Source organism: Monodelphis domestica, chromosome 2 (assembly GCF_027887165.1).
Source record: "Monodelphis domestica isolate mMonDom1 chromosome 2, mMonDom1.pri, whole genome shotgun sequence".
Taxonomy (NCBI): domain Eukaryota; kingdom Metazoa; phylum Chordata; class Mammalia; order Didelphimorphia; family Didelphidae; genus Monodelphis; species Monodelphis domestica.
The window spans coordinates 354,637,047-354,709,135 of record NC_077228.1 but is presented as its reverse complement, the minus strand read 5'-3'; the positions used below and the strand labels follow the sequence as shown (position 1 = coordinate 354,709,135).

The window sequence follows — 72,089 nt, the reverse complement described above, 5'->3', positions numbered from 1 at the left end:
AATCAATTGTACAAAAAATCAAACCATTCTCCAATTGTTAAATGGTCAAGGATCATGAAAAGGCAGTTCTCAGCCAAAGAAATCAAAACTATTAATAAGCACATGAAAAAGTGCTCTACATCCCTTATAATCAGAGAGATGCAAATCAAAACAGCTCTGAGATATCACCTCACACTTAGCACATTGGCTAACATGACAGCAAGGAAAAGTAATTAATGCTGAAGGGGATGTGACAAAATTGGGACATTAATGCATTGCTGGTGGAGTTGTGAATTGATCCAACCATTTTGGAGGGCAATTTGGAATTTTGCCCAAAGGGCGATAAAAGACTGTCTGCCCTTTGATCCAGCCATAGCACTGCTGGGTTTGTACCCCAAAGAGATAATAATAAGGAAAAAGACTTGTACAATAATATTCATAGCTGCACTCTTTGTGGTGGCCAAAAATTGGAAAATGAGGGGATGCCCTTCAATTGGGGAATGGATGAACAAATTGTGATTTATGTTGGTGATGGAATACTATTGTGCTAAAAGGAATAATAAAGTGGAGGAATTCCATGGAGTCTGGAACAACCTCCAGGAAGTGATGCAGAGCGAAAGGAGCAGAACCGGGAAATCATTATACACAGAGACTGATCCTGATCCACTGTGGTACAATCGAAGATGATGGACTTCTCCATTAGGGACAATGCAATGTCCCTGAACAATCTGAAGGGATCTAAAAAACACTATCCACAAGCACAGGATAAACTGTGAGAGTAAAAACACCGAAGAAAAGCAACTGCTTGACTACAGGGGTGGAGAGGAAGTGACTGAGGAGAGACTCTAAATGAACACTCTAATGCAAATACCAACAACACGGAAATGGGTTTGAGGCCAGAACACATGTGATACCCAGTGTTATCATGCGTTGGCTAGGGGAGATGTGGTGGGGGGGGGAGGAAAAGAAAATGATTTTTGCTTCCAATGAATAATGTTTGGAAATGACTAAATAAAATAATGTTTTAAAAAAAGAAGAAACCCATTTTTATCAATTAGGTTAATTCTTCTCATTTTCTTCTGGTGGGGTTGGGGGAGTGTGGAGGGGCTAGGGGATATGTGTCCTATAGGAAATGGAGTGGGTGGAATCTTTTTCATTCCGTTCATATTCTCTAGTGTCCTTGGGCTAAGGATTGAAGATAGTGTGGGAAAGTGAGTGCATTTAGTTATGGGTTCTGAGAAAGCATTGAATAGACTAAAGGAGTAATCACCAAAGACTAAATAAACCTGATGGTTAATCCAGGATACTCCCCACATACTATCCTACTTCATTTAAAAAAATATTTTCCATCATTTTTGATAATAATAAAATTGTCTCACTAAGAGTTGTATATGGGCTTTTTATTTTTCATAAGATCTTTTGATAGGTTCTTGCAGTCTTATTGACACTCTCTTGTCTGTACCCTCTATTGTTTAACTCAAAAATGATTGGTGCAGAGATCTATCTTGCTTCAAAGTATGTAGAACATGATCTCTAACTTCTGACTAATGATCATTTGGAATTCAGGCACTGGACCTCAGTGAAACATTATGTCTTCTTATGTCAGATCTCTGGATGTTTTCAAGACAGTAAAGACCTTCTAACAGAGTCAGTAAGACCAACTTTTGCATCCTATACAAGACTGTATATATATATATATATATATATATATATATATATATATATATATATATATATATATAACTAGCTGCATGACTCAGCAAGTCATTCAATCTCTCTGAGTCTCAGTTCCCTCCTTCATATAATGGGGATACAAATAATTCCTGCCTGACAGGATTGTGAGGATCAAATGAAATAATATATTTTTAAAAGTGCTTTGAAAACTTTTGAGTAAAATAAAAATGTTAGCTATTTTTTTCCTATATCATCTCGACTTCTCTCCCCACAGTAGCTTTCCTGGTTTTAATCCCCTGTTCTACTTTTCTTTCAGGCTTTTATGGATTTCTGCAATGGTGATCCTCTACTCTGCCCCAGATTCTAGCCTTCATGTGCTTTCAGGGCTTAAACGAAATGTATTTGTCCTTTTCTGTTTAGCCCACTTTGCCTTGTAGTAGGGACAGAGGATCATGGACCAGGAAATGACTTCAGAGGTCACTTAGTCCATTCTCCTCACTTTTTTGATGGGGAAATTGACCAAGAAAGTTAAATGACTAGACCAATGTCACACATCTTAGGTTAGGATTCTTTCAAAGAAAACCAAGTGTTCCCTTCATTATACCAAATTGTCTTGCTGCCATGACATTCTCACTGCCAATTTAGGTCAAAGACTGCCTGTCTCTGTGACTCGCTGCTACCTGAACTCTATATGTTACTGACCTAGAACTATATAGAGACTAAAAGCTTTCTCCACAATTCAAAGATGCTGAATCATTCAAGTTTCTTCTTTGACCAAGAAAGTTGTCAATGTAGTAATCACATAATCGAAAATTGACTTTAAGAGCTATTCTTTGGCTTTCCAGATTTATCACATTCAGGAATTGTCATATTTTAGGAATGCTATCTTGAAATTTTAGGATTTTGTTATTTTCCCAATAAATAAATCTAAGATATCTTTTGTAGCTTCCTTTCTTGATCTTTCTGTAAATTTATGCAGATCAATTAACTAAATATGGAGAGAAAATATATTCTATGAGATTGATACAAATGTAAGACAACTAATCTCCGGCTATGTGCCTGGGTTTTGAGAAATAAAACTTCTTGTACATTTTGGACTCCTGAGAGGAGTCAAATGGAGGCATTATGTTAAGATATTAGGTGCATTATCATCCTAGCATATTTTTTCCTTTCAATATACATTTAGTTATCACTTGGTATATGTGAGATTTAAAATGGTTGAGGTCTTAAACTATAGTGATTAAAATAGTGGAATGATATAAATTGTGATAGATATAAGAGAGGGTGAGTAAATTTGACTGCAGAAATATGTTTCACTACAGTGTCTTGGGTTTAAAATCAAATATAAGGTGGTCGCCAGGGAAATATTCCCAATTATTCAAATACACAAGTCAATTAGGTTTTATAGAGATTTTAATTAACAATACAATGAGTAATCAAAAAAAAAAGAGAGAGAGTAAGAAAAGAATCAGTTTTTTAACACTCACCACAAGGTCTGTCTAAGTAAGGATTTCTAATGTGTTGGCCAGCAGCATCTCAGCTGCTTTCACCAGCTCCCTCCTCCATCTGAATGTTTCAGAATGACCTCCCAGCTCTTCCCTGAGCTCTTATTTTTAAGGGCAAAACTTCCTCTGTCACCTCTCCTAAGTCCTTACATCTACCAATCACTGTAGATGTTTCTAAAGGACCGCCCATTCTTAGTCCACACCTAAGAAGGTGTGGATTTTTGAGTAATTCACATTAGGAAAGCTCTGAGTAAGTTTTCCAGTTCTTTGTTCCTTGTAAATTCACAAGTTGCTTGACCTTTATAGGTACTTAGCTTAAGAAAAGTATGGGTTTAAGTACTTTTCATTGTTCAGAAAAGAGTTTACAACTTTATCTTCCCCTAGGGCAGACCCTTGTAGGTAAAGTAGAATTCTCACATTCCTGCTTTAAGTAGAGTTCACTGCCCAAATGGGGAATGGTCTTAATCCAATCTTATAAAGTAGAGTCTGGGAAATTTTAAGTTTTACATATAATAGTACCTTTATTGATCTAATTTGAAAAAAAAAATCTAGGTATCTAGGTATACATATGTATAAATTGGAAAAGTGATATGTATATGCAAAGTTAATTTTAATAATTATTTTTAGGTATCCCTTCCATATTAGACTTACTCATCTGAGTTTCAATGTGTCACTCTTTGGCCTAATAAACTTAATGGGAATTTGGGGGCAGTTTTGCAGAAACCTCAGACAATACATGGAGACCAGTAGATCACACAAAGCTTAGAAACTCATTTTTACTTAAATTTGTCCTACGTATATCTTTTGACAAAATGCTTAACCCCAATTTTGTAATAAAGTACTGTAAATACCCCATTGAAATGAAAAAAATCATACTCCTTTGGTAAGAATGGAGGTCTAAAAATTTTACACAAATTTTACAGATGCCAGGTTTGGGGGAGTTGGTAGGGCATGTCCCTTACCCCTATGATGTGGAAGGGATACCTATATATAGCTTTTTGTTTCCACAGTTCCTATTAATAGAAAGTTAGTGCTAGAAAGGGCAACAGGGATGAGCTACATTATCCCAACTTTTGTCTTCCATATTATTTCATGAGATTAAACCATACATTTATCTGTTATTGATAGCATCCCCGGTCTCATAGAAAGCTCAGAAGGTCACCTGGAAGGAACCTCAGAAGGCATTTATTCCAATCCTCTCATTTTTGAGATTTGAGATTAGAGACCCACGAAGGTTACTAAACCTTGTTCACATCACAAAGCTAGTAATTGGTAGAGCATGGATTTGAATTTAACTTTGTAAATTGCTGCTTTAAGGACTTTTTAAATAATATTTTGCATGGCCATCTCCTTAACTTTTCTTAGAAAGCACATAGGGGAAATTATTTGAGAAATGTTTTTGAAATCTCTCATAAGTTGGACAGTTCACTGGAGCATCAATAATTTCACATGGGAAATTGAGCATTTTCCCCTGTTCTTATGCTTCCATTATCTGAAAACTTGCAAGAAAATATTTTTGAATATTTAAAATTCCAAAGCAGTAGGATACATTTCTGAATTTCCAGTATACACAAAGAACTACATACTAATAAACTTTTTTGAGATACCCGTCTTCAGAATGTGATGACTTTAATGTACTGAACTTACTGAAATCAACAGTGTTTTCCAATGCAAAAAAATAGTAATGAACTTCTGCCAAAGTTTTCCATTTTCACTATTTTTACATGTTGTAAAAAAGACCATTAAAATTATGTTTCATATTTTGTGACTTTTTATGGCTCTCCTCAACTAGTGTTTCAATAAAACTCCTTTATTTAATCTCTTTTTGTTACTGGGGCTGATAGCAATGTATGTGTAGGTTTCGATGTGATTAATAGAAAATCAGAAAACATCATCAATCTTACATTGTTGCTAGTATCTCTAGGATAAAGTAGTAAAACAATGTTATGGCTTTTAAAATCAATTTGCCTCATTGTTCTGGATGCCATTTGTTTTATGCAATCAAATCATAGAAAATTTACTATGAGAGAGGAAAAAAATCTTGTCAGTTATTTTTCATCCAGGTTTTACATTGTCCTTAAAGAAAAAAATATGGTGCTTCATTGTTGTTTGCATTTCCTACTGTAAATAAGTACCTTATTGGATCCAATGTTTATTTGTAATATATGCCTGCATTGCCTTAGAAGCAGAATTAATTTTCATTAAAAATTGAAGGCTAATTATTCTGAAATTCTTCATTATGTGCCAGAATTTCTTGAGGGAACATTTCTTCCTTTTTTCTCACTAGCATGCACTGGCATATATAGGTAGTGGAGTTGATAAAGAATCGGGTCTAGGGTCTGAAAGACCTGGAAGAAAAACTTGTTTATCCTCTAGTCTGCCTCAGTTTTGTAAATTGTAAAATGGGGATGATAATTACACAGCTCTCAGGGTTGTTGTGAAGTTTAAAAGAAATGTTCATAAAGTGCTTGGCACAGTGCCTGGCAACATAGTAGGGCACGATGTAAATGTAAATGTAAACGTCATAAATGTTGTTATTTGCTACTATTATCTCTAGATAGTGGAGAAAGAGAAACACTGCAAAGGAGTTCTATCAAAAAAGAAATTGAGAAAGTGTGAAAATGGATTCATGTTCTTAGAAATGATGAATGTGATGGCTAAGGAAAATTGGGCTGATAATTGTAGGATGGACTACAACAGAAAAAGAATGCCACAGAGATTAATTTGGAAGTAGTGGGAAGAATTTGAGGGTTTCACAATACAAAGGTCAAAAAATAGAAATGGAGAAGAAAGAGAAGAGATTTTTAATACAAAAGGAAGTTTAGAGATCAGCTTTTATTTGACAAATGAGGAACTCGAGTGCCACAGAGATTAAGGAATTTACCCAATGTCACACAGGTAGCAAGTGGCAGAATATAAATTTAGAAGGAAAATAATATTTAGTTATTGAGTGTATATGAGGGGAAAAAGAAATGGATGATATTTCCAATATTTTGAGCCAGTGTGAGTGGAAAAGTCATTATGCCATTGGCAAAGACAAATTATGTAGGAGGATGAGACAAGTCACAAAACCAGAGATTCATAGAATTTCAGTATTGGAATGCCCACATAAAATAACTCCTAAGAAACTAGAGTTCTATTTAAGGAACTCGAGTGAGAAGGAATCCACTATATTATGTGATTATCCATTCTGCTTTTAGATAGCTCTTATTAGAAAGCTTTCCTTGTTGTGAGGTGAAATTTGCCTCTGTAACTTTCACACATTGACCCTAGATCAGTCAAATATAGTGAATCTAAATTTATTTTTTTCCATTTGAGAATGCTTCAAATACTTGGAAAGTACTTAGATGCTCAAAGTGTTTTCTTCCCTGGGCTAAATATATGTAGTTATTTCAACTTTTCTGGTATGGCATGATTTAAATTGCCTCATCTAATGTCTGATGTCTAGGACAAGATAAAGCCTTTCCATGTCCTTTCAAATATGGCATATAAAGAACTGAACACAACATATGGTACATGGTATGACACAAGTAGAATACAATAGTACCATACTTCTCTTATTCCCTATGTTTCCATTAATTATTAGAGAATAGCTAGAGAAATTAGAGAACATATGATTCTTCCAGAGTCACACTGTACCACCTATATCTTTCTATTCTAGTCATCTAGTAGTAGTCTCTCGGTAACTGAGGATGACAATTGTCTTTGTGCATTTTCATCTATGGTGTATAGATGAGTATGTACAAAAACACTTGTGTGTGAAGATTTGTGGAGAAGTGGGAAAGTCAATGCACAGAGAGAGTCCCACTCTCTCGGCGTTAGAAGCCTGGGTCCAGTGGCACGAAAAGTCGTTACACCTGGTGACTTCCTCAGGTGCATTGGATGGCTGTGTTGTCTTTTGTGCTCCAACATGCCCTAAGCACTCCACAGCGCTTTGCTGCGTTGCCATCTCAGCCGTTGAACCTTCTTGTTGGTTTCTTCCATCTGTTCAGCCGAAGCAGTCTTCACATGCTGGGTGAGCAAAGCCCTAGTTCACCAGGGATAGATGACCCAATGGCTACCCTCACAAGGTGTAGCCCGCCTGTCGAAGCTGTTGCCCGGGGTGTGGCCGCTGTCGCATGCTAGCAGCTACTGGGAGCCACAAGTGAGAGCTGGGTGTCAGGTGGGGGTCAGAGGCTGGAGAGCTGCCCTAGGAGGGCACAACAAGCCCTCCATACCAGAGATACTACTCCTCCCTGAGCACCCCATACACCCCACTAGACATCTAAACATGCTTTAAAAACAGGGCTTGTACCTTTTTTTTTTTCCTGACTCTAAGCCCATCCATCTATCCAACAGACTCCATTGATCCTTGGCACCTGATTGTTTGAATACTTGGGGTTCTTGTTTCCATGTCCACAACAGAAAAGAGAAATGGCTTATCTGCTCATCCAATGCCCTGATCATTTCTTTCAAGAGAAAGATGCTACTGGGCAAATTATGCAGAAGGGAAGAAATACAGAATTCCATAAATAGATGACAAAGACTGAATTAGATCTCTTGTGGTGGTGACCTCTTACATAATTTTCTTTTCCAGTCATAGTTACACTTAATTTTACCATTGTAGAATGAGGCTCACTAGGTTAGTTAATGAGGGGAAGAATGTAGCTCCTATAGTTCTTCCTAGCATATCCTATATTAATTATTAACCTGCCTTTTGGATTAACACCTGTGTGACATTGGAAAGGAATGGTTACATGGTTGAAAAAATGCTATTCCATTATGTTTGGGACTTCCTTCCTAATACATGATAAAAGTTCAGTTTTCTGTGGCTGCAATCTGTAGTCTCAATAAATAAAATACAATTTAACTTAATATGCATAACTTAAAATTAGACAAGTTAACTTAGTCCCTGTTATATGGGTTAAAACTAATTTTTTCCTTTTTTAACCTATAGTCCTTCAGTATAGACTGTGGGAACTGTATGGTGTTCTTGTTCAGTCATTTCAGGTGTGTCTAGCTCTTCATGACCTTTTATTTCTTTTTGGCCAAAGATTCTAGAGTGGGTTGTCATTTGTTTTACCAGCTAATTTTCCTGATACAAACAAGATTTTGACTTGCCCAGGATCACAAAGTGTCTGAGGCTGGATTTGAACTCAGCTCTTGCTCACTTCTGGCTAATACTCTGTCTTTTGTACCACCTCATTGCCCCTAACCATGTGATAATATCATCAAATTTAATGAATGATTATATACAATTCTGGCTTTCTTGTAGAAAGATGTTTTAAATTTAAGGCTATTTTCAACTCATGTAATGAATTAGGAATAAGAGAATATTAAGTAAGGTTCCTGATTTGACCATAGTGAAAGGAATATTAAAGACGTGAACTGGTATGTATTAAAATTGCATCACATTAAGACAAAATTTTAAAATCTGAGTGATTTATGAAGAATTTAAACTAATGGATAAAAGACCCATTTATGTCCCTGTTACTCGAGTGAATCTTTGGCTATATTTTAAATCTTTGCTTTCCCAGTTAGGTCTTTCAGACATCTGAAACCTTAAATACTGCCAAGAGGAGCTCTTACAGAGTATAAGCCCCAAACATAACTATTATTCCAATTGTCTATATAATACTACTGTTTTAACTATAGCACAGAAATGTTAGTATAACACTTAAAAGAGCTCCAGTTGGTGAAGTCAAAGGCCTTGCTTCTAATCTTAATTTTGCCAATAAGTAGACTAATTGTTTTAACCTTAGAATATTTATTTCAATTCACCAGGCATCCATTTATTCATCTTCAAAAGGAGGAATTCGAGGAAAAATGTAGTGAAAAGATCACTGGATTTAGAACCAGAACTTTAGTCTATCAGCAAGCACTTATTAACTACTTAAAATGTGCCAGATGTTAGAGATGTGATGACAAAGAATGAAGCAGTCACTATTCTTAGGAAATTTATATTTTCTGGGAAGAGGCAATATATATGTGGATATATTATATATTAATAAATAATTATTATACATACATATGTTGTTGAGTTGTTTCAGTTGTGTCCAACTCTTTGTGATCCCATTTAGAGTTTTCTTGGCAAAGGTACTGGCACGGTTTGCCAATTCCTTTTCCAGCTCATTTTATCGATGAGGAAACTCAGACAAATATGATTGTGACTTGCCCAGGGTCACAGAGCTAGTGTCAGAGGCCAGAATTGAATTCATAAAGTGTCTTCCTGATTCCAAATCCATTGTTCTATCCATAGTACCTCTGAGGTATCCACATATATAAGTATTTATATGTAAATATATATGCATAAATATAAGGTAGTCAAACACAAAGTATTTGGAGAGGGGATTGGTCAGCAAAGGCTCAGTCAAACTTTTTGTTCTAATTCTCACTTTTCAACTTACTACTTGGGTGACCTTGAATAAATCAGTACATCTCTGGGACTTAGTTTCCTCACTAGCCAAACAAAGGGTTGTCTGAAGACCCTCAAAAGTCTCTTAGTACTCTGTTCTCACAGGAGAATGTACACTGCTGATCTATATATTCCTAGGTAAGTTTAGATGATGCCTTATTCCCTTTCAGCTTTATTGTTTTATGGTTCTTTATTGCATCAATCTATGAAACTGATGAGATAGGTTGATTATCTACTACAGAAGATCTTGGATTTTTTTTAAACTTCTAATTGGAAAACCTTTCCAGACAAAATCAAAACAAAACAAAACAAAGACATTAATGAATAATTGGAAATTGACAGACATTCTATTTTACATAGTTTTATCATTTCCCTTGGTAAAAATTAAATTCATGAGCTTCTGACTCTATCCTATGTGATCCATTGAGACATGCTGTTTCTCAGTTCAGAGATGCTGAATTACAAATGTTTGATTCCCACAGTTAGCTAAGCTCCACTTTATTGACTGGACAGCTGCCCAGACACCTCTGTAAAATCTGTCAACATTCCCTGGAAACAAGCCTGAAGACAGGTGTGTGCTTCAGAAATACTGTGACACAGTTGGCACTAATTTGGCTCTGTTTTAACATTCCAAACAAAATCAATTATGATAGGAAGAGTTGCATTCCTGCTCTTTTCTTCCTGAGATGGAAAGGAGGTGCATTATGTGTAGAAACTTATGCTACTCACTTGCATGCTTTAATTTCTATCCCCTCATGAAGGCAAGGCTAATTTTAACTCCTGACATCAAAATAAGTTCAAAGCCAGACTTGAGTAATATTTTTTTCATTTATCCATCACACATTTTAAATTCTGAATGCAACTTAAAAGTTTGATTCTGAATTTGAAATTTGCCAACTCTGTGGCTGAGTTTCAGATACCCACTTCTTTCTTGGCAACAGATGCACTGGAAGGCAGAAGACTGTCTGTTAGAAATATTTCCAAGCTCAAGACTGTCCAAAAGACAAGGTGACATATGGTGAAATAAAAGGGATTTCTCACGTGCAATAACACATTTTCATTTCCAAAACATAAAAATAAATAATTTTTTTCAGATTTAGAGAAGAAATAATCAGAATTCACTCCAAATATCACAGGAATTTGAAAGTTAAGCAGTGAGCTTTACGAACTGAGTGTCTATCACTTTCTGAAAGCTTGGTTCTACAGCAGATGCGTCAGCTTCCAGAATTGTCCCTAAGTTACCATAATACCTTTTTTTCCTTTGGGAAAATAGTTGGAATCCGCATCATCAACATTATAATGTCTATTTGAAAAGTCTGAGGATGTCTTAGCAAATTCTTAAAGTTATTTCCTGAGGAGATTGTCTTACTCTTGAACAGTTAATGTTAAGTATCATGGGGAGGAAATGTGAAGGGTCCCAGAATCAGATTTAAACTAAAGGGACCCTGAAACAAAACTAGTACAACTATATAATGGTGTAATGAGTCAAGATATGCATCATAAGACAAGGAGGGATTACTAGCGTCTTCTTTTTTTTTTCCCCCACTTCTCAATCTGTTCAGCTATTAGACAAGTGGACTATTCTAAAACTGCTATGCCCCCGTGTTTCTTTTCTTTTCAATTTGTATTTTAGATAATTCTGCTGTTTTCTGGTACTTCCAGAGGGGCTGGAGAAAGGCGGGGGGGGGAGAGGGGATGTTATAAATCATATCAGTTTCCTTTACTCTTTGTTCTTGTAAAGGGCTTCCTCCTCCAAATGAGATAGAGGCACATTGGTGGTTCAATGCATTGGGTCAGGAAGACTTGAATTTCAAATTCAGTCTCAGATATTCCCTGTGTAGCCTAGATCAAACCACTTAACCTTGCTTTGCCTTAGTTTCTTCAGCTATAAAATGGGGATAATAAAAGCAACTACCTCTTAGTAGTGTTATAAGAATCAAATGAGATAATAGTCATAAAGCACTTAGCAGTGCCTGAAACATAATAGGTGTTTTATAAATGCTATTACTATTATTACACTACTACTACTGCTGCTGCTGCTGCTACGACTACTACTATTCCTCCTCTTACTGCTGCTGCTGCTACTGCTTTTGTTAACCTTCCTCTCCAGGAACCACTAACATGATTTAAGACTGAAACAGCTGTAGTACAGTAATCTACAGGCTAGGGAACTCCAGAGTGGAAACATCAAAAATCTTCAGTATTATTCTGTCTAAGCTTAAAAGGGCATACTTTATAGTTTCCCAAGAAGTTCTGTTTTAAGATAAACAAACAAAACAGACTTAAGAGAGAAAGATGAGCTGATTAGGAATAGCCTAATATAGAAAGCTATATTAATTCTTATCATGGAGATATGTTTATTAATATAAGCTACATATAGGTAAGATGTGCATATATATAGATATAAATATAATATATGTATATAGACATAAATATTATATATATATATATACATATATATATATATATATATAGGATGAAGGAATATTGCTTTTCCTGTCAAGGTAACAAGACACAAAATATCACTTTTAAAATTATTCTCTTTTCAATGCTATTACATACCAAGAACTAGAGTCTTGCTAATGCTTTTCCCCCAATAATAATTTAGGTTTTTAAGGGTTTACATATCACTAAAATAATATGCCTCATCTATTATATAACTTCACTGTCCTATTTCTCCCTTTACTTTGATTCCCTACAAGGGAAAGAACAGTGGATTAAAGTGGATAGCTCTTAGATTATAATTCAAGACCTTTCTATTGTATTATAATTTAATTTCTTTGAGCCTCAATTTCCCCACATGTAAAAACACGTGAATAAGAATTTTATGAGATAAAATAATATCGACAAAACCCTCTGAGTTTGTTTGCATTATAAAGTGTCAGACTTGGGTACCTGTTCACAAGATCATCATTATCCTAGCATTTGGTATGAACTATGTATGAGGAAATTGCATTTGCAAGGACCCTATGATATTGAATCACCATTTCTCTGGGATTCATTATAAGAGAATTTTACTGAACTCACATCTGAGATCACAGTTTGACCCATGAACTTGAAACAGAGAAAATTGAATCCATAATATTCTAAGTAATCTAAGTAATATAAAATAGAATCACCACAATGTACTGGACATTTGTAGCCTTTCAAGTACAATTTGTTGAACTTACTATACCTCTTCATGGGGGTTTCTTTAAAAAATATTGCTCTTTTTTCTTTTAAACTTTTATAAATAACAAAAAGTACAGGCAAATGTTTTTCCAGTTACATATTAAAACACTATATTAACATTGGCCTTCTCCTCAAAGTCTTCCCTCAGTAGCCTGAAACCAGTTCCCAAAAAGATTGAAATGCTTGAAAATCAATCTTACGGAAGGAATTTTTTTCTTGGACATCACAATTGCAAAACAATTCAGCATTATGGGAATTTCAGGTGTTCAGTAACCCTCAAAATTTCTCATTTCTCAGCAAGGGCAACTTGGTCCTGTTTGCATTTGGCCTACCAACTGAAATATAAAGATGCAAAGGTTAAGACTTTGTGGGAATGACTTTGGACATTTTTGCCAGACACATCTGTTAGATATTAATGTAAAGATTTGAAAAACTGTACACCTGCCACAAAACAGAGGGAAAATATTTTAAATGTATTATTGAGACAAATCTCAATTATTTTCCTTTGATGAAGATCAAAGAACTTCATCATTTCTTCCCTGTAGGGATGGACCCCTATCATTGCCCATGCATGCTGTTCATTCCCTGGAAAGAACAGAAAGTACATGTTCAGGGCAAGGATGGCATGGGTGTGATGATTCATTGTTCCCTAACATTGTCCTAGACTGGGGAAACCTATTTTATTCGTGAGTTCTTTATGAGAATAATTATATGTTCATAGAAGGATAGATTGAGAGCTAAGACAGGCCATCCTGTGCCTGTTGGTGTTCAGGGAAACAAAGACTACATACCTGGGGCCTCATAAAGGCAAATTTTTGAAATCATCAAAGTTTATCTTTTGGGTATGCCTCCTCTTTTCCACTATTGACCTACCTGGACTATCCTAGCCCTCACAATTTATTATCCTTGTTAGTCAGTTGTTTTTCACTTGTATCCAACTCCTCACATACACATTGAAGGTTTTCTTGGCAAAGATACTGGGATGGTTTCTCTTTTCCTTTTCCAGTTTTTTTTTGTAGATAAAAAAAATGAGACAAAAGGAAATAAGTGACTTACCTAGGGTCACATAGCTATAGTAAATGTCAAGGCCACATTTAAACTTAGGAAGATGAATCTTTAATGTTTAATGTTTATTCCTTTAAGACATACAGACCTTGAAGCAAAATGGCAGAAAAATGAGGAAATCTTTTTGGAGGGAGAGTTAGGGTTAGGAAGGGACAAATTTAACCACGGGAACATAAAATGTTAAAAACTTAGAGATTTTGAAGATTTTCTAGTCCATTACTTTTATTTTGCATATGTAGATCATAGAAACAATGATATTGTATTCAGAATAAAAAACTTGGGTTTGAATCTTATCTTTGCTGCCTCCAGTGTGTTTTGCATAAATTACTCTGCCAATTTCAATCTCAGTCTCAATATCTGTAAAATATTGTGAGAGGATTAGAATATGCATATATATGTACACAAACATATAGCACAATATATAGTATAAAATCAGTATTTATAATATATTACATATAATTTTTATACACAAATGCATATGTTTTATATGTGTATCATACAATATATATTTCACACATATATGCATATATTGTTTATATAAATTAAATATTTTATAAATATCAAGGTGTATAATAATGTACATTATTATTAATGTATTGATAATATATTATTAATGTATATAATAAGATATAATAATAATGTAGATAAATTTTAGCTAATATTAATCTTAGTAGAATACATGTTTGACCCTGGAATCAGAGTCAGAATCTGAATTCAACCTCTAGTTGTGTCATTTTGCTTAAAGGACTGTTCAATTCACTTAAATTCTCTGGAATTTAATTTCTTCTTTAAAATGAGTTGGAATAGATTGCCTTTGAGATTTCTCTGAATTTCAAGGCTATAATCAGGGTCTATTATGATTTTTAAATTTTATGGTTCCCATTTTATATCTTATGGTTCTCAATCAAGACTCAGAGAGATTAAACATATCATATAACATCACACATAGTTAACAAGGGGCAAAGCTAGGAATTATCTTTAGATATTTAGATTGCCAATGTTGTGGTCATGGCCAATTTTCATGATGCCTTTCCCTTGCTACTTTCTTTTCCATTAGGAGATTATGACACTAAAGGATATCTTGAGACATGTCTTTTATTATCGTGTGGAGCTATTTGGTATTATGGGAAGAATTGGTGGGGATAGGGACAGTGGAGAGGCAAGCAAAAGTCAATGTGGTAAACTAACCCACATAAACATCAGTCTTTTCTCCTTCTCCATCTTTGTCGCAGTATAATCTCATATCACCTGATGAGTCTCAATTCTATATTTAACAATTGCTAGTGAATATGTACATATGTCCACTCCCATTGTCTACCCAATGCTTTGCACAGCATAAGTATTTTAAATATATGTTCAATGGAATAAATTCATATAAATTAAAGTGAGCCTTACAAAAATGGGACTTTCTCTTCCCTCATTGTAAAAAAAAAAGATTGTGATATAGTAAAAAGATCACTATATTTGTAGTAAAGAAGGATTTCAGTTGGAATCTTGAGGAATATTCCTGACACTAGACAGATATTCTATCCATTGAGCCACCTGGCTTAGTAAAACATTAAATCTGCAAATTAATTTTGATAGTAGTCATATTTACTAAGCTGGCATGGTCTAGAAATAAGCACTATATATTCCTCCATGCATTAAGTTTTTTTTTTCTTTAAGGACTATTTTGTGATATATAATTCATACAAATTTTAAATGTACTTTGAGGGATTTTTAAAATAAAATTTCTTCTTAATTTTGTAGTGATTTTAAAAGGAACTTCATCTCTATTATTGCTTCTCAAATTTTGTTTTGTTAGTTTATTTTGTAGCTTTTAACTCTGTTAAATCTATTAATTCTCTCAGTTTCTTTGTTCATTCTTTATTAATTCCCTTCCCTTTTAATTTATCCTAAACTTTCATTTTGTGATTTATGATTTATATGTTTATTCATTCCTTCTTCAATCTCTTTGTGTTCCTCATATAATTTCTGAAGTATCAAATGCAAACTTCATCTTATAAACAATTTATTTTATTGACTTTATAGGTCTTATCCCATTACCCTTTTTATTCTGTTGTCTCACTCTTAGAAGTATCTATTTATTAGGAAAGTGATGAGGATAAAATCATACATATATATCACAAAATTCCCTTGTCCTAAATTATGTTGTCCATTTCTACTCCTTGACCTTATGATCATTCTCCTTGTCAAATGACATGTAATTTCCTCTCTACAGCAATGTCCTCCCATTCTTCTGGGAGCTAGTTGCTCTGAGTGACTCTAATTTCCCTAATTCTGGAGTAGGATTTTGTTCATGGAGGCATAACACTCTCTGAGGAAGTAGTCTTATGGAAAAACAACCTGGGATGTTCCACTAAATGTTTAACAAGTATCTCTATTACAAGATTTATATGTATATATACATATATATATGAATATCATATATTATATATACTTTTAATATTTTGTTAATTATTTTTCTGCATAGTAATTTCATTAGTCCTCTTTTTTTTCCTCTTTTGCCTTTAGGGATACAATTTTCCCCCTGAGGAATATTTTATCTGTATCCCAAAAGTGTTGGAATGTCATTTTACCATTATCATTTTCTTTCACATAATTTTCATTGTTTCACTGTTCTGTTATTTGACTCACTCATATCCAGGGTTTCATAATTAAGGTCCCATTTGGGTATGTCATTTGTAGGTTAATCTAAGTTTAGGGTAACGGGCTTAGGGTAACTGACAGACCTCAAACCCTTTCATGTGTTAGAGGGGTCTATTTAAGGCATGTGAACACTTCCCCAGGTGGAAGGGGCAGATGAGAATACTTTACTCCTTGGGGCATGTAGCAGCCCAGCCCTAGACGTTGTGGGGAAGCAAGGAATGTGAGTGAGCACATGGCCATTATGTGCATGGCAATGAACTTTATTGCCAGCATGGCTGAAGTTTAGGCGCGAAACCTTGCTTTCCTGTGTCCCACTCACCTGAGGAGTAAAACCCCACCTTCACCTTGTCATAGGTTGTATTATCCAATAGGGGTACCCCAGATAACTCATCCATATGTATTGAGGTATCATGTAACTGTTCAATATGTATTGAGCTGGCATGACTATAAATAAACCAGCTCCTCTAAGCTCCGCCCACTGGTTCAGGATTCCTGGGTCTGGCAAGTAGCAACTTCTCCCCTGTCTCTCTCTTCTCTATCTTTCTTACTAAGGCCTGGTCCTTAGACCAGGCCTGCCTTGCTAAGGCCTGGTCATTAGTCCAGGCCTGCCTTACTTCCTCTCTTTCTCCTAATGCTATCTAGCATTATCTACCTCTTGTAGTTCCTAGTCTCCTTTCCATCTGCACTAGCTTTGTCCTCTGACCGGTACGGTGTTAAAAGAGGATCATTGGGTGGTTTCAGCCTGAATATTCACACCCAGTGGTCGGAGCTTAGCTGTGGCTCATACAAATAATATTCGTCTACTGACTCGGTTACTCACATCTCTAAAGTCGGCCCGTTCACGCCCTTCACGGGTAAAAATCTCTTCTCTATCTCTATCCTCTCAAATTCTTCCCCCCATTGCAGCCTCTTGCAGGCCGGGAGGTTGCATTCTGGCGCCCAGACGTGCCTAGGCCCTGCCCCTGGCATTTTCTCGTGGCATTCTACCTTTATTTCTCACAGCGGTTTGGGAGGGCGCGCCCCAACACGTGAAGGAATTCTTCAGGCACGCGTGAACGAAGCCAAAAGACGATTCCCTTCAGGTCTGGAAAAAGGAAGGTGAGTTGGTCTCAGAGATGGGTTTGAATATCTCCTCCCACGCAGGCTATATACGACTCCTCATGTCGTTAGTGGAACAGGGAGGTAGGAAGGTCTCCAAAGCGCAGATCAAAGCCTTGCTACAGGTGATTCAAAAGGCTTTCCCAGCCTTCCCAGCCAAGGGGACGCTAGAAGTTGCGCAATGGGACCTAATCGGACAGTCTTTAAAGGACTATCAAAAGGAAGGTAACAGAGTCAGGAAGACGGTATTTAACACCTGGTCAATTATCAGAACCATTCTAGAGGATTTAGCTACTAGTACCTATACTGCAGGGGAGAAGGAATTTCCACAGACTCAGGAATTAAAAAAGCAGGATTTCAAAAGCACTGCTCCTGAGGAGACTGATGGGGGAAGGGAAGGAGAGTGTTCAGAGTGGTCTAGGGATCCGCCAGAGGCCCCAGGCTATAGCTGGAAGAGGAGTAAAACAAAAGAGTCATTTGCAACTCCAAAGCTGTATCCTTCCTTAGACACTCTGACCCCTCCCCCTCCCACTCCTCCACCAGACTACGGGTTGGCTTCACGAGTCTCCCTCGTGGCCTCCCCACCCCCACCTTGCTCACCTGAAGTTTCTAAGCCTTATTCACCCAGGAATGAGCCGATCTCGCCTGCTCAAATAGGCAAGGAAGGCATTTCTGCTTTCCCAGTCAGGTATGTAGAGGACCCTGAGGATGCCAACAGACGCATTGCCCAGCATAAGCCCATAGACTGTAAGGTCTTGAAAATGCTCAGAAGCAGCGTAGTGAAAAACGGGGCAACCGCGCCATTCACACTAGCGCTCCTCAGTAACCTGGCTCAACAGACACTCACGCCGGCTGACTGGTACCTGGCAGCCGAGTCCGCCCTCAGCGGAGGTGACTATTTGACCTGGAAACTGAAATTCCATGATCTATGTTCCCTGCAGGCCTCCGAGAACAGGCAGGCAGGAATCAATGTGCCCTTTGAACAATTGGTAGGGCAAGGAGAATTCGAACCAATTGCTAGGCAAATCGCAGCCACAGAGCAGATTTTTAACCAGATAGCCAGCGCGGCTACTAGGGCATGGAGAGCCCTACCCGGGAAGGATTCAGAGCGCTTGTATACAGAGATTATCCAAAAGCAGAACGAATCTTTTGCTGACTTTGTGGATAGGCTCAGTACAGAAGTCCGCAGACATATCCCTCACGAAGATGCAGCCAAGGTTCTCATTCGGGACCTTGCTTTTTTAAATGCTAATGAACAGGCCAGGAGAGCTTTAGCTCCCATTAAAGCTACAGGGACCCTGACAGATTTTTTAAGAGCTTGCCAAGACATAGGCATGGGTGAGACACGAACTGTTTTAACAGTGAGTGAGCAGCAGGGAATGCTCACAGGGCATTGCCATGCATGCGGCAGGAAAGGTCACTATCGTAGAGCATGTCCCAATGGAAGACCAGGAAAGACTCCAGGTATCTGCCCCAAATGCGGAAAGGGCAGGCACTGGGCTTCCACGTGCAGAGCTAGCAATAAGCGAAGTCTTCCCAACACAGGGTCTAACACCCAGTTAAACTAGACTTCGGGCCAGCCTTGAGCCCAGGAGCAAATCAGGGCAGGACCATGAGGTATTCTTTTCGTTTCCCTATTATAGCAACCGAAAGCATAGTATTGAAAGAGAACTCAGAACCGACTTGGATTCCAGCTAGCTTTCGTTTCCCAGTACCTCAAGGTGCTAAAGGGTTAATACTAGGCGACCCTGACCTCATTGCAAAGGGTTTAGAAATCTTTCCCACATTGTTTCAGGATAAGGAGACCAATGGGCTCCACATCCTGGCTGCTGCAAAGCCAGCATTTTGCATTTCAAAGGACAATAATCTAGCCTATCTGACCATATTCCCTGAGGCTGATTTCTCTCTAAAGAGCAAGCTTCAAAAAAGCAGCCTTGACTCCACAGCCCATGGATTGTTTTGGTCTCAAAAAGTGACTCAGGATAGGATGGTAATGTCTTTGTTTGTAGAAGACAGGGTTATCTCTGGCATCCTGGACTCTGGAGCAGACATCTCGGTGATCTCTGCTACGGATTGGCCAGAATCATGGGAAGTCATTGAACCTCACCAAAAGTTAATAGGCATAGGCACTCCTGAGCACATTCTCCAATCAGCGAATTCTTTATCGTGGTCTGATAGTGAAGGACATAGAGGTACATTTAAACCTTATGTACTAGATATTGCCCAATCTCTGTGGGGCAGAGAGGTGATGTCCGCAATGAACATAACATTGACCACATCGGACAGACTGCACACGGAATTTGTGGGTGCGGCTAGCGTCGCTCCACTATTTGCTGACCCTATCACATGGTTAAGTTCCAAACCCATTTGGATTAACCAATGGCCTATATCTAAGGAGAAATTAGTACATTTAGAGGCCATAATACAGGAACAATTGAGATTAGGTCACATACGAGAATCAAACAGTCCCTGGAACACCCCGATTTTTCTGGTGCCAAAGAAGGCAGGGAAGTGGAGGCTAGTCCATGATCTTAGGAAGATCAATGAACAGATAATGGACATGGGGACAAGGCAACCGGGATTACCTTCCCCGGGGCCGATTCCTATAAACTGGAAGCTGATAGTTATAGATTTGAAGGATTGTTTTTTCAATATCCGCCTGTCCCCACAAGATTGTCACAGATTTGCATTTTCTGTACCCTCAATAAATTATGGTACTCCTTTCAAAAGATTCGAATGGCTGTGCCTTCCACAAGGCATGCGTGTAAGCAGCTGTTTATGTCAGAAATATGTAGCACATGCATTAGAAAAGGTTAGACTTGAACACGTGAATTACCATATAATTCAATATGTAGATGATATTCTGTTAGCAGCGCCATCTAGTGGCGAAGTGGAGATATTGCTCGCAGACGCCACCAAAGCTTTAACGGCGGCGAATCTGGTGATCTCTAAGGAAAAGATTCAAACCACGCCCCCTTACAAGTACCTAGGAACACTAGTGTATGATCAAGAGATCCGTCCACAGAAAATTGAGATTCGTAGAGATTCCCTGAATACGTTGAATGATTTCCAGAAGTTATTAGGTGATATTAATTGGCTCAGACCTTTTCTAAAAATCTCTACAGGACAGTTAGAACACCTGTATGCCACCTTAAAGGGAGATGCTGCTTTAACATCCCCTAGAACACTGTCTCCCAAAGCGGAGGAGGAGTTAAAGGTAGTGGAAGAAGCGGTATCAAAAGCCAGAGTGTATAGAATTGATCCATCATTACCTTTAATAGCGTCTGTTCTACAGACCAGGTATACTCCCACAGGTGCTTTACATCAGGATCAACACATCATAGAATGGATTCACTTAGCCAATCAACAAACTAAATCCCTCACTAGCTATCTAGAACTTATCATTTTGCTGATAACTCAGATCAGAAAAAGGGCAAGACAATTAACTGGCATAGATCCTAGTACAATTCATGTGCCTATAACAAGAGAGCAAGTTCAGAATTTATTTGCACAGTCTTTGCCATGGCAAATTGCTTTTGCAGATTATACAGGACAGATAGATAATCACATTCCTGCTAATAAGATACTGCAGTTTGTAAAATTGACTCCTATTATTTTTCCAAGAATGACATCCATGCATCCTCTTGTAGATGCTGTGAACGTTTTTACAGATGCATCAAAACATGGGAGAGCAGGAGCTGTAGTCCAGGATAGTACAATGTTATTAGACACTACTTATGGCTCTCCACAAAAAGCTGAACTAGCTGCAGTTCGCAGTGTGCTAAGGGATGTAGTACAACCTTGTAATATAATCTGTGATTCATTATATGTAGTTAATTTGGTTAATTCGCTGGAAACAGCAAAGATTAAACCTGTACCTGATGAGGAGTTATACCTCTTGTTCCGTACCACCCAGATGGTGATATGGCAGAGGCAGAACAAATTTTTTATAACACATATTCGTTCACATACTAACCTCCCTGGTCCTCTCTCGGAGGGAAACGCTAAGGTGGATACCTTAGTGGCATCTGCTTTTCAAGATGCAGTTAGATCACATTCTTTATTGCACCAAAATGCAAAATCTCTCAAATGCCAATTTGACATTACTAAAAGACAGGCACAGGAGATAATCCAGCAATGCAGCTCGTGTGCCCAGTTCTCCTCTACACCTCTTCCCCCAGGAGCTAATCCACGAGGACTCAAAGCTAACCAGCTTTGGCAGATGGACGTGACTCATTATGCTCCTTTTGGAAGGTGGAAGTATGTGCATGTGATAATTGACACATACTTAAGGGTCATATGGGCCACGGCACAAACGGGAGAAAAAGTTTCTCATGTCATTGCACACTTGCTGGAAGCATTTGCGCATTTGGGCATTCCAAGTCAGATAAAAACTGACAATGGTACTGCATACACCAGCAAAAGGTTTGCAGAATTTTGCAAACTGTGGAATATAAACCACAAAACTGGAATTCCAGGTAACTCCACTGGTCAAGCAATAGTGGAGAGAGCTAACAGGACTCTCAAGAACCAGATACAAAAACAAAAAGGAGAGTACCTGACAATTTATGAAGGTGATATCTCTAAACCCAAACCTATTATCCCTAACAAACTGTTAAGGATAGTACTTTTAACTCTCAATCATTTCTCCATCCCAGAAGGGCTGAATGCTACACCTATGCAGACACATTTTGAGTGTCATGATACAATGGACACGGTGCAGCAGCCCTGGGTTTTCTGGAGACTGCCAGGAGACAAGGATTACAGAGGTCCGAACAGGCTAATAACGATGGGTCGAGGCTATGCTTGTGTTTCCACAGATAATGGAGAGATCTGGACTCCCAGTAAGCATCTCAAACCGTGGAAGGGACCGCTTCCAGATGCAAGGGGAGCAGAGGAACAGGCTCACCAGTCTAGCACCGCACCGGCTGCCCGAGACCAGGACGAGAAGCAGACGAGCATCGCTGCTGTCTCCAGTCAGCTACCTGATGGTCAAGCGCAGGGCACCGGGATCGAAGGCAACACTGGTGAATGCACGCACTCTGAACACTGACATTACATTTACTCTGATGGCATTCACTATTTTGACTTTGCTGAACATCTGTCATGCTGAAGTCTACTGGTCCATCGTGCCCAAACCTCCTATTTTGAGAATGTTAACTTGGATGGACAAGCCCCCTCTGGTATATGTTAACAACACGGACTGGCTACCACACCCTATTCTAGCCAAACGTGTTCCTCTAGAGTCTGAAGGGGCTCTGTACAATTATTCAGGATCTACTGTGTATCCTCCATTTTGTATGTCTTTTAGAAATTCGTTTATTGGTAATTCTTTCTGTGTACCACGCAGACAGCAAGCGTGGATTGTCAAAAATGCCACTGACAACAGTTATGTAGGGGTTGGCATGGGTGTGATAGGAATGGGAGATGAGTTAGCACGTAAGACGTTCCAACCTAAACACCCTGCTAACAAGTACCTATGTCCAAATCAGATAGGTACGGTACAAAAGGAGTTGCCATGGACAGATTGTTCTGTCCGAGTTCCCAGAAAGGTTAAGATGCCGGCAACCACAGACTTTAACATTTACAATTGGGCACCCAGGTTACGTTGTGGTCGCTCTGAACAACTGACACGGTTAGACAAATACACTGACTATGAGAAATGGCACATGCCATGTCAGAATTTTCAGAAAATTGAGGACTTACTAGAAGTAGACATGGCTGGTTCTAGACTTGCTATTGAAGCAGGTCCTATACAGAACACGCAGTGGAAGATAGTGGCTGCCACGCAGCCGATATACAAGTTTAAGGTCAAGGTGAAGAACTCAGGACTTGATCTTGAGTATGACAGTCACATCAATGTCACAGCATGTGTTTTTGCTCCTTATGTAATGCTAGTAGGTAACAACCTACGAATTTTTAAAAATGACCAAGGTCTATATGAGATCAACTGCACAAAATGCCGACTACATCAATGCCTTAGTCCTAAACACCAAGATTCATATGTTGCTATCATGTATCATCCACCTTTAATGTGGGTACCTGTCAACTTGACAGAGACGTGGGCATCTACGCCTACTGTGCACATTGTTCAAAAGGCATTTAACATGGTTATACATAGGTCCAAGAGAATGATCTTTGCAGTTGTAGGAGCCGTAGTCTCAGTAATTGCCATGATCACATCACTAACCACGGCAACATTGGCATTAACTTCCTCTATTCAGAACCATGAGTTCATACAGGAAGTGGTGTCTAACTCTTCCAAATTATGGCACACTCAGCAGAGTATTGACTTAGCTTACAGAGATGAGCTGGACAGTTTAAAAGATGCTGTGTTTTGGTTAGGTAAAGAGGTTGAAGCTTTACACACAAGAATTACTTATCCCTGTCATTACAATCAAACGGGTTATTGTATTACTCCGTTGCCATATGATAATGTGTCATATGAATGGCAACTGGTCGTTCAGCACATCAAGGGTGCTTGGGGAAGTCATAATAGCACCTTGGACATTATTAAGTTGCAACAGCAGATCAACAAATTAGACCAAATTGTATATGAGAATGAAGCTGCAAATATAGCTGCAAATTGGGAAGCAACTTTATCTTCCCTAGATCCCCAAAATTGGTTTGGTAGAGCTAATTTGACCAGCATTGGTACTATCATTTTATTCATATTATTGGCTATGGGTTTGATTATACTTTGCAGCAGAAGCTGTAAAAACAGAGCCTACATTCGAGGCATACTGCCAGAATTGGCACGGTCTTATCACACTAGGCAATTGGTGCCTGAAAATGTTGAATTGAACACAACCGTTTTATGAAAGACCAGAGTATCATGATACTTTACATTCCAATCTTTGATATATACTGAGAAGGTGAAGGCATGTTTGCTATGTCACACGTCTGTCCCTCCTGAATTGTTCAGAGAGGATGTTTTTTCTTTAAAGGAATCTCTCCCGCCACACAATCAAAAAGAAAAGGGAGAGGAATCTCATAGAGATCAGTATTTCTAAGAAATCTTACAGAGATCAGTATTTTGCTCTAAGATCAGTATTTATATTTTAGAGGACACTTTTTAAAGTCACTCTTTATTGATCAACCTTGATTTTTTCTTTTGCACTATTAAGGCCAGAACTTTGAGTATAAAGAAGGTACTGTTAATGCTCTGATCCAGAATTATGAAGGTGCCAAGATTTCTAGAATTACAGTCACCTTACGGTCAGTAAGCATGAGAACATGACAGAAATTGTTAATTTTCAGTTGACCATTCTGGAGAGTGATGTCTGATTGCATGCAACGGGAATCATGATGAATACCAGACAGCCTAAGCCACGGTGATGCATTTTCCATGTGAAATGGATGCTTGAGGTTGGGGAATGCAGAGACATAGTGCACTGACGCCCTCAGTCACTGGAGGTCCTGGCATCGTCCTTCCAACCAGTTTCTTAGGTGGCAGGCATCTGGCAGTGAGAGCGAATAGATCCCAAAGATGCAGAATCAGTTCAAGAGAAGGAAAGCATTTATCCTTCAGGTCCAGAGGAGGTCAGTTTTGCTAATCATGATGAGATCTGACAGCTTCTCATGGTTCTGACTGGTGAAGAGTGACGTAGTTAACTGAAGCACCTATCTTGTCAGACAGAGAACTTCTACCTCATGAAACCAGGATCAGTGTTATGGAAATTATTTTTCTCTTTGACATTCTATATTTTATATAATTATTTTGTTAAGCACATAGATAGAAAAAAGGTTCACACTTGATTTTTATATTTGAGTTTTATAATCGGGTTTGATTTTCTCACTGTGAATTGTTATGATTGTGCACCAGTGTGTTTATATTTAGCGTGTGTTGAGTTACATTTTGATATTACTCTATTCATTTGTGTGTCAAACAAAAAGGGGGAGATGTAGCAGCCCAGCCCTAGACGTTGTGGGGAAGCAAGGAATGTGAGTGAGCACATGGCCATTATGTGCATGGCAATGAACTTTATTGCCAGCATGGCTGAAGTTTAGGCGCGAAACCTTGCTTTCCTGTGTCCCACTCACCTGAGGAGTAAAACCCCACCTTCACCTTGTCATAGGTTGTATTATCCGATAGGGGTACCCCAGATAACTCATCCATATGTATTGAGGTATCATGTAACTGTTCAATATGTATTGAGCTGGCATGACTATAAATAAACCAGCTCCTCTAAGCTCCGCCCACTGGTTCAGGATTCCTGGGTCTGGCAAGTAGCAACTTCTCCCCTGTCTCTCTCTTCTCTATCTTTCTTACTAAGGCCTGGTCCTTAGACCAGGCCTGCCTTGCTAAGGCCTGGTCATTAGTCCAGGCCTGCCTTACTTCCTCTCTTTCTCCTAATGCTATCTAGCATTATCTACCTCTTGTAGTTCCTAGTCTCCTTTCCATCTGCACTAGCTTTGTCCTCTGACCGGTACGGTGTTAAAAGAGGATCATTGGGTGGTTTCAGCCTGAATATTCACACCCAGTGGTCGGAGCTTAGCTGTGGCTCATACAAATAATATTCGTCTACTGACTCGGTTACTCACATCTCTAAAGTCGGCCCGTTCACGCCCTTCACGGGTAAAAATCTCTTCTCTATCTCTATCCTCTCAAATTCTTCCCCCCATTGCAGCCTCTTGCAGGCCGGGAGGTTGCAGGGCACTTAGAGCTTGGTTAGACATCAAAAAATTCCAGATCATTCACTGTATCTCTAGACATCACTGGTCATCTTGACTTTTGTCTTGCCCATGGATTTTGATTACTGAAAGAGAGAAAGTGGCTTATGACTTTGTGGAACTCTACTTCAGTTAAATACAATTTTATGTGAGTCAAAAGAAATCACCAATATCACTTTGGTCTTCTTTGAGTATTAAAGACAATAATCAATCCTATAAAAAAATTAATGGAGCAAAACTTTTACAACACATGCCCTTTTTGTCTTCATTATTCTCATTGAGATTTGGAGTAGGGATCTCCCCTCTAAGTAGTTTTTGCCACTGACTTGTAGAACTTGTCCTCATTCCTACAAAAATGCCAATTCCTGGTAATGAGAGAGAGGAAGCTGACCCATGGCAGGATGCCCCACAATCCAACCATATTTCTGTTTTTGTAGCCCAACACTCCTCTATATCTTTCTCTTGGTTACCTTCCTTTCCCATTTGCCTCAAATCCTCTTTCCTGTGTCCATTATCTCCTGCTTCCCCTGGTGTCTATTATACCTAGAAGCTCCAACTCCCCCTCACTCCTGATTCTTGTTATAGCACTCTATAGATATCCTCATCTAGTTGCCTGATACAGAGTGCATATACACATATGTATATGTATATATGTCCTGAGATGGTATTTTTGAACACAGATAAGACAAGTAATAACCAATACAAGATCCCCATCTAATTTCATAGACCATTTCTCTTACTCTTAGTAGCATTCATCATTAGCATCCCTTCCCACCACAAAAACAAGGCTTCTCAATCTTTGCCTCTTTTAACCCCACTTCATTCTTCACCTGCTCCCCTCTAGGAATTCATTTTCCTAAGAGACCACAGATGTCAATGTCCTCCATTGTTGGCCCTTCTTGACTAAAGCACATCATGTTCTCTCTTCCTCCCATCTATCCTTCCAAACACCCTCTCATAACAAGGAGAAGCAACATGGAGTTCTGGAAAAAGAGGAAGCCTTTGAATCAGAAGACCTGATTCCAAGTAGCTTCTCTGTTACATTGCTCTAGAACAGTGGTGCCAAGCTCAAATTGCATAATGTGCAAAAAGTGGGGACTCTTATCTCCAACACCCTGTTATGAAACGTTGTCTGATATAGGATGCTCTTGATTTAAAGGAAATTTGGTTAAAATGGAAAAGCAAAATGGTGGAACACACTCAATGATTAAAAGTTAAAAACAATCTAAATAACCAGTGTTTGATAAAGCTGCAGGAAATAACATACTTATAAAAGAACTCTGTATTTGCAAAGAACTGGTATAAATATAGGAAAGAAGTTTGGGAGAAAAAAGTATAGATGTATGTTTTGCTATATACTGTGCCACACTAATTTCCAGGCAAAGTCAGAATATAAATGGTAACACAATTGGTTTTGTTTATTGATTTTGTTTTGATTAGGAGGAAAAAGGAAGAAGATACCTTTCAGAAATATAGGTGAGAGCAATTTCATAATACAAGGGAATAAAGTCATCATAAAAGATAAAATAATTTCACCAAAACATTTTCTATTAACAAACACTAATACTGAAGTGAAGGAGTTTGACCAATATTATGTGGAATGTGAGAAGTTTCACTTTGGATATATTAAGCTTGAGTTTCCAGTTGAATTTCTAGGTAAGAACATCTAATATAAATTGAAAATATCAGTCTAGAGAACTGGACAGTGCTCAATACAGGAGATGTTGATAAGAGTTGACTCTAAAAGATGATAATACACAAAAAAGAATGAAATAAGAAAAAAATTAACCATTGCAAAACAAGTGCCACAACAAGGAGAGAAAAAGAATTCAGAAAAGATTAGATTTATTATCCCCTGACAAAACACTTTGCCAAAAAAAAAAAGGTTAGGGAGAAAAATAAAGCTTTAGAGAGAGTGACTCTTCTAAACAATATCAATCTGAGAAGTTTTTGTAGAAGAATTGGGAAGGAAGGCAGTAAACAGGTATGAAATTTGAATAGATCTGTTTGTGATGTCATTATAACTAATTCCCATAAGTGCTGATAGTAGAAATTGAACATTTGGATGCTGTTATCTCCAGACCTATTAAAGAAATGGAAAGGATACCAAAATGAAGTCCAGGAAAGTTCTTAGATCAAACTAAAAAATAAAAAATCTGTTCTGGAGATATCATGACATAAAAGGATTCAGGGAATGATTTTCAAAACATCTCCAATTTCAAATTTGACAATATGCACACAATGATTCATGGGAGGCATTTTAAAAAAAGCAATTGAGTTAAATTTTTTTATTCATAGTGGTAATTACTAAGTATATAATAAAAAATAAATTTGAAAAAGCAATTGAGCAAGTCTCACTAGCAACCCACCTACATGCTTACTTTTTATATCATATTAATTTTTTATAAGAATTACACATACACACAATGATATCTTTGATAAAAAACATACTATGACAGAACACAGCCATTTGATGATGATTTACTACAGAACACCATGGTTTTAGTCATCCATCTAATTGAGAGGTAGAGAAAATGTAAGTTTTCTCCCTGCTGTTACTTCGTTTTTCAAAAGCATTTAACTTGCTAGAATATGCAATTTCAAAAACTCTCCTCAAATATGGTTTCTCCCTTGCATATATAAATAAATACTCAATTCTATGACAGATGCAACTAGGAGATAATTTGTTTACATCGAACAAGGTTCAAAATAGGCACAAATAATATATTCACCAGTGTCATGGAAGCTATCCTGTGTAGAATCAGGACAGAAGGAAGATTCTCAATCAATAACAATATTCTCCAATTTACTTTATTCGTTGATGATATTGTATTTATTACATGGAGACCCAGGACACCAAGCAATTTTTCTCAGTCATTAAAAAAACATATATTGTTTTAAATATCCACACTAGAAAATTTTTTTTTAAATTTTCTGAAAAATTAATAGTAATGATTTTAATAATAGGTAACATTTATGTAGTGCCTATTATGTGCCAGGTATTATGCTAGGCACTTTAAAATGATCTCATTTGATCCTTAAAACTCTGGGAAATAAGTGCTATAATTGTGATTTTTTTACAGATGAGGAAACTGAGGCAAATGTAGGTCAAATGATTTGCACAGGATCACATAGTTAATAAGTGTCTGAGGTTAGCTTTGAACTTTCTGATTCCAGGTTTGACATCCTATCTACAACCTCACCTATCTGCCTAATAGAAAGCACTTTTATATACATCCATCTCTCTTTGTCTCTGCCTGTGTCATGTACCCATCTAGTTTACGTGCTCATGCATGTGTGAGTATGTGCACAAATAAGCAAATATAGATTAGAGATGCACAATGACCTCTGCCCAGACTTAATTAGAAATATGATTAGATTTCGTTAGGAAAATGTGAAGTGTTTTTGATGATCCTAGGTTGTTTTCTGCTACACAATTCTCATTAATACCAATACCTAGAAGCTGCTAAGTAGATAGAGTGATGAACGTGAAGTCAGTAAGTTGTTATTGAGTCATTTCAGTCTTGTCCAACTTTTTGTGACCCCAGTTATGTTTTTGTTTTGTTTTTTTGAAAAAATACTGGACTTATTTGCCATTTCCTTCTCAAGCTTATTTTATAAATGAGGAACTGAGGCAAAAAATAGAGTTAAGTGACTTGCCCATTATCACACAGCTAGTAAGTGTCTAAGGCTAGATTTGAACTCAGAAAAGTGAATCTATCCACTGTGCCAGCTACCTAGCTGCATGGAGTCAGGAAGAACTCAGTTCTACTCCATCCTCAGCTACTTTTTTGTATCATGACAATGCACAAGTCACTTAATCTCTGCTTCAGTTTTCTCATCTGTAAAATGGAGGTAATAATAATAATAATAATAATAATAATAATACCCACTTCCCATGGTTGTCATGAGGATCAAACATACTGTTTGTAAGTATTTTGCATAGATTAAAGGTTTATATAATTCTAGATATCATTAATATTACTATTTGGGGAATAATGGAATTTCTATCATATGTGAATAATCAAATTTTTCAGTGATCCCAAAAAGTAATAGAGATGCATAAGTGGGTAAGTTATGACTTCTCTAGAAGGAATTGAATCAAAGATTTTCATGAAGGTATGCACTATCAGCAAAGTAGATGTGTAGGTAGCTAGGACATAGACTGTAGAGCAGGTGTTTTTAAGTCTTTTGTATGGTATCAGTTATCAAAATATTAAGAAAAATAGGAAAAAGTTTGTGGACCATACAATTAAAAATACTGATAAAATAAGGTACACTAAATGCCCTGGGTATTAAGAGAACCAGAGGAAATCTTCCATTGCATTGAGTGGATGATTTACTTAGGATCTATAGGAGAACGTGGATGGGAATAAATTGTGCTGGCTGGGAAAGCCTCTGGGCGGGGGGAAGGAGTGTCAGTCTATGCTATACATCAGTAGAGTCAGACAAAGAGAAATGAAGGTGACTGAACTAATATATAAAGATCCCTGGAGATCTTATATTAACTTAGAAAACTACATATTGACATTGTCTATATTTTGTTATACTTTTATTCCTTTTGTCAAATATTTCCCAGTTACATTTAGATCCAGTTCAGGCTGTGTTCAGGAGTGTTGGCCACACATGGCCTTTGGGTTACATGTTTGACACCTTTGTGCCTGAAAAGTGCATTAGAGAGAAATAAACTGGGGTGGAAGGCAAGTTGTAAGTGATGAGAAGAATCAGAAGATAAGATGAAGGAGGTAGCATTTGAATTGGGACTTAAAAGATGGGCTGCAATTTAGTGAATGAAGTTTTTAGTTGAATGCAAAGTCTACAGGGACCAATAATAAGAAAGTGTAAAAAAGCTAATGTATTCTTAGGTTACTATAAGAATCTTTGTTTAGGGGGCAGCAAGGTAGCTCAGTGGATTGAGAGCCAGACCCAGAGATGGGAGGTCCTGGGTTCAAATGTGGTCTCAGACACTTCCTAGCTGTGTGAGCCTGGGCAATTCACATAACCCCTATTGCCTAGTCCTTACCACTCTTCTGCCTTGGAACTAATACACAGTATTGATTCCAAGATGGAAGGTAAAGGTTTTAAAAAATAAAAATAAAAAATAAAGAATCTTTGCTTACAGGAATAAAGAAGTAATAGTTTTCCAGGGTTTTTTTGTGTGTTTTTTTAGGTTCAAAATTTCAATTTTTTATGGCACACGTTCTTTAAATACAATACAAATATCTCCTGAAGTTACTATCATACCATTTACAAAGATGATACTTAGAGCTCTGAGATGTTTTAATTTTCACATAAAATGATTCTTCTATAAATTTCATAGCAAAATTGATATGCTGTGAAACTTAGATGCTATCCTAGATGATCAATAATCTCAAAGCCACAGAAGTTTGGCATTCCTGAGCCCTTCTATCAGATCTCATCTGGAGAAATTGACTGAGTTCTTGGAAGTAAAATTTGGGAAAGACATAGATCAAATGGGAAACATCCAGTTGGTGGGATGTGGTAAGTTACAGCTCTTTTCAAGAATTTGGAAACACTGTTATGTGAAAGAAAGATAAGACTGACCCCAGAATGGCAGAACTAGGAGCAATAAGAGGAAGTAACAAGGAGTTCAATTTAGATTTTATGTCAGGAAACTCTTTAAATCCAAAAGTAGAACAGCAGTTGCTTTTAAATCAGAAAAAAAGATACACACACATAGATAGATAGATAGATAGATAGATAGATAGATAGATAGATAGATAGATAGATATGATCACTTATCTGGAAGTGGAAAGGAATTCAGAGATCAATTACTTTCCAGCCCTCTTTTTATGGACAAGAAAATTCAGATCCCAGGAAGTTAAATGACTTGCCCAAGGTAATCAAGTGAGATTTGAATTTGAACTGAGGTCCCTCCTGAGTCAGTTTTTTTTATTATACTTTTCTGCCTTACTTTAATAGTACATAAATAAATAATGATTGATATAATACATATTATATATAATACTTCTTGTATTAACAGACTTAGTAAATGGAAAATAATTTGATCCCAGAGTTAAACAAGATGTTAAACAAGTTAAACAAGGTAGATTTGGCCAGATTGCCTTCAGGTAATTATGACAGCACTCTTTTAATCACTCCAAACTTTTCTCAGAAACAAAATACTTTTTTAACATTAATATTCAACAATCACACACACTTAAAATTTCATAACACACTTAAATTTCTGAAGAACTAAACATGAGGAACATTTAGAGGGTGAGAGAAATATAGCAGAAAGGAGCAAGCTGCTATAACACTTAAAATGACTAAGGAAAATGGGATTACCAGACAAAATTGACTCCCATTCAGCATAAGTGTTAGCTTAGTTGGTCACCAAAGAAATGTGTGATTGGTATTATAAGGGCAAAAAAAGGGGTTAATTTCAAAAGGGTTGGACTGGATTAATTAAGAATGTGTCACCAGGAATTTAATTAATTCCAAAGAGATGAACTTACAATTTGTTTACAAAATGTAGAAAGAGTGAAATAAGAAAATCAGAGAGAGGATAAGGTAAGTCTCTCCTGAGGTTAGTTTTTACAGAAAATCCAGCAGTTAAGAGTCAGTTTTTCACTCACCATGTGTCAGTTCAAAGGAAGAAATTTTAGGACAGCCTCACCAGACACAGGTTGTTGGGTCCAGTCTCCACTTCCAAAGAATGAAGACCTCTCTGAAGAACTCCATTCAGGAAGCTGTAACTCCCTTTTTAAGACACTCTCTCTTCTGTCACTTCCTGTGCCTTCCCCTAATTCCACATCTAGCAATCACAGTTGAAGTCCTGCTTTAGGAATGCCCCGGAGGCAGTCAGTTGATTCTGATTCATCACCTACTATTGTACATATGGGTCACAGACCTCCCTCTTAATGATTAAGTGGGATGTTTGCACTTTTGGTGATTAGATCTAAAAATGGGCAGATCTCCATACTCAAATTTTAAGTAGGATGTTCACACTTTTGGTGATTAAAATCTAAAAATAGGTAGGGGTTACAATTTAATCTTCACAATCAGGGGAGAGTTAAATCTAATCTTCACAGTATCTATCTATCTCTCTATCTCTGTCACTCATACACACACACAACACACATACACACTCATAATTGTTGCCAAAAAGATGTGATGACTAATGGACAACCTGTATGCTTTACTGGGATACTTGATGTGTGAAGAAAAAAATGAACAAGATATTTAGCAAATTGACTGGACCCCTACAGTGAACTTGTAGGAAAATACCACCAAAAGTCATATAGGATGGTGAGGAATGAGTGAATTGTGATCTGCCATTTTGGGAGGAATAATCATATCTATGGGATCACAGGCTCATTTGAATATTTGAATGAAAGAGCTGGGTAAGGCATGGGAGGAGGTTAAAATTGTGGGGTGGAAATAAAATGTGGGAATTATCTCTGCTTTTCCATTGTATGTATATCTTTTGTATTTAGAAATAGATAAGACAGCATCATAAACTTAAACATCAATTTTATTATAATACATCCTATTAAATTTCACTGACTGTTTTTATCCTTTGAAAAGAGGATCAATGACATCACCAAGGTGATATCTTAACTACTTGTCCATTTTTACCTGTTCAGATTTAAGCGAGGCAGAGTTGTGCAAAGTTGTTGGCCTCACTCTCTCTTATCTAGTCACGAAGATCTGGTGGTAGGACAAAAAAGGCAAGACTATTGAGGGTGGCCTGGGATTAAGCAAATGATTTTTGTCGTATTGGATGTCTGACCAAACACTTAGAGCTCTACAGTGCCCCTTCAGTCACCTTCATGGCTATTGGGAAAAAAATATTCTCATGTGTACATTCTACTAAGGAAACTATTCCCATTCTTGAGATAGACAGCCTCCCTTACTCACTGAAGGGTTTGACCTCTTTCAGGCACCCTGGATCTAGTTTAGCCCACCTGCTAAGATGATTTTGTTTGGGTATAGTCACTGGGCATACTACAACTTCTTGGAGTCACAGGTAAGAGTTGGGTGAGAGGTAGACACCAAAGTTAGATGAACAATCCTTAAAAGGATTTATCAAACTCTTATACCAAAAGCACTAGTCTTCCCTGACCACCCATAGACCTTATTACATTCCACAAAAACAAAGGAACATGAAAAACAATAAAACAAATTTGCTTTCTTTTCTATTTATCTTATAATTTATATTCCCATTAGTAAATTTGTCTTTCTACATATATCCTACTGTATGATTATAAGGAAAAAGTAGGAGGATAGATTTTTTTTACTTATTAGGTTAAAAAAATCATCTAGTCTACCTAGAAATAACTTGGCTAATTTACTAATAGTTTAACATTTGAGAGTGATAAAAATAATTAAGTACAGAAGAGATGATTTGAAAGTTCCATTATCCACTTGATAGTGAGGGAGAGAAAAAGATGAAAATGTTTAATACAAATAAAACTTCAAACACCTTTGAACTCTATCTTCTGTATCCATTAAGTTGAAAGGACTTGGCTAACATCCATGAGATACTATAGGACTACAGGAATGTAATATATATACATACACATATAGCAAGCATAAAGTGAACTTAAGTTCAAAGAAAGTACGTTTTTTTTTTCATTTATATCCATTGAAAGCAATTTGGTTTTCATTTTAAGTTAAAGTTAATAAAGCAGAACTGTCTGCATTACTGAAAAAAAAATATTGGTGCTAAAATTCTAACTCTGACCAATCACAGTTGTCAGTCAGTTGACTTTACTTTGTTCTCATCAATATGAAGGAAATAGAAATATTCTTCCCTATAGACTTGATTAGTTCTTCCATTTATTTATTGCTATTATGAGGCCTCTATGTTTTAAAAGTTGTGGAACTCAGTCCCTGAAAGCAGATAAGTACATGCCTTGCAACCTATAGTTATGAAGAGTTGTCTGTTACTCGTTCAAATTGATTTGTTCAGTCAATAAGCATTTATTAAGCATCTAAAATGTGCCAATGAAAAGCAAAACCAAACAAAACTAAATTGTTTTTGTTCACAATGTTCTCATACTTCAGTGGTTAGGCAGTATATGAAAATTATATATATATATATATACATGTAGATAAGTATTTATACATATCTATATATAATTTATATATATATATAAAACATAGTATATATATAATTTATATATATAACTCTTTAGACATAATAGTAGAAAGAAGGCACTAGCATTAAAAGCCATGGAGAACAAATTCTCAAAAAATGAAAGCTGTCTTTAAGGGATCCAAATGAAACCAGGAGAGATGAAGATGTAGAGAATTCAGGATATGGGAGACAGCCAGTAAAAAAATGCAGAGTTGGGAAGATGGTGTGTATTGTACTCAGAACAAAAGGAAGTCAATATAGGCACTAGATAGAGTACATGGAGGGGAGGAAAGATAAGAAGAAACCAGATTATGAGGGACATTAAAAGCCAAATAATTATACATTAGATATTGGAAACAGTAGGGAACCATTGGAGTCTTTGGAAGAAAGGAGTTGGATGTATAGAAATATGTTTGGGGATTCATTTTAACTGCTGAATGGAGGATGGATTGGAATCAAGGAGATGAAAGTACAATTATTTCAGCATCTCAGGTATTAGTTGATCAGGGCCTGCCCCAGGATGGTAGCAGTGTCAGAAGGGGCATATTCAAGCAATATTATAATGTAAAATTTTATATTTAACAACTGATTGGAAATGGGGAGGGTAAGGGAACATGAGAAGTCAAACAGAAATGTCAGATTTGAGCTTAGAGTAGTTAGGATTAGATATATAGATCTTAGAATTACCTACATTGATTTGATAATTTAGACCATTGGAAGTGATACAATCACTAAGACATTAGTATGGGGAAAGCTAGGTGGCTCAGTGGATTGAGAGTCAAACCTAGAGGCAAGAGGTCCTGGGTCCAAATCTGGCCTCAGACACTTCCTAGCTGTGTGACTCTGGGCAAGTCACTTGACCCCCATTGCCCAGCCCTTACCACTCTTCTGCCTTGGAACCAATCTTGGAACCTTGAAACAATATTGGTAATGATTTTAATACAGAATATAAGGGTTTAAAAAACAGAAAAATGTTATAAAAAGAGAAGAGAAAAATATGTAGGATAACAGAGGCATGGGGACCCCCTATAGTCCATAGGTATGATCGGCATGAAGATCAAGCAAAGCATATTGAGAAGGAATGGTCAGACTGATAGGAGAACCAGGAGAGATTAGTGACACAAAAACTGGGGTGGAGGGAAGTAACAAGAAGAGAGTAATCAACAGGATTCAGAGGAGTTAAGAAGGTTAAGGATCCATTACATTTGGCAATTAAGAGATCACTGGTAGGGTTGCAGAGGTGTGTCACACATCTTCTATACATTAGAAGCAAATCTTGGTTTCCTTATTCTGACATACAACTCTCATTTATGCCCTATTGCCTTCCAGTGACTAGTGATTGTTAATTACTTGATAAATGAAGAACTGCCTTATCTCCAATTACTTCATGCTTTCATTCTAATGTTGGAATGCCCCAATGGATAGCATTCTTCACCACCATGTCAGTTGAGTTATTTTGCCATTTTTCATGATGGATTTATATTACCCCTTCTTCATTAGGAGATGCAGATGGTATGGAAACCAGCTCTTTCCTTAATATAGTAATAAAACAAATTGAGCTAAGAAACTTCTATTCTTGCCTTTAGAGTCCCTAGTTTAGATTATAGGTGTATTTTCCTGCCTAAGCTGTAACAAGGCATCTCTCACTTTGAAACAACACCAAAGATGCTAATGAGCCATTGGGTGTAGTATTTCCTTTTGAATTATACATGATTACTTTTCACCTTCTTATTTAATGATACATTTCTTGAGCTAGAACTGGAATGAGTGAGTTTTGAATTCCTTGAATATAGTGAAGTGCTGGAACGCCAAATTGCTATTGTGTTGTGGTATTCTTATTGTGCAGTAGCAAAGTGTAGGTTATGTGGACACCCTTCTCCTTTCTCTCTACCTAATCAAACCTCTATTCTTCAAGGACAAATTCAAGCCCCACCTCTTCCATTAAGCCTTCTCTTATTAGAATAATAGCATTATAGGATGGAAAAGAACATTAAAGAACATTTAGCCTGTCCTCGTGCTTAACTAGCTACTTAAAAGAAGCCAGAGAGTAAAACTATCTCAGTCCAAAGCAAATCTTTAGCACTCCCTTATTCTATAACCTAGAGAAATCACATTTAACCTCTCTGGTTCTCATTTTTTAATCTGTAAAAAATGGACACAGCAACTGTTCTATCTCAGGGTTACTCTGAGCTTCAAACAATGCAGTAATAATAATGGGGCCAAAAGAGCCCCCAAATGAATAACCACACCCCACTTAAAACAATAAGATGCTATGCCTTGATGTCTTTGTTAATTAAGGGTATTTTTACTGGATTAATCAATCAAAGGTAGAAAATGAATCTGCATAACTTCTATACATCTCCATTGACTCAAACAATAAAAGATGTTTTAACTGGGTGTGTTTAAAATTCTGTTGAGAAGACTTAGTTATACCTTGGAATGCTTGTATAAAACCAAAAAGTTAGTTACAATTAGAGAAATGAGTGTCTGACAATGGAGAGGTCCTAATCAAGCCCCTTTGAAGACATCAATTGAAGGAAGATAAGAAACGAACAAGCCTTATTCTTTCCCTACCCCCTTGACCAGAGGAAGATTGTGAACTTTGAAAAAGGAAGATGACTAAAAAGATGTTGTTGGTATTGGCAGGCACGAGGTATTCCATCTGTCACAAGAGAAGCATGAACTATGGCAAACTGGGAGGTGGAACATAAAGGTGGGGTATGATACATTTCATTGATTGTTACCCAAAATGCTGAGGAGAGATCTGATCAGTTATGAATCAGAGATTACAGCCAAGAGCATAAGGAATGAGCAGGGGATGTTTTGGAAGGAGAGGCCTGAGAAGTAAATCGGAAGCCCAATCAAGTCCCTCACTCTTCATGTGGTACTTAGGCAACCCTCCCACACCAATCCCCACTCCTAATGCAACTCCCTTCTTTTCATTTAGAGATTATGAGGAGGGTGGGTGGAAAGAAATCTAGTGTCACTGGAGTCTGCAATGGAAACCTGTTCCTTTCTATGCTTATTCTTGTCAATACCAGTTGGTAGGTATATAGAGAGGGTCTGGATTTATTTCATTATGGGAACTCCCTGGTGTGGAATTCCCTTCATAGATACAATTTGGTACCCTTTCTGTAGTTTATAATGATAGAAAGTAACCTATATCATTAGATGTGTGGCTTTCCTAGGAGTACAGAGCTAGTATGTGTCAATCTCAGGACTGGAGGCCAAGTCTTGCTAGCTTCAGGACAGCTGTCTAATCCATCTCCCTGTATCATGTCTATCTCATGTTGGTTTATGCTGCGTGTAAACCTTGACTATCTTTTAGTTTATGACTATAGGGTGTGAAATTTAAGGGTTGACGGGCAAGAGAAGGAACTGAAAATTCATGCAGGGACAAGAGAAGTTTGTTCCCTCATCAAAACTAGTAAAAAGGGAGAGAGGGAGAAGGAGACAGATGGGGTTGGAGGGATACGGGGAGGGAGGGAGGAGAGAGAATTTACAAAATATTAAAGATTATTTGAAACCTATACTTTTTTTCCTTTGAACTCAGCGTGAAAATGAAAAATATGGGTGAGTCAAGAACAGCTCACTTTCTTGAAAAAGAAAGAAACTGCTTTTAGACTGAGAGTATGTTAGTGTGGGTGGCTTCTTCACCCAGGGCTGCCTATTTGAGAGCCTGTCCTGAGGAGAGGCACAGTGATTTAGGTATGCTCTTTGACCAGACTGCAGATGCTGGTCAAGTGGCTGCCTTTGTTTTAGGGAACTCCTGTATTTACTCATGTATTCCCCACATGGTGGATACAAACCAGAGGTCTTATTCAACTATTAATGAGGTATCAAGAAGTCTTAGACCTATAAGTCAATCAAAAAACACTTAACAAGCACTTATTTTGTGCCATGAGCCATGACAGTAACTGAAGATACCTATATAAAGAATGAAATAAGATGTTTGATTTGGAAGGTACCTGAAGGTCCAATACCCTTCATTTTTAAAAAATCTTTACTTTCTGTCTTAGAAGAGATACAAGGGCTAGGCAATTAGGGTAAGTGACTTGTCCAGGGTCACATAGCTAGGAAATGTCTGAGGTCAGATTGGAAGCCAGGTCTTTCTATCTCCAGTCCTGAGAGCTCTTTACCCACTGAATCACTTAGCTACCCCCAACTCCCTTCATTTTAGAGGTGAGGAACCTGAGGCTCAGAGAGACTTACCTAAGATCATGTAGTTAATGGCAGACCTGAGACTAAAACCCAAATTGTCTTGTTCTTATTTTAGAGCTCTTTCTAACATAAAAACTTCATTCTAAGATCACCCTCCAGTTCCATTCATCTTTCTCTTTTCTGAACTCTTTTAACAATTATTGATGTAGTCATCAATGAGGGATACATAAGCACTTACTTAAAGAAATTCACATAATTCTAAAGACTAGGGTAGGAACTGAAAAGTTAACCAGGTTCTCCTCACTTTCTATCTTCAACCAGTCTTTGGATACACAATGCATATTTTGTTTTTAAGTAGATAAGATAAAGAAAATAAAGAACAGAGAGCAGAAAGCTCCAAGAAACATTATAGAATGAAAGTTTGAAAAACCCTGGCTTATGTCTACCTTCAAGACTTACAAAGCCAGCAAAATATACTTTGAACTTAATCTTCACCTAAAACAGAAAACAGAAAAGAAACATGGGGCGTTTTCACCCTTTGTGAAAGTCCCCTAATTTCCCATGGCTTTCTTTTGATAAAAGACTAAAATCATTACTTCATCTTTTTTTTTCATAAACACTATGAACAGAAATGATGAGATGCTTAGTGAGCACTTTCAAGGAAATAATTTTTAATAAAAATGTAACTCATCCCATTGTTAAATGCCACTCAATGCAAGTCATTTGGTGAGACCATCATTAATTGCTCAGCTGGCAAAAAATAATTATTTTTAGCATCTTTTTTTTTCAGCAGCTCAGCAAAAGGAAAGTAAAATTTGTCTCTGCAGAACCAGCAAGGAGCAGTTTCTTTGTAGTCAGCATTTAAGGTGACTTCTGATCTGTTGATGAGACACACTTCTCTGGAAAAAGGAGCATATGGCTTTTTTCCCTTACCCTTTGCTTACTTTACAGTTCATTCATAGAAGAAGAAAAAAAGAGGGACTCCACAACAGCATAATTTCATCCTTGACACTTTTTTTTTTAAAGCTAGCGGACTCCAGCAAAAATGACACTGGCGCAATGGGATTTCACTTTCTCCTTACAGAGCAAAGATGTTGCTGATTGCACAGATGTGAAACTGAAAATGGAGAGATAAAGATTTAAAGGAACACTGACTCAAAGGTTTTTTGTTGTTATTTATTTGTTTTTGGCCAAGTAACATATCATAGCCTATTTTTCATTTGACGCTCCCAAGTTTGTTTGTTTGGCAGTAATAATTTTTATTGTAAAAGCAACTCTAGTTTCCCATTAGTACTTGCTCTGTATTTCTTTTTGGCATTCATCGAAATCTTTCTGCTATCATCCTTATTTTGAAAATGTCTTCTTACTACTAGTTTACAGATTTTAGCCATCTTGAATAGCCAGGAACATGGTAGACTGGGGAATCTGCTTGAGTTCAAATCCTAAATTAGCAACCTTCTAGCTACATGAATTCAGGCAAGTACTTTCATTTTTAAAGACCGTTGATATTATATTTCATGTACATTAGAAATGATCTAGACTTTGTTTAAGTGTTGTTTCTATTAAAATACATTTCTGGGTTCCAAACATAATACTTACATATTTTAGAAACATAATCCATTTGGATATTGAGAATTATAACTTTTACGTGTGAAGAAATGTAACAGTTTTCTGTCTTTTTGTACCTTTAGTACAACTTACTGATGTTAAGGGTCCTCAGACTTTCAGTCACTCGATATTCAGACTGCTATAAATCCTTTAATAGATTATAGTGTTTTAGAATTTGAAAAAAAAAACTTTAGAAATCATATCCAACTACATAATTTTTGCCAGTTAGGAATCTGATACTCAAGCCATTCTATGTTTTTTTTTTTCTCTTCCCCCAAATGAAGTGATATTCGAACTATCTCCTTTCTTTTTTTTTTCTTTCATTTCAAACACTGCCTGATTATGCTCATCTGTCATCTTTAGACAGGGCCTCCCAGGACAGCAACAGGGCCATGGAGAGGACATAAGATGCTGGGAAAAGGAGGATAGGTTAGGAATAGAGTCAGGTCCCAAACTAAGAGAGGACAGTTGATTTGGATAATAACTGTTGAAACTTGATAAATGAATAATTCCAGGAATCAGAGAGGTGGAAGAATCTGTGCTTAGACATAATGCTAATTTTTTTCTTAATCGGGGTTAGGGGGAGAATGAAGGGTCTCATTGCCCCTTTCTAACATCTTTAAGGAGCAGAAGGAGTAAGGAATACGAATGGAGAAATGTTTGCGCTCAGGTGGAAAAGCTGGTAGCATGGTTCAAGAGAAAGTGTATTAGACAGATTATTTCATTTGTGGTATTAGGAAAGTCACATTACCACACAGAGGCTTCAGTTTCCTATTAATGGAAAAAAAGAACAAGTCAAATAAGATAATATATAAGTTCTCTTCAACCTTAAGATAGCACTGGTTGAAGATTTTTGATGGTGTCTTTAAAGTTTCCCCTAGGCTATGCACTATAAATTTGAGGTGGAGAAAAATAACATTAGTTAGAATATAGAAGACAATTTTTCCTACTTTGAGCCCTGTCCAAACAATCATTAAAATGAAGAATTGTTGTGTCTCTTGACTCTTTAGAGAAAGGGATGAGTGGTGGATGTAGCAGGAGAGAAAAGGAATGGAAATGTATGTTATCCAGAAGAAAAACACAAGACCCAAACAAGAGGAAATCTTTATCTGTAGTCATGGAACTTGATGTTGTTTACAAGAGACAGTGGGTCATAGTGGGAGTGGAACTCTCTTCTGCCTTTACTTGGGGATGAGAGTTTTTGAAGACTGAGAATGCTTCATTTAATTAAGTCTCTGTCTGAAAGTATGTGATTGCTTACCTCATAGCCCTTCAGATTTGGATCTAGCTGGGAAGTCTTGATCCAGTTAAGACTTGCCTTGAAGGAAGGTGCTAAAAGGATGAACCTTTAAAAATAGACCTTTCAATGATACCATGTCTAGAAATCTCAGACAGGCCCTCACTGTGCCTGCCATGAGACACAGAATCCTTCTTTTTCCACAATATTCTTGCCAAAAACTCATAATGGAGGATAAGCACATGGAAAATGCACAGAATCCCTTATTTCCTTTAAGATTCAGCTCCAATGTTGCCTTCTATATGAAGCCTTTCTTTCTTTCTAATTGTTAGTTCCTCTGCCTAATTACTTCGTTTATTTTTATATATTCTATATATACAGTTATTTGCATATGAATGTATATGTGTGTATACACATCTTGCATCCCTGATAGAATGTAAATACCTTGAAGGATGGGATTATTTCATCATTATCTTTACATCTCCAGGACCTGGCAATTATTTACCAAACATTTATTAAATGCTTACTTTGCACAGTCACAATCATAGGCAGCAGGGATGAAAAAAAAAGGATGAAAAAAATCTCCATTCTTAAAGTGTTGATTCAAAAGTGTAAATACTTAATATTTGATTATATGCATGATATATGTGGAAAGGAATGGTTTCCCATTTCCTTCTCCAACTCATTTTACAGATGAGGAAACTGTTGTAAACAGGGTTGTTAAGTGATTTACTTGGGGTCACCCAACTAGTAATCCTCTGAAGCCAGATTTGATTTTAAGTCTTTCTGACTCCAGGACCAGCCCCCTATCCAATGCGCCACACTAACTGCCCCAATATATGGAGTAGACGATAGTAAACTGAAAGGAGAAGATATTAATAGCTGGGAAGTCAGGAAAAGTTCATAATACATAGTGGAAGTTTAATAAATATTTCTTGATTGATTGCTTGGTTGATTAGTAATATTCTGCAGTTCTTTTCTGGTATAAATGTCTCTGTGCATGACAGTAAATGTCACTAAAAGTATGTCCTAAAGGACTGAGTAGGCCCTGTATCAAGGAGGGGGAAGGCGCCATAGACCTTTAATAAAAATAGAGTAGAATAATAATTTTGAGCTTGAAACCCTGTAGAATTAGATGTGTATTCAAACCACCATTCCACTAATAGAGAAATCTTTTGATTGACAGTGACATGTTGTTTCTTGTTGGCAATGACAGCAACCTTTAGCCCACATGTTGACATCAGTGCAACACATGCTATCTGTTAGAATACAAACACAATCTAACTGTACTTTCAGACTCTTAAAGAACTAGTTCAAGAAGTCATTTGCCAGAAGATCTTATCTTTTGAAATTGCTTGAAAAAGTACATTTTAAGTTATCAATAATTGATTCTCTCTTCAAAAAAATCAATAACTGGTCTCTACATCTACAAAAACTCTATTATGGTGTTACATTAAGATGTACAGTTAACTCTGAGTTCTTTAAAAATATACCAGATAAGTGTAAATTCTGACAGATAAAGTATGGTGACTTTGGGAAAAGAATTAATCTTTAATTTAGGAAGACTAGAGTTTGAATCCCACATCTGATATTTACTAGCTCTTTGACCTTAACAGATTAAATAACTTTTCTAAGATAAAGTTTGAAATTCCACGTGAAAATGTGGATAACAATGGTATTCATAGGATGGTATTTATAGGATGAAATGACTGACTCCTCTCAATTAGGTTTAGACCAACACAAACCATGTAACACAAGTTTCAAATAAACCTATGATCAATACATCAAAAATCATATAATAAATTAGAGGATGAAGAAATATTTTATTTTTCCAAACTACATATTGGGGATGAGCTCATAAGCATATAAAGAGGGAATATACTAGAAAAGAAAGAGGAAATTTTACATTATATAAAATTGGAAGTTTTTTTTTTCACAGACTTAACTAATGCATTAAAATTAGAAGAGACACATTTAAATGGGTAAAAAATTAGTTGAAACTTGATAAGGATCTGATAGCTAAAATAGAAAAGAAACTTATTCCAAAAATACAAGAATGATAGCCATTCCTCAATAGATATATGGTCAAAAGAAATAACTGACAGGTCTCAAAGGGAAAAAAAAATTCAACATAAAAGAAAAAATTCAAAATCTTGATAATCCTAATTTCTGAAAAAAAATGTTTTACAGTTTTTGCCAAATAATAAATCTTTATCAGAGTAGTTGGAGATGTAGGGTTTATTTGTAAAAATATACTCTTATGCTTATTTCTGTGTGCCATCTTTATGATATTGATTGTCAGTTCTTTATTAATTTAAAAATAAGCAAATCTGATTAATACTTTATAGAAGTATAATTTGAGATCTAGTGCTTCTTGGGATCCCTTCTTTCCTACCTTTCATTTCAATATTTCCATGACCAATCTCAACTTTTTGTTTATCTGGCTGAATTTTGTTATTACTTCTCTAGGAAAGTCATTATTCCTATAAATTAGGTTTTATAGTTGTATTAATATAATTCTTATATTTGCCTTGGTAGGTAGAGGCCTAAATATCTTATCCATTCAGTATTTATTTTTAATGAAATTTCTTTATCTCATTGATATTTGTTGGTACTATATAGTAATGTGGATGCTTAGTGTAGGTTTTTTAAAAATCATGTTGCTTTCTGAAGAAATTATTTTTTAGTTAACTTTAACTGACTTTTTAGATTTTTCTAGATGTACACTATCATGTAATATGCAAAAGGGATAATTTTTCTTTTCTCCTTATCTATGCTTATTCCATTAATTTCTTTTGATGTAGATAGCTTTTCAAGAATTATAGAAATTAATGAAGAAAACCATGAGCATCCCTTATTAACCCCTCTTCTTATTGAAAAAAAATTAACTTTTTCTCCATTAGATATAATTTTTACTTCTTATATTCAATATATATTTTATTATGTTATAGAAAATTCCCATCACTCCTAGTTTTTTAAAATAGAAATGCTTCATATTTTCTAAAAATTTTTTGTAATTCTATTAAAATTATATTTTAATTGGTTTTGTTATTGATATTTGTTTTAGTTATAATATTCTTAATGGTATACCACTTGACCTTCTTTGTATAAATTTGGTTATATAATGAAATGATGGTGATGCGTTTCTATAGCATCTTTGTCAACATTTTATTTAAAATTTTGACATCACTATTCATTATGGAAACAATGTATATAATATTGGAATTAACTCTTAAACATTAGTTAGAATTCACTTGTAAATTCATTTGGTTCAAAGGCTTTTTTCTTCATGTGTACATTTGTGAATTGTTCAGTCCCACCCTCACCTAAGTTTGAAGGATTTCTTTTTATTTGCTTGTTCTGTTCATGTATGTATTTTAAATTTTGGATGGTGGTTTGTTTGGTTTAAATGCTTAATTTTCCTAGAATATAACTGACCAATATTATTTCTCATAATTCCTTTTATTCCTTCTCTTTTTGTGATGTCTCATTTTTCCCATTTTAGTTCTTTCAGTTTGATATTCCTCCAATTTATAAAAGTAAGATTAGCCAATTGTTTACTATTTTAGACTTTTTTCTTTCAAAGAAGGCATAATCTTTTCTTATCCATTCAATATCATTTTGCCTTCAATTTCTTCTTTTTTTAAATCCCTACCTTCCATCTTGGAATTAATACTATGCATTGGTTCCAAGGCAGAAGAGTGGTAAGGGCTAGGCAATCGGGGTTACACAGGGTCACATAGCTGGGAAGTATCTGAGGACAGACTTGAACCTAGGACCTCCCATCTCTAGGCCTGGCTCTCAATCCACAAAGTTATCCAGCTGCCCCTTTGCCTTCAATTTTGTTAATTTTCTCTTTAATTTTCAAAATTTTAATTTTGGGTATTAATTCTTCCTTTAAAAACTACTCATTTTTCTCAGTTTTTTTTTGTTTTATGAACAATTCAATTATTTATTCTCCATCCCAAGCTCTGTAATGAAATTATGTAGAACTATAACAGAGTTAGTTTTTGTATAAGCATCATGCACAGCTGAGAAGCTACATATGCTTTTTTTCCCATTCAAGGATTTCTATTGTACCAATCTTCTTAAAAATTCAAGTCAAATCATTATCCTATTTTGGATTTATCTCTTGATTATATTTACCTAAGTCTGCAGTGACTTCATTGGAATTATCAACTCGAATTGTAATTGTCTTTCTATTCCTCTAAATCAATTAAAATTTCCTTAGGGTATTTAAATGTTATAACCTTTGGTTCATACAAATTAATTATTTTAAGTCATTGTCTATGATACCTATGGTAGTTTTAAGAACATTGTAATTGTCTTCTCTTGATCAAGTCTATTAGTATTGTTTTCTTTCCTGGGTTGATGATTATGCTCTACTTGTTTTTAAAATTTTTGTTCTTACCCTTTATTTTAATTCTGCATGTCTTTTTCTGTTTTTCTTGTAAACATCATAGTGTTGAATTCTGTTTTCTGGTCAATTCTGCTTTCTTCCCTGTTTTATTAGTGAATTAATTCCATTTATATTTTAAATTCTAATTTGTAATTACATATTTCACTGCATCTTATCATTTAATTTTCTCTTTTTCCCATCCCCTAATCTTTATAAAGAATGTATTAAAAGAAAAGGAGCATGCTCAACACTACTGATTTATATTTGATGCATTCTACTTCCATTACTCTACTTCTTTTCTCCTCTCTATATCAAATTACTGGTTCTTACCTTATCTTTCTATTACCTTAATATCCTATGCTATGAAGATGGAATATATTTCATGACTAATCCATCTTTATTCTATCCTGCCTCATTATCTCTTCTCCCACCCCTTTCATCTCACATTTTCATGTTGCTAAATATATTTTTGTTAATTTCTATGTAGGTTCAACCTCCACTCGCCCATTCTTTATTCTATGTCTTTTTATACATTGTGATTATGAGATGTTATATTCTGACCCATACTTCCATTTCTCTTCTTTTTGTTCTTCTCTTTTCTCTTGATGATCAAAATATAGTCAAACTTCTCCCTTGTCATCTGCTTTATTTGCTATATCATTGCTCCTTGATAGAATTGGGATTTTTTCTTATTCTTCTATTAAAATATCAACTCTTTATTACTATAATCCTTTCCTGTTTCCCCACTACATATATTTTTTAATATTTATCTTGATTCACATGTTTTTATTTTAAAAATATTCTGCTCTTGTTTCTTCATCAGGGACTCTTGGAAATGCTCTATTTCATTAAAGTTTTATTTTTTTCCTCCTGTCAAATCAATCTCAACTTTGAAAGGTAAATTATTATTGGTCATAAGTGTTTTTTTTTAATCTTTGCCTTCTATATTGTCATACTACAACTCTTCTTTAGAGTGCCAATTACCAAGTCTTCTATAATTCTGACTGCTTCTGAGTAATTTTACATATTCTTTCTAAAGCATTTTTTCTTTAATCTGGAAACTCACAGAGTTTTCATTTGGGGATTTTTTTAGGAGGGGACCAGATTCTTTCTATTTTCACTTTGTTCTCTTGTTCAAAGAGGTCTAATTAGTTTTTGTATATAATTTCTTAAGCTATGTTTTCTAGACTTTTAGTAGTGAAGGTTTTCCTATAATGCAATGATTCTTATATTATTTTTCCTTGTATTTTTTCAAGATCAGTTTGTAATGAGTTGTTTATATTTTCTGATTCATTTTCAGTTTTTAATATTTTGCTCTAGACTTTCCTGTTGTCACATGGAATAAATGATCTTTGTCTTATCAAATCTAGATATCAAGGAGTATGCTTCTTCAGGATGGTTTTATATCTATGCTAAGCTATTCCAACCCCATGCCCCAATTCTTTGAGAGCTCAACCATTTTCCAGTTCTTTTCTGCTATGCATTCATCTAATTTTCTATTCTTCCAGGCCTTTCGCTTCATTTCTATGATCATTTTAAGCTCTTCCTTCATTTCCATCATAAATTCTAGTAGAACTTGTGGACCTCTGTGATTTTATTTGTGTCTCTGCTTGTGCATGATGGAGATTTGTCCTCTTCATTTAGGCTTGTGTCCTGAGTGTCCCTTTCTCCAAATATGTCTTTTTATAAGCATACTTCAGAGATATTGAGGGTTCAGTTCCAGACTACTCCAAGTAAGTGAATATCACAATAAGTTGCATGTCTTTTTTTTCCCAATATGCAAAAAAGTTATATTCTATTAAGTGTTTAATAGCAGTAGATTTTTAAAAAACAATGTATATACCTTAGTTAAGTTAAAAATTCTTTATTAATAGAACAAGCTAACCAATATCTGAGCTTTTAGTGAGCCATAACCTTTTTACTGGTGAAGAATCCTGCCTTGATGCAAATGACCACTAATTGATTAGAGGGTTGGTTGTTGAAGTTGGGGTGAATATGGTAACTTCTTATAAGACAATAATCACTTGCCACATCAACTTACTCTTCTTTTCACTTTAACATAGAAGCTATTATATAGTTCACAAAAGTCTATAATACATATAATAATAATGAAAAAAACTTGGAATTTTGTCAGAATTACTAAAATAGGACTTGGAGACACAATGTGAGCACTTGCTATTGGAGAAATGGTGCCAGTAGACTTGTTTGTTGCAGGATTGCCTCAAATCTTTAATTTGTAAAAATATAATATCTATAAAGGACAATAAATTGAAGCTCAATTAAGTGAGAGATTCTTTTAGTTGTTTTTTTTGAGTTTATTCTTTTAGAAGATGCAGTTTTGTTTTGAAAATCTCAAAATACAAACTTATATACAGCTTCCCTCAGCTATACATTTTTTATAATTTACTATTGTTTCTTCTTATTAGTTGTATGTCCAATTTTGAGCTCCTTGAGGAAAAAAGATCACTCTGTGTGTGTGTGTGTGTGTGTGTGTGTGTGTGTGTGTGTATGTGTGTTAGTGTCCCATTTCAATGTCCTATTGTAGCTTGGAATTTAACCAACACAAGAGTAACAGATGTATCAGATCTTTGTTGTTGTTTTTCTGTCTTTTCAGTTATGTCCGATTCTCTGTGACTCCACTTGGGGTTTTCCTGGAAAAGATACTGGAGTGGTTTTACATTTCCTTTTCTAGCTTTTTTTTTTCAAGAAGAGGAACTGATGCAAACAGAGTTAAGTGGCGCACCCAGTTTCACATAACTAGTAAGTGTCTCAGGCCAGATGCAAACTCAGGAAGATGAGTCTTCCTGATTGCCAGGCCAGTGTTGTTTGTAATCACTGGACTACCTAAGTTAAGAAAATGTGTTTTATGGATTTAGAAAATAGGTGGCTCATTTTCAAACATTAATATGCCAGAAAGAAGTCCTAGCCACAAAAGTTAGGAACCATAGGCCTGAGCAATGGGCCTATATTCTGATTTACAAAACATATTTCCCTGGAATAAATTAAACTAGCTTAACTCCAGCTTGATGTCACATTTCTTTAGTTGAAGATATTGCCAAATCATGGTAGAAATGGGCAAATTTTATTGCATTTGGAGTTTGTCAAAAGTTTGGGGTTCAGTGAAACACTTTCTGCCAAGTTCCTATATTTTCTTGCCAAGTATTTTTCAATTGGTTTTTAAGCCCATGTGTATTTTAAATGAAATGAATACATACATTTTAGATTCCTTTAGGCTTAACTCACCCAGATGGTTCAGAAGACATCCAACAAAACTTTGAGTCATGTTATAAGAAATAGATTGCTTGACAGCTTTTTTTTTTTAAGTCTACATGCAAGACACCACATTTTGTCAAGAGTAAGTGGACCCAAATGTTTAAGTTCTAAGTTTATGATGAGAGAGATTTCTGTATTTTTCTGTGGTCTTCATAGAGCCTTAGAATACAATTCAACAGAGGTAACTTTCCTACTCATATATATATATATGTGTGTGTGTGTGTATGTGTGTGTGTTTGTGTGTATACATACATACATATGTATGTGTATATCTATATCTATCTTTATATCTAGGCACATGAAAAACTAAACAGAATACATTTGACAATTGATATCTACTAATCAGGGATCTTAATATAACATTCATCCTAGCTTGGCTTTATATTTACTCATCCATCTTCAAAATAATCTTATGAAACACAGAAAAGGGTAAAAGTATTTCTGTTTAACCTATGAGTATTATTGAATATGCAGTAGTTTGCAAAAGTAATTGAGTGTCATTGATAGTGATGGTGATGTGATTAGTATTAAAAAGTAATTATTTATATAATGCTTGAAAATTTTCAAAGTACTTTACAAGTTTTTTAAACATTATTTTATTTTGTCATTTTCATACATTATTCATTGGAAACAGAGATCATTTTCTTTTCTTCCTCCCCCCCTCCTCCTGCCACCGCTCCCCTAGCCAAAGCACGATTCCACTGGGTATTACATGTGTCCTTGATCCAACTGTTGTTTGTATTTACATTAGGGTGCTCATTTAGTGTCTCTCCTCAATCATATCCCCTCCACACCTGTAGTCAAACAGTTGCTTTTCCTCAGTGTTTTTACTCCCACAGTTTGTCCTCTGCTTGTGGATAGTGTTTTTTAGATCCCTGCAGATTGTTCAGGGACAATGTATTGCCATTAATGGAGAAGTTCATTACGTTCAATTGAACCACAATGTATCAGTCTCTGTGTACAATGTTCTCCTGGTTCTGGTCCTTTCACTCTGCATCACTTCTTAGAGGTTGATCCAGTCTCCGTGGAATTCCTCCACTTTACTATTCCTTTTAGCACAATAGTATTCCATCACCAACATATACCATAGTTTGTTCATCCATTCCCCAATTGAAGGGCATCCCCTCATTTTCCAATTTTTGGCCACCACAAAGAGCACAGCTATGAATATTCTTGTACATGTCTTTTTCCTTAATATCTCTTTGGGGTACAAACCCAGCAGTGCTATGGCTGGATCAAAGTGCAGACAGTATTTTATTACCCTTTGGGAATAGTTCCAAATTGCCCTCCAGAATGGTTGGATCAATTCACAACTCCACCAGCAATGAATTAGTGTTCGTACTTTGCCACATCCCCTCCAGTATTCATTACTTTCCTTTGCTGTCATGTTAGCCAATCTGCTAGGTATGAGGTGATACCTCAGAGTTGTTTTGATTTGCATCTCTCTGATTATAAGAGATTTAGAACACTTTTTCATGTGCTTATTAATAGTTTTGATTTCTTTAACTGAAAACTGCCTATTCATGTCCCTTGCCCATTTATCAATTGGAGAATGGTTTGATTTTTTGTACAACTGGTTTAACTCTTTATAAATTTTAGTAATTAGACCTTTGTCAGAGGTTTTTATGAGGATTGTTTCCCAATTTGTTGCCTCCCTTCTAATTTTAGTTACATTGGTTTTGTTTGTACAGAAACTTTTTAATTTGATGTAGTCAAAATTATTTATTTTACATTGTGTAACTCTATCTAAGTCTTGCTTGGTTTTAAAATCTTTCCCTTCCCAAAGGCCTGACATGTATACTATTCTGTGTTCACCTAATTTACTTATAGTTTCCTTCTTTATGTTCAGATCATTCACCCATTCTGAGATTATCTTGGTGTAGAGTGTGAGATGTTGATACAAACCTAATCTTTCCCACACTGTCTTCCAATTTTCCCAGCAATTTTTACCAAATACTGGATTTTTGTCCCAAAAGCTGGGGTCTTTGGGTTTGTCATAGACTGTCTTCCTGAAGTCATGTACTCCAAGTCTATTCCACTGATCCTCCTTTCTGTCTCTTAGCCAGTACCAAATTGTTTTGATGACCACTGCTTTGTAATATAGTTTGAGATCTGGGACTGCAAGGCCCCCTTCCTTTGTATTTTTTTTTCATTATTTCCCTGGATATCCTTGATCCTTTGTTCTTCCAAATGAACTTTGTTATGGTTTTCTCTAATTCAGTAAAAAAGTTTTTTTGAAGTTCAATGGGTTTTGCACCTAATAGATAGATAAGTTTGGGTAGGATGGTAATTTTTATTATGTTAGCTAGTCCCACCCATGAGCACTCAATGTTTTTCCAATTGTTTAGATCTAGTTTTAATTGTGTGGAGAGTGTTTTGTAGTTGTGTTCATATAGTTCCTGTGTTTGTCTCAGCAGATAAATCCCTAAATATTTTATATTGTCTCAGGTGATTTTAAATGGAATTTCTCTTTCTAGTTCTTGCTGCTGAGCTGTGTTGGAGATATATAGAAATGTTGATGACTTATGTGGGTTTATTTTGTATCCTGCAACTTTGCTAAAGTTGTTGATCATTTCAACTAGCTTTTTAGTTGATTCTCTAGGATTCTTTAAGTAAATCATCATATCATCCGCAAAGAGTGACAGCTTGGTCTCCTCATTGCCAATTTTAATACCTTCAATTTCTTTTTCTTCTCTAATTGCTACTGCTAGTGTTTCTAGTACAATATTAAATAATAAAGGTGATAATGGGCATCCCTGTATTACTCCTGATCCTATTGGGAAGGCTTCGAGTTTATCCCCATTGCAGATGATGTTTGATGATGGTTTTAGATATATACTGTTTATTATTTTTAGGAAAGGCCTTTCTATTCCTATACTTTCTAGTGTTTTCAATAGAAACTGGTGTTGTATTTTATCAAAGGCTTTTTTTGCATCTATTGAGATAATCATGTGATTTTTGTTGGTTTGTTTGTTAATATGGTCAATTATGTGGATGGTTTTACTAATATTGAGCCATCCATGCATTCCTGCTATGAACCCTACCTGATCATAGTGGATAACCCTTGTGATGACTTGCTGGAGTCTTTTTGCTAGTATCCTTTTTTAAGATTTTTGCATCTATATTCATTAGGGAGATTGACCTATAGTTTTCTTTCTCTGTTTTTAATGTGGCTGGCTTTGGGATCAGTACTTTACAAATTTTATCTTATTTAAGTTTCATAATAATCATGTGAAGAAAGAATTAGAAATATTATCCTCACTTTGCATAGGAGAAAACAGAGATTCAGAGAAATGAAGTAATTTACCCAAGGTCACACTCTATGTGTCTAATTCACGATGTGAGTCCAAGTCTTCTGTCTACCAAATCCAGAACTCTTATCTATTTTTCCATTCTCTCAATCAAAACCTAAGGAAACCATTTATACCCATCTTTTGTTCATGTTTCACCTATGATATAAGTGTCAATACAAAACAAATCAAAGGTATTTTGAACATAAAAACAAAAATACAGAGTATCTACTAAATATGCACATTTTAGAACTTCTGAACAATATGAGTGCAGACTTTTGTATATCTTCTGTATATTTTAGAACTTATTTTTAGAGGACATCAGTTTCTATTCACTGTGGTAGAGTAAAAAACATAATCATGATAATAGGACATGAATTAAAATTAGTTTCTTCATATTTAAAATACAAGGATTGAAATAGATAATATTCAAAGGCTTTTCTAGTTCTAAACACTAAAATTCAGATTACAAAAATGCCCTTTAAGTTATCTATTACCATGTAGAATTAATGCTGGTCACATTACTCTTCTGCAATTGGTTTTGTATGTGGTAAAACCAGAGTATTTTGTGATATTTTTGTTTTGTTTTACTCTTACAAATCAATTTTTTCTCAATGCCATTTAAAGGAAGTTTGTATAGTTGGATAAGGTTACTTAAATTTCTTCCCTGGAATTATTCTAACTACTCAGAACTATATCATTAAACAAGAAAACACATGTACAAACATATGTACATACCTATCAGACTTCCTGTTTGATGATTCAAATCAAGGGGAAAAACTAAATCTAAGTTGGTTTTATAGCTGCCAGTCATATTACTGGAAAATATTTTTTGTGTTTTATTATAAAATGATATATTTGTGACTTAGGGAGATTTTTACATTTTTATTCTTTACGTAAAGAATAATTCCTACTTATTGTTTTCAGTCTTCAGGGTACCATCATTGCTCAAGGAAATTAATATCCTGGATAGGCTTTTAATGGGTTTGTTGACAAACTGTGAAATGCTATTTTTATTTTGTGAATTAAGCTTAAACTGATGAGCTAGTAGGTCATAAGGTTTCTGAAAGTTCTTGTAGAGTACTCTGGCAAACCAAGGGTCCTAGAATTATTTTCCTGAAGTTAAACAGAGATTCAGGTACTAAATATTGAAAAATACATTGGAGCAGAATGCTTGGCAATGCTTCTATTCAGTTGGACTTATCAAAATGAGCATTTATTATATTGTCAAACTGTTAAAACTATCCTGATAATAATGAATTGCTGAAAAGCTTAAAAGAGTTCTAAATGAGTACTGGTCTTGAAAGTATATCTTTCCTAGGTGAAAGCTAATGAGGAGAGGAAAGCCACAGTGGCAGATTAGGGGCAGAAACCCAGTTGAACATTCCCAAATTTCCTCTCCTGTCATCTTTAAAATAATGCATTATATCAAATTCTTGATGAGTAGAGCCATGAAAAAGTAAAGGTGAGACATTTTTCTGGCACAACAAAATTAAGAATATAAAATTTAAATTAACATCCAATAACTCAAGTATTATATTTTATAAGATGTATTAGTAATCACTTGGTAGAAGAAATACAAGAACAAAAGTAAATGCCTGAGTAAAGCCACATGAGTAAAATTCTCCTGCCTGGCACTCACCCAACCACCACAGCCACATTACCAGGAGACGAGAGAGAGGGTGGAGCTACCGAAAAGTTATATCTTCCCTATGTTAGTTACATGAATTAGATATGTAAATGGGATGCTGGGAAAGACTGTCCTGGGGAGCTTTGTAATTTGAATCTGTTACTCTAAAGACTACTATCCCAACACCCTACTCTCTTCCTGTCTTTGCATGCTGATGTTGACAGGAGATAAATTTGGTGGAGTTCCAGTCTAGCTCTCTTTACCTTCCTGTGGCAGCCTTGATGGAGTAGGCTTTTTGAACAGGCAGAAAACTGCGTCATGTGGTTCTATTTTGTCAGATAAACTTTATAAATATAATACTTGATGTATTGGATATTTATTTAAATCCTACAAAGCCAATTCTAATTATACTAGACATCAGCAGGAGAAATCTCTGACCAGGGTGGAGGTTTGTTCAGATAACACACAGTCATGCAGCAGCTTCAGGAGCTCTCTACCCAGAAAAGGAAAGGCAGTTGAACAACTAGTCTGAAAGAGATGATAGAGGAACCTTTGTTGGCACTGGTTGGAAACTCTATTACCTGTAATCAGTTCTGGGCTACAATTATAGGATGAAGAGAAGCACTAGTGGTCAGTCACAAGGGAGTAGGGGCACTGGTCACAGTTTCAAGGTCAAGAGGTTTATTAGTGCATGTGCTTACAGGGGAACAGTGACCAGAGTGCTGACCAGGAGAGCAATTACCATATCTGGATCACTTCACCTTGAAAGCACCCAAAATTTGCACAAACTAGCTTTGTAAACAGCAGCACAAACAAAATTGAAACTTGAGACAGTGCCTCCCTATCCTGATTTAACCAGAGCCCAACTTTAACATAAAATTAAAATTCAAGAAACAACCTGGAAAAATAGGAAAATGGCAAAAAAAGAAAAATTGGTCATAAATAAGTCAATGATGGCAGAGAAGATCAAACATAAACCCAGAGGAAGACAGAAATGTGGAGAGCAATGACAAAAAAGGCTAAGAAAAATATTAATTGGACCCAAACCCAGGAAGAATTCCTGGAATAGTCAAATTAAAAGATAAAAGTAGTGAAGGAGAAATTGGGGAAAGAATGATAATGATGCAAGAATATTAAGTAAAAGAATTACCACCTTAGTTAACAGGACATAAAAAAATACTGAAGAAAATGATACCTAAAAAATAGCCCCCCCCAAAAAGGTACAAAAATTCACTGACCAAAACAACTCCTTAAAAACCTAATTGTCCAAATGGAAAAAGAAGTAGAAATGCTTGTTGAAGAAAATTATTCCATAAAAATAAATTAGAATTGGGCAATTAGAAGCTAATGGCTCTACAGAACCAGAAAAACATTGTACACAGAGACTGATACATTGTGGTACAATTGATTGTAATGTACTTCTCCATTAGTGGCAATGCAGGGATCCTGAACAACTTGGAGGAATCTACGAGAAAAACCACTATTCACATTCAGAGGAAAAACTGTGGGAGTAGAAATTCAGAAGAAAAACAGCTGCTTGAATACATGGGTCAATTGGATATGGCTGGGGAGGTAGATTCTAAATGAACATCCTAATGCAAATACCAACAACATGGAAATAGGTTCTGATCAAGGACACAAGTAATACCCAATGAAATTGCACATTGGCTGCGGGAAAGATGGGTGGAGGGGAGGGAGGGAAATAATGTGATTATTGTAACCAAGTAATAATGTTCTAAATTGACTAAATAAATTAATTTTTAAAAAAGAAGCTAATGGCTCTACAAAACGTTAATAAAAGAAAATGTAAAACATTTCATTGGAAAAACTATTCTTGAAAATAAATTATGGAGACCTCATTTAAAGAATTATAACCTAAAATACCCTATGATCAAAGAAAATCTTTTTACAATATTTGTAATAATTATCAAGGAAAATTGCTCTGACATTTTAGATCCAGAAGGTAAAATAGAAATTAAAAGAATCCACCCACAATCTTCTGAAAGAGATGCCAAAATGAAAACTCTCAAGAATATTTTGCCTAAATGCCAGAGCTCCCAGATAAAAAAGAAAATATTTCAAATAGATAATCAAAATATTGTGGAGTCATGGTCAGGATCACACAAAATTTAGTGACATTCATGTAAAAGGAGTGGAAGGAATAGAATAGGATATACCAGAAGCCAAAGGAACCAGGATTACAACCAAGAATAATCTACCTAGCAAAGCTGAGTGTAAGTAATCCTTTTGGGGAAAAAAAAAGATATTTAATGAAATAGAGGACTGGGAAACATACCTGATGGAAAAAAAAACAGAGCTGAATAGTAAATTTGACATTTAAACCCAAGTCTCAAGAAAAAGCATAAAATGGTAAATACAAAATGATAATCATAATGGAATCAATAAAGGAAATCTTTTTTTACATTGCAAAAGAAAAATTAACCTAATTAAAAGAGATAATCAGGGAAACTACATTATGCTAATAGGTATCATAGACATGAAGTAACATTTAAAAATTACACCAAGATTGATAAAGGTACAATTTCTTAAATATATTCTGAGTATAGAACTGAGTCAAATTAATTTTTTTTTAAAAAGGACCATTCTCTAATTGAAAAAATGGTCAGAGGATATTAACAGTTTTAAGAAGAAATCACAGTCATCCATAGTCAAATGTAAAATGCTCTAAATCACTCGTGATTAGAGAAAGAGAAATCAAAACAACTCTGAAGCATCACCTCACACCTGTTAGAAATGACAATGGCTAGAGGGAATGAGGAGAAACTAGGCATATTAATGAACTTCCCATGGATTAGTAAACTGGTCCAATCATTATAGAGATTAGTTTGGAATCCTCTGGAGTCTCCAAGGGCTATCAAACTGTGTATATCTGACCCAGCAACACCATTTATAGGTCTATATACCAAACAGATAAAGGTAAAGGAAAATGACCTATCAGAAAAATATATTTCTAGCAGCAATTTTGGGGGTGGCAAAGAATTGGACATCAGTGAGATGCTTATCAGTTGGTGAATGGCTGAACAAGTTGTATACAACATATGCTTGTAATCGTGTACTATTGTGCTGTGGGAAATGATGAGAGGACTGGTTTCAGCAAAAACAAAACTAAGGCAAACCTATATGAACTGATAAAAAGTGAAGTGAAAGAAACAGGGAAATCACTGTGCACAGTAACAGCAATATTGTAATGATGATTAACTGTGAAAGTGTTGGTTTATATTATTAATACAAAGATCCACTAGTTTATTTATTTATTTATTTATTTGTTTATTTTTTTTAAAACCTTACCTTCTGTCTTGGAGTCAATGCTGTGTATTGGCTCCAAGGCAGAAGAGTGCTAAGGGCTAGGCAATGGGGGTCAAGTGACTTGTCCAGGGTCACACAGCTGGGAAGTGTCTGAAGCCAGATTTGAACCTAGGACCTCCCATCTCTAGGCACATGAGCAGCCTATGACAACTACAAAGGCATCTCACTACTCTCCACTGCTGGAAAGATCCTCGCCCATGTTATACTCAACAGACTCCTGTCATCTGGCTCAGAGCAGAACCTGCCTGAATCACAATGTGGCTTCTGACCAGATCGCAGCACCATCGACATGGTCTTCACGGTGAGGCAAATGCAAGAAAAATGCCTTGAGCAGAACCTGAGTCTCTACATTGTCTTCATAGACCTGACAAAGGCGTATGACACAGTGAACAGGGATGCATTGTGGGTGATCCTCAGCAAGCTCGGTTGCCCAGCAAAATTCATCAAACTGATCCAGCTCTTCCATGTAGACATGACAGGGGAAGTCCTATCTGGTGGAGAGACTTCCAATCACTTCAACATCTCGAGTGGCGTGAAACAAGGCTGTGTCCTTGCTCCACTACTATTCAACCTATCCTTCACCCAAGTATTATGACATGCTGTGATGGATCTAGACCTGGGCGTCTACATCAAATACCGACTGGATGGCTCACTATTCGAACTTTGCCGCCTGACTGCAAAAACAAAGACAACAGAGAGACTCGCCCTGGAAGCTCTCTTTGCAGATGACTGTGCTCTCATGGCCCACCAAGAAAATCATCTCCAAACCATTGTGGACAGGTTCTCTATAGCAACAAAACTGTTTGGCCTGACTATCAGCCTCAGCAAAACAGAGGTGCTGTTCCAACCTGCACCAGGGAGGCCAACTAACCAGCCGTGCATTACAATCGACAGCACACAGCTTTCTAACGTCAACACTTTCAAGTATCTGGGCAGCACCATCGCCAACAACGGGTCCCTAGACCACGAGATTAATGCCAGGATCCAAAAGGCCAGCCAGGCACTCAGGTGGCTGCACTCCAAAGTCCTCCAACACAGAGGTGTAAGCACTGCGACAAAGCTCAAAGTGTACAACGCAGTGGTCCTCAGCTCGCTCCTGTACGGTTGTGAGACATGGACACTGTACAGGAAGCACATGAAACAGCTGGAGCAATTCCACCAACGCTCCCTCCGGTCAATCATGAGGATCCGATGGCAGGACCGAATCACCAACCAGGAAGTCCTCGACAGAGCCAACTCCACCAGCATCGAAGTCATGGTCCTCAAAGCCCAGCTACGATGGTCTGGACCCGTCATCTGCATGGACCCACAGCGAATACCAAGACAGGTATTCTATGGTGAACTGTCAGCTGGACTCAGGAAACAAGGCCGACCAAAGAAAAGATTCAAGGATCAGCTAAAGTCCAACTTGAAGTGGGCTGGAATTACACCAAAGCAACTAGACCTCGCTGCCTCTGTCAGAAGCAGCTGGCGAACCCACATTTAACCATGCCGCCGCCACCTTTGAAGATGAACGACGTTGACATCTTGCCGCTGTGCATGAATGCCGATACCAGGCCACAACCGCACCTCCCGTAACAACTGGCGTCCCATGCCCCATGTGCCACAAACTCTGCGCCTCAGTCACATGAGGGTACATCAATAGATGATAATGCACAAAGACAATTGTCATTCTCGGTCACCGAGAGACTACCACTACAATGATCCAAGACAATTCCAAAGGATGCATTATAAAAAAAATGCAATTCACTTCCAGAGAGAAAACTGATCAGCTCTAGGTGAAAATCAAAGTATAATTTTCCAAATTTTTTATTTTTTTTTTTTCATTTTAAAAACATAGCTATTACAGATGTATGTTTTGCATGATTTCACAAGTATTGAGGGGATGATCATCATTTGGGGAATGACTGAACAAGTTGTGGTATACAATTGTGATAGAATACTATTTTGCTATGAGAAATGACAAGGGAGGTTTAAGAAAAACATGGCAAGACCTATATGAACTGATGTAGTATGTGAAAAGAACCAAGAGATCATTGTGAATAGTAACAGCAATGGTGTGATCAACTGTGGAAAACTTGGCTACTCTGATTAATACAGTAATCTAAGACAATTCCAATGGACTAATGATTTTTTTAAATGCTATCCAGAGAGTGAACTGTTCAACTGAGAGCAAATTGCATTATAATTTTCTCAATTAGCTTTATTTTTGATATATGGCTAATATGGAAATATGGTTTGCATGATTTAACATGTATAATTGATATCATATTGCTTCGCCTTCTCAGTCTGCAGGAAAAGAAGTGGGATGGAGAATAAGAATTTGGAACCCAAAATTTAAAAAGAAAAGCATGTCAAAATAAATAATTAATAAATTTATATGTTAAAACAAATTCCATAAAAAAAAAGTTAATGAGACCAGTGATTACCAATACTGCCTGGGGATCTGGGATATTTGAAATGAGTGTCTACAGTTTCTCCACAAAACTGCTTTTTCCTTTATAATAGGTGCCCATGGAAACAAAATTTTTATGGAATGTCCTTGCTTCAAAGAATTTTCAACCGAATTTTTTATTCATCCTCACAGTATCTCTGTGAGAAAGATATTACTAATTCCATCCATAAAAGAGAGAGATGGTGGATCCGGCAGTTTAGGTGTCTTGATCAAGGTTAAATGGTGTGTCAGGGTCAGAAATGACAGAATCCTGGTTTTCTGATTCCAAAGATGGTATTCTCTTTGGTGCACCACAATGACCTTGTCTCTGCAAGCTGAATCCTTTAGCCTTTCCTAGTCATATCTTATTCTTTCACCTATTGGTTAAATTCTTCAATAGCCTCCTTGCTCTTTTTTTTTTTTTAGTTTTAATTATAGTTCCTATCATTTTCACTGACATATAAACTAACTTTTTTGTTGTTTTGTTTTCTTTTTGCCAATTTAGTCTCCATTGCATTTTTTGCTGATTTGGTGAGCACTTTCCTAGGGGCTCCTGTTTCTTTTCTGTTAATGCTAATGATAAATCCTCCTCTCTTAACCTGCTACTTAGGGTAGAATACAGTAGAGTTAATTATATTCCCTGAATAATGTAATTCTGGACTCCCTAGGATGGAAATAGCATTAGAATTTTCTATAATTTCATGTTTGCTATCTCATTACTTCTGAGGTTTAAACAGATTTCGTTTAGATGACCTTGAGTTCAAAGTTTTCCTGAGTGAACAGAATGCATTATCTCTGCCATGAGCTTAGCTGTGACGTTCATAAACTGACAAGGAAGAAGGACAGCTGTCTCCCAAGGCTGGAAATCATTGACAACCATGCAAAATGTTTGTTGGCACCATGCCATATTAGTTTTGCTTTGTTTTTACCTTTGTTTTGTTTTGTACTTGTCCTGGTTCATGAAAGTCAAATTCAAACAATAATCCTAAAGGGCCTTGAAGCCAACCAGGATTGTATTAGCTGTTTGTGTATTTCAGTTTTTTGACTAGCCAGGAATGAATGAATGAATATAGCCAGGAATGTATTTTGTTGTTGTTTCCTTATGCAAGAATGACAAAATGTACAGGAGGAAGGATTATTTTTTGGAGTTCTTCTGGTGTTGCAGTGTATAGAGTGTTGGCCTGAATTTAAATCCTATCTCAGTTACATACTAGCAATGTGACTCTGGACAAGTCACTAACTTTTCTCAATCTGTTTTCTCATCTGTAAAATGAATGTTTTAATAGCAACTCTACCACAAGATGATTGTAAAGGCCAGATAACATTATAATGTCTATAAGGGACTGCCCAAAGCTTAAAGTGCTATATAAATGAAAGTTATTATCATCATTGTCATTATTATTAATTTATTATGTTGATATATCCTATGCTCTTTTATATGTCTTACATATTTTAAATATTGAATTCTTCCCTTAAGCTTCCTGACCTTTTGTTCTGTTCAAGTCTTTGTCTTTGTGACCATTGAAAATATGGCATTTTCAAGCCTCTGAAAGAGCTTCCTATATTGATGAATTTTAGATCTAATTCTCATCCAACATAAATCTTCTTTGTGGCATCTACCACACCCCTAAATACCACAAAAAAGATATGTTTCTAGGATTAGGCAGATAGCTAAATGGATGGATGGATGGATGGATGGATGGATGGACAAGTAGATAGATTGATATAACTGTATTTGGAGGTGAATATCATTCTTTATATATCACATGAAAATAGCCAGAAGCCATCCCAATTAATGATTAATCTTTGTCTCAGGAGGATAAAGTATTGAAAAATGTCATCATTTAGTTTTGTGGATGTATTTGCTCTTGCTCTTGCAAACATCATCAAAGCTTATTGAATTATATCTTAAATAAGCCTAGAATTAAGGGTTTAAAATATTTCAATTCAGTGGAGTTTTATATAGTGTAAACCATGTTTCTGCAAACATAAAGCTTTAAAAAAAGCTCTGGCCTTAAGAAATCTATAGTGTAACCAAGGAGAAATAGCATGACATAGAAGAGAAAATGAAAGGTAAGGAATATTAGGGTCAAACATCAGATAAAATGCTCTAGGAAAAAAAAAAAGAAGGGAGAGAATAATTAAAGCTGGGGTAAGTCATTTTTCACAAACTACTTCAATTATGTTCAAAATCTTTGTCTACCCACCATTAGAAAAAAATGGCACATTAAAGAAAATTCAGATGTTTTTATAAATACGGTCTAACCATGCTTTTTATTCTATTCTTTGGCAATTTGTAACTGCAGAGGCTACATTTACAGCCTTTATGCTATATAATCCTGCAAATTATTAGCTGTGAGATCAATTTAGCAACAAAATTCAACAAGTATTTATTAAGAATCTACCTCGTGCCAGGTACTGTGTTGGTGTTGGGTCAGTTCTGCCTGACAGACCTCTGTTACTTTGCAATTGCCCACACAGAGAATTAAAGAGTTGAAGGGAGGTAAAAAGCATTTTCATTCATTCTAAGTAGGATGGAATTGCTACCCTAATTCAGGAAGATCTCTTTATATTAAAATGGCTATGTTACTTCCTAATCACCCATGAATTACTAAAAATGTCTTTGAAAGATCTGAAATGTGGGGTTCTTTACTATCATTTGGTGCTGCTAATGTTGAAATTAAAGATGGTCTTAGATAACGGATCTTATTTCCTTTTTAAATAAATGTGCCTTTTCCATTAGATTATTGTCTCTATGGCTGTCCCACTGAGCTGTAAATTATTCCCATTATTTTATCATGTGCTTTATTTCTGTCGTCCCGGTAACAAACCATAATTGCCTTTTTAATATTTATGCTTTTTATTTAAATGCTTCTTTTTAACTAAAGGAAAAATGAACTCTTTAACAGTTGAAGGGCATTCCAGTTGAGTTCTCTATAGCACTTCCTTTCCTATTTGCATTCTAAGCCCTTCTTTTAGCATTAGTTGTTAAAGCTAGAAATGGAACACAACCCAATAAATATTGTTTCCGATACATAAACATATGTAAAGGTAATTGTTGGTATTGAATTATTAAAAGTGAAGATGCTAATGAAATGTCACATATTTTGGTTAGAGGTCATTATTAGCAACCTGATATTTTTCTTTAGACTATTCAAATAATGATCAATATTAGTGAATACTGACTTTTCTCCATATTAATTCTGTTCTTCACATATAAAAAAAAAGGACCTCTAGGAATTCAGTACATCAAAATACATGAATGTAAGCCACACATTCAGTCATTCAACAAATATCAATTGAATTCCTGCAATGCACAAATTCCTCAGGAAGCCAGAAAAAACGAATGCATTTTGTTCCCAAGTAGGTTTCAGTCAAGTAATCCATGGACATAATGACTCTAAAACAAAAGGGGAAATTGCTGGGTAAGAAATTACAGATATGGTTTGATGAGAATTTAAAGGAGAGCTAGATCACTTTTGGCTCAAGACTTAGACAAAACTTATTGTTGTTCATCCTTTAACGAGAAGAGGAACAATGACATCATAGAATGATATTTTGACTTGCATGTGAATTCATTTTAAGTGAGGTGGAGTTTCACAAAGTTCTCTGCCTCTCTTTCCATAGTAATCAATGTCCAGTGGCAAGGCAAATATCAGAATAACTGCATATGACCTGGGATATAGTGGGTGAACTTGGCATCTTCACTGTCTGACCGATCTCTAAGTAACTCCATAGTGCCTACTTCAGCTGCTTCATGACCCAATGGAAAAAACCACTCTCGTTTGCCCCGTCTATCAAGAGAAGTCTTCACATGCTTGGGGTAGACATCCCTCTGAGTGACTAATGGCTTTAAGATCTATTAGTTACACTCAACCCAGTTAAACCTGCCTGCCAATACAGTTTCACCAGAATGTGGCCACTCCATATACTACATCTTCTTGGAGCCATGAGTGAAAGTTGAGTGAAAATAGTTACCAAAAGCAAATGAGCAGCCCTGAAAAGGGTTTGGCAAGCTCTCACACCAGAGGTGCTATTCTTCCTTGAACATCCCAAGGCAAGGTCTAAAGGCTTAAAGAAAAAGGTGACAAAATAATAGCAAAATTATATAATGATCCACTGTGAAAGACTTAGCAATTCTCAACAATACAATGATCCAGGACAATAATGAGGAATTTATAACAAAGCATGCTAACCACCTCCAGAGAAAGAACGGTTGGAGTTAGAATACAGATCAAAGCATACTATTTTTCACTTTAGTTTGTGTTTTCACTTGGCCAGTTTGGTCTTATATGAGTATTCTCTTAAAAGAAGAACAATATGGTATCAAGTTTTGCTTGATAATACATGTATAATTTAGATCAATACAATCAATAATACAGATAACCCAGATCAAATTGCTTACCATCTCTAGGAGGGGGGATGAAAAAGAGGGAGGGAGACAATTTTGATTTTATAATTTCAGAAAATATATGTGGAAAATTGTTATTACATGCAATTTAAAAAAATATTTTTAAATAAAAAGTAAAATTTTAACTGGATTAGGTAGGATTTCCACTTTTAGATGAATGAATGAATGAATGAATGCTGACTATGATTTACAGCTGTATGATCAACACACTACATGACTCATTTATGAGAAGTTGAATTATTTTTGGGATATGGCACTTAAAAGTATGGTTAACAATAATTCTTTCACAAGTTATTATTTAAGAAAACCTTTAAATTTCTCCCAGTTGGTGATTAATATTGAAAAACTGGGCTGAGTTGAATATTTAAGCATTTCATGCTTTCTTTTCTGATAAGCTAGGACTGTCTTTCTGAATATAATAAACTAATATGGCTAAAATCTTTTGGAAGTTGTACTTGCTTAACCTTCCATAACTATGCCTGATAAAGATTTGGGAAATACTTTCTGTACTACCAACTTTTTATATATTTAATTTTTTCTTTTCATAATTTTAATTTTTCAGATTATAGATCATCATAATTTTAATAATAATTTTCTGATATTTTGTGATCCATGTTCTCTCCCTCCCATCCCAAGAAGGCAAGTAATATATGCTGCATATGTTAGCACACAATACATATTTCCATGTTAGTTCAATTATGGAAGAAGACACATATCACTTATAGAGAAAAAATTCATGGAGGAAATTTATTGAAGAACAGTATACTTCAATCTACTTTCAGAGTCCATCAGTTCTTTGTATGGTGGTAGATATTACCACCTTTTTCAAAAATACAACTACTTAGTACTTATGAATAAACATAAACAAATTGGTGTGAGTAGTCTTAAAATATATTTCATTTTTCAAGGAAAGCTAAAATGCTGATGAGGAAGGGAAGATTATGGATTTTTTATATTTTTTAAAAATAGGTTGACATTGACCTTTGGTCATAATTGGTACTAGTTGAAAAGACTGTGTATATCAATGAATATATTGATGTTTCCTCCTTCAATAACATATCTAAATATACTTTACACTTAGCACAAGCAGTAGAAGAAAAAAAGAAAAAAAAAGATTTCCTGCCAGATAACAAATTATAAGACAATAATGTTTGTAGATTCATTAAAAGTTGGAAAAGGTCAGATTTTATGGCTTACACATCAGTTTAAGTGGAAAGTATCAACACAGATGTTCATTTCTCCTAGTTTATTGTGTATTTTTAGAAAGCAGAAAGCATTATCAAAAATATTACAAATTTAATGTAATAAAAGTACAAGCCTAGAAAAAATACTATGAAAGGGTATTCATAAGAAAGGCTAGAATATCTTTTACTTTGATTTTTTATAATCTACTCATACCATCTGGAAATGAATTGACACTTTATTGTGAACATGAAACAATCCATATCCTTTGCTTTGACTGAGAATTAAGACTCATGTAGACACCGTCTTAGTTGCAACTCCATTTTTTAATATACTTTTTTTCTACAGGATAATTTCCATAATCTCAATTCTATTGTCTTCCAGAAGTCCTACTTGTTTGATTTCTACAAATGCCCATTCTCTCTAGGGCTATGGCATAATATCCTAGCTGAAGTCTTATCTTCTACCAACTAGGTGATAAAATTAATAAGAATGAACTAACATTTTGCCTAAAATTTCTCAAAATTCCAGAAGAGGACATTTAGAATTTAAATAAAAACTTAACTGATTTAAGTGAAAACGAGATGGGAGAAATAGCCTTTCCTTATATTTTGATTGAGTTCCATATATCAGAATAACAAGGTATTATAATTATATGTGGCATTGGATAAATTTGGAGACTATTATAGCTATCTGTATCTTGATGATTTTCAGATTCATTTTAACATCATTTTAGTTCTACATGCCAAAGTATGCAGTTATATTTTGGGACATATAGTGATAATTTTGTTCTCTACTCTTATTGAAACCTTGTCATTCTAGGTACTTTTTTAGATATCTTTCCTTGAACCTTTCCATAAGACCTAATTTACTACTATGGTCAGATTTCCAAAAGTCTAGCAGCAGAGTTTATACATTACTCAGACATTTGTGCAATCCTTTTTCTCAAAATTTCAAATTACAGAAGAAAAAACAGTGTTTGAATATAATTCTTTGCATAGTTTATGTAACTCATAAAAACCTGTTTTCTAGGAGAAGCTTCAAAGAAAGAAGAAAATTTATGAGACCTCTGCCAGTTTTTCAAGTATTGTTTCTGTTTACTCTTTACTATTCCTTTACTATGACTGAATGAGGTAATGTTTTAAATATAACTTTGAATAATTTTGTAAAATGTGATTATTGCTTTCTTTTGATGCTTCACTCAGTTAGTTGATCAATAAGCATAAGACAAAAAGCAACTATTATGTGCTAGATGCTGTGCTAAGCACTGATTCATCATCTAAATGCCTTTTTTCCCCATCTTTACCCACTCAAAACCTCTATTTCCTTCAAGACCAAACTAAAATGCCCACTATACACCGAGTTTTTCTTTATTTTGCACTTCTCCTAAATGATGTGTATATATAAGAAAATATGTGTATTTGTGTGTATAATTTACATATGTACATATTTTTCCTCAATCTAATTATAAGAATCCTGAAGGAAAAGAGACTATCTTCTACTTCTATTGTAGAAAGCTATGCATAATATTGCACAATAAATGTCCTGCTAAATTTTGGCCCTATTTCACCATTCAGTTCAAATCAGCAAAGTTTTATTAAGTGCTTACTATATTCTAAGCCCAATAAGAGTAATTCAGAAAGAGAAAAAGGTGGTGCTGGGAGACAAAGGGGCACAATGGATAGAATACCAGCTTTTACAAAATTACTAGGTTTTTAAATTGCTTTTGATAGTACCAGTGAGACCTAGGGAAAGTCATTTAACTTTACCTAAACCTGTTTCCTCAAACTTAAATGATAGGGTTGGATGAAATGGCCTTGGAAGTCCCTTCCAGATATTTATCTGTTATCATATAACCTTTCCTCAAGGAGCTAAGTGAGGGAATATCCCCAAGTAAATTCAGTGGACTACTTTTAATTCTGAAATAAATTCTTCTGGAACTCAGTCTGGTCTTATGTTGCCTGTGTCATCTCAAAACATACCTCGTATGATACAGAATTCCACTTGAAGAAAAAAAATTGTGAATTTCATATTGTGAATAAATATATGAATGAAGCATGGGCTGGGCAAACCCTAAGGTCAGTTCTAAGGTTGTGAATAATTGTCATACTGTGAACTGGAGGAATTCCATGTGAACTGGAACAACCTCCAGAAACTGATGCAGAGCAAAAGGAGCAGAACCAGGAGAACACAGAGAATGATACACTGTGGCACAATCGAATGTAATGGACTTCTCTATTAGCAGCAATGCAATTATCCAGGACAGTTCTGAGGGATTTATAAGAAATAATGCTATCCACACTCAGGGAAAGAACTGTGGGAGTAGAAACAGAGAAGAAAAACAACTGCTTGATCACATGGGTCAATGGGGATATGATTGGGGATGTAGACTCTAAAAGATCAACCTAGTATAAATATCAATAATATGGAAATAGGTCTTGTTCAATGTAAAACCCAATGGAATTGAGCATTGGCTAAGGGAGGGGGCTGGGAGGAGGAGAGGTAAAGAACATGAATCATGTAAACATGGAATTTTTTTTCTTAATCAATTAAATAAAATTAAAAAAAATATATATATATATGTATATATATGTATGTATCTCCCCTATGTTAGCACAAAATGTGAAAAGGAACATGGGAAGAATCCTGGGGAGCAAAATTCTAATTATACAAGTCTAAACTTTCAATAGATGAAATTCATTACAATAATTGGGTTTAATTTATTATCATATTGGGATACATTTTATTGTGATTATTAATTATTCCACATGTTAATGTGATCAAGGTAATATAATGCCACATTTGACCATGAAAATAGGTCTTGTTTTGTGTTCTTGTTTTGAGGAAATCTGCTAATTAACTACTCAAGGGATATCTATTCAGAGGTCTTTCTAACATAAAGAACATAGTGAACTTTAAAAAAAATAATTGTCATTTTGCCTTTTCATTTTTACAGTCAACTTTCTAGTGACATAAAAAGATTCAGCTTATCTCCAGTCCTCATGATGGACCAATTCATTCTCAGATGCTTTGTTTTTAAAAAAATGAAGTAAATAATAGTGAACTCTTCCATCAAAAAAACAAAAAACACAGCATTTTTTTTCCAACTCTGATCAGCGATATCTATAGATTGCCTTGAGGTTTTATTTTGTTCATCCACACTATACCCCAACCCCTGCTAGAGCTGTTCCTAAATGCTGAGTGATAGTGGTGCTCCAGTAGTACTGCTCAGCAGAGCTTGAAATTAGCCAGGGTAGCTGAGGCTGTCTGACAGCTAATGCTATCATGGCCGCCAAGTTTGAACAAACAGCCCTGGCTATTTTGCTCACAGGGGAAATAAGGTTAGTGAAAATATTAAACTGGAATGCCACTGCCTGCATGGCAACACTCTGCAGTAATTGGCTCTTTGTGATTCATGCTGGCACAATTCAGAAAACTACAAATAGGAAACTTAAAAGTCATATTTCAGGAAATAACTCTTCTTCTTAAGTAGCAAAAGAAGATCAAATGTCTATTCAAGTAAACACTTTTTAAACTGCATTTATTATTGGTGCATGTAGCCTTTTTTTTGCATGATTTTCTGTTCTGGAATATTATGCTTAAGCCATTTCCAAATACCTGTTTTGGTTTAAAAAGATATTAGTTTTAAATAATGTTTGTATGTAGAAAAGTATACATGGATGGAATAGATCCATTATCATCTGTCTTTCTCTCAAGTTATAATCTACTTGAAATACTGAGTGAATTTCAATTTTAGTGAAATTAAAGGTTTTGTATGAATGAGGTCAGATTATTTTTTCTTAACGTGATTTGCATAAATGTCTTTCTAGTTAACCAATAATATATAAGCAGAGTTAACTAGATGATTAAAGAAAGGATACTTAATTACCGTACTTGTTTTGAAGTACACTGGAATCTGATAGGACAATAAAAATGAGCCAAACTCTGTGACTATGAGTATGCATATTTGGCAAAACAAAATCAATGGGAAATATCCTTCTTTCTTTGATTCTATTCTTTTAAAAGATATTCTTTTCTTTTTTATATCATTGTCATATCTCAATAATTTTGTACCTCATCCTCTCACTTCAATACTACCCTCATTTGCCACAAAGAAGTTATACAAAACAATCCCACCCAGGCTGGACAATATATATTTCACTTGACACTCATCATCTATCCACCTCTCTGCCAAGAAGAAGGAGGCATGTTGTACCATCATTCCTCTGGAGTCACAAGTGATTGCCACACAGATCAGAATTCTGAGGTCTTTCAATATTGTTTCCTTTTATATTGTGATCATGACATAATTCTTCTGGTTCCATTTACTTTGTTCTGGAATAGATCACACTCCACATCACACTGTACTTTCCTTGGTCCTCTGGTAATCATTTATTTGAACAATACTTCTTTTCCAATCTCATTGTTCTTTATTTCTTAAAAAAAGAAGATAAAAAAAGAAGATAATAGAAATTGATTTTATTGTCCAATATTAACCATTCTGGATTTCTCTGATTAAAAAGCAAGCAACAATAACAACAACAAAAAAAAATCCCTCTGGTGTTCTTACCATTTGCTCAAGCAATTGCCATTTAATTCTCTTCTCTTTATCAGCCAGTCTCCTAGAAAATAAATTCTACAATCTTTGTCTCTACTTCCTCTCTCCTCAACTTGCAACTTGGTTTCAATTTTACCACTCCACTAAAACCTATTCTTTCCAAAATTACAAGTGCTCTTTTAATTGCAAAATCTAATGACCTTCTTCCTAATTTTCATCCTTTTTTTTTTTTACCTCTCTCCAGTATTTGACACTGCTAACCATCCTTTAATCTTGGAGGTTTCTCTCTTCTTTGAGTTTTCATGGCACTCCTGTCTTTTGTTCTTCCACAACTGATTGCTATCACTCCTCAGTTTTGTTTGATCACTATCTTCATTTCCCCCCCTAAATAGTAATGCAGCCCAAGAATCCTCCCAGATACTATGTTTAAGAATGGTGCTCATAGAAGCCACCTCATTATTTCCCACCTGGCTTCTCTCCTGGACTTCATCAATAGTTTCCCGATCTCATCATCCTGTAAAAGCACATAAAACTCTGAAATTCACATCTTCTTAGGAACCCTCCTGCCTCTGAGACCCCTCCCTACTTCCCTCCATCTAATTAGAGAGGGTGGAGAGTAGTCATCACATCCTACATTTAAGGAAGGTACCCAGAGAAGCTATCAGCATTTCCCACCTGGCTGTAGGACTTTATCATGCTCCCCTTCCACCCTACTTTTCAGCTTCTTTTTATGTGTTGTCTTCCCCCTTTATATTGTGAGCCCTTTGAGAACAGGGATTGTCTTATACCTTTCTTTTGCAAGTATAGGCACTTAGTAATGTTAAACACCTATTGCCTGACTATCCTGCTCCCTCTCCTTTCTCTCTTTCTATGATCCCCAGGAGCAACTAGGTGGTACAGTAGATAAAATGCCCCAGCCTAAAGTCAGGAAGACCTAAATTCAAACCTGACTTCAGAAACTTATTAGCTGTATTTCCACAGGCAAGTTACTTAAACTCTTACCCTCAGTTTCCTCATCTGTAAATAAAGGGATGGCAATAATAGTTCCTATCTCCCAGAGTTATAAGGATCAAATGACATAATTATAAAGTGCTTAGCACAAGATAAGCACTATATAAATGTTAGTTATTATACTATTCATCACTATTAATAAATTGTATAATTATTAATATAATAAATTATTATCTTCACAGAAGAGATCCAGATCTGTTAACCTAGCATTGCTCTCTCGCCTAAGCTTCCATCCCACATCATCACCTATATGT

General features: G+C 35.8%; 1 protein-coding gene across 1 annotated transcript; it reads left to right on the top strand.

The window, feature by feature from the left end:
• Window positions 1-16,621: 16,621 nt before the first annotated feature.
• On the top strand, window positions 16,622-26,155 carry LOC107652310 (endogenous retrovirus group K member 6 Env polyprotein-like). Its single transcript, XM_056818604.1, has 2 exons — window positions 16,622-17,535; window positions 22,356-26,155. Exon 2 carries the CDS (start codon window positions 22,359-22,361, stop codon window positions 24,354-24,356), a length of 1,998 nt encoding a protein of 665 aa, XP_056674582.1. The 5' UTR covers window positions 16,622-17,535; window positions 22,356-22,358; the 3' UTR covers window positions 24,357-26,155.
• Window positions 26,156-72,089: the final 45,934 nt, after the last annotated feature.

What these genes read in the sequence shown, in the direction of transcription:
- LOC107652310 (XM_056818604.1), top strand. Translation starts at nt 22,359, where the DNA reads ATGGAGAGATCTGGACTCCCAGTAAGCATCTCAAACCGTGGAAGGGAC.